The sequence below is a fragment of the Lactuca saligna genome, chromosome 3, assembly GCF_052625555.1.
Source record: "Lactuca saligna cultivar CGN05327 chromosome 3, ASM5262555v1, whole genome shotgun sequence".
Taxonomy (NCBI): domain Eukaryota; kingdom Viridiplantae; phylum Streptophyta; class Magnoliopsida; order Asterales; family Asteraceae; genus Lactuca; species Lactuca saligna.
In genome coordinates, this window is record NC_136419.1 from 57,699,209 (window position 1) to 57,771,297 (window position 72,089).

Consider the following 72,089-nt stretch of genomic DNA (forward strand, 5'->3'; position numbering starts at 1 on the left):
ATCACCATTGGAGCTTAGATATGGCTCAAGGACTTATTGGATTGGACTTAGAACACCTTAAACTCAACATTTGGGGAGTAAACATGAGTTTACTGCCCAAGAACATGTTTGGGCCATAAACACCCTTTGGTGGGTAGTAAACTCCTTTTGGGGTGTTAAAATGCAACTTACACACCTCATAAGCCCTGGAATAAAGTCTAGAAGCAACCACAAACAAGTTAGGAACCATAAACTTGATGAAAACAACTCCATAAGGAGTTCACATCCGTAAACACCCAAAGATTGGGTTCCTGGGCCATAAACTCCTATAAATGGGCTGTATGATGCCCTAAACTCACCCTTTGGCTTGTAAAATTGAGTAGAATCACTTGTGATTAATCTATGACCTTCAAAGCACTTAAGATTAGAGTGGGGGAGAGTTTATGGCCATAAACAGTTGGTTTACTTCCGTAAACTCATCAATTGGTCCACATGGTTGATTTAATTCCTTGATAATGCCCTAGAACCAAACCTAGCATCACCCCTCTATTGATTTAAGGCCATTTAGCACATAAGAACACCCCACCATGAGTTTACGGTCGTAAACTCATGGGGATGTTCTGTTTAGGTCCGTGAACTCCTCTAAGAGTATACTCTTGAAGAGTAAACTCCATATCCAAGCCATTCATGTCCATAAATGTCACCCGGGTCACTCCAAACACTTAATTTGAAGTGTTTCCACGTCTTGGAGTGTATAATCATATCTGATTAGTGTTTTAAAGTCTAATTAGATAAATTTGTGTATCATTTAACATTACATAGGAACCTCGCACGTTTTCAAGCCTTGATCCGACCTTTAGCATCCTAGTCGACACATTTCTCGTCCGGTGAGTTCATACCCCTACCCTTTTTCAATGTTTTTCACTGTTTTTAGGGGGGAATACAAGCAAAGTACAAGGATTACTTGTAATCAAAAATTGTTTTATAAGTATTGTGTTTCATATTACATATGTTTTTAACACTGAAAATCATAACAGATAACCGTTTGAACTTGCAGATCAAATTATCATATTATTTGTGAAAATCGTTATAAACTGTTGTATTTTATATTTTCACAAATGGTTATCCACATTATAATATTTAAAACATAATCTTTGAACTTTGAACAAGAAACTTAGTATATCGTTTTGTCCTCGGTAACACTCCATAGAGATACGCGGGTGAAGGATCGTCTTTGTAGGTAGAACTTAAACAGGACTTTCCGCATTATTACTTGTAGATTTGTTATTCCTATAAATTGGAGACACGTCCTTGGAGAACACTCCACAGAGATACGCGAGTGGAGTACCGCCGATGTAACCAGAATCTCTTAGCTAGGGAGCGTGACTTGAGTGTATAGATCTATACGGGACTGACTATCCCGCACCTGGCTGCTAGCTACAGCCGAACCGAAAAGGTTCAAAGGTGACAAAAGTCATAAAAGATATTGGCCTCGTCTCGAGTCATATCTAGTCTGTAGTATGGTTATTGAACTCGCAATTTGGATAATAGAGATTCTCTTTTTAGTAATAATGGATATAGTAAATTAATAACCTTAAGAATTAGTTTACCATGATAATCAAGTTTTCTAGTATACATCTTTAACATTACATTTTTGGGTTGGTAAACTAACACACACTTCACAAGGTTAATCAGGTTTTCAGTGTACATCTTTCACATTAGGAAAATATAGGATTTTCCTAGGGTAATAACTATTCATAACTGGAACTGTGTAACATAACGGAAAACTAAACATTACTTTTAAGAAAATATTGGATTTTCTTGGATAACCACTTTTTCAGAAACCAAAAGGAATCTTACTAATTTTCATAAACAAACCGCTTATGAACTCACCAGCTTTATGCTGATTTTTAAAATGCTTGTATTCTCAGGTTCTCCTTAAACAGGTACCCCAAGTCCTTTTGCAGAAGACGGAGTGAATGGAAGTCACGTCTTTCTTTTGTTTAAACTTATGTAATTATGAAACTTGTATCAATTTACTTTTCAACTGATGTAATGAAATCTCTATAATGTAATGTTTTGTGTTTTACTTCACTTACTATGTACATTGGTTATGATATTCACATGAAGTCACCTCCGCCTCAGGACGTTTCCGCCTTCGGTTTCAGGGTGTGACACACATTACTCATATCATAGGTTATCCTAAGATTTGCTCAACCCCATCAAATCAGATCTCAAATCAATTATAACAGGTTGCCTTTATGCATGCAAATTATACGCAGAACAGGATCAAATAGACTTTCGAATAATAGATTCTACCTTCGGACCACTACCAGACAAGGAACGGGAAATAAGGCCAAATCAATCATTCTAAGGCTATAAGCTCCTAACCATATAAATTTTTTAAAGCATACACGTAGCAAAATCCACTAGACTATCATAAACAAAATATCAGTATGACATGGCTAACATATTGAGGAACTACTTACATGAGCTCGGCCGATCACGCACATTGCACTCTCCTCTTTTTCCATTTTAAGAAGTTTTTATCTTTTGATTTTTGAAAACAATTTTAGCATTTCCTTAGTTTGAGTCCTGACACACCCGAGAGTGTGCCCGAATCCCTTAAACCAAGACTCTAATACCAACTTGTAACGACCCAAATTTTCAAATAAATTTTCAGTTTTAATTAACCAAAACATACCCATAAAATGTGAAACATCAATGAAAATTGTTTTGAAATCCATAACATCAACATTTTATTTCAAATATCAGAGTGTCCCATCAAATAAAATGTCGGATATTGCATGCCAGGCCATCAAGCTTTACCTTTCCCTTAGGCTCGGAAGTACCTAAACAAATCAACAAATTGTAAGCTAATGTTTAGTGAGTTCTCCAGAACATACCTCACACAGTCCACATAATCACATATACCATATTAGCTATAAAAGGTACATAAACCACATAAGCCATGCATACAATATATAGGGATGACGTAGGCTCCCCTCAGGGTCTTACTCCCGGATGCCATGGGCTCCCCACATGGCCTTACACCTAAGTGACATGGGCTCCCCCATGGTCTTTAATAGGAAAGCCGCGGGCTCCCCATATGGTCTTACATCCAAGTGTCATGGGCTCCCCCCATGGTCTTTAATAGGAAAGACATGGGCTCTCCACATGGTCTAACATTTAAGTACTATGGGCTCCCCCATGGTCTTTCATATAAGTATACCACATGTACAACTAGCATACTTCCTAGAATATAACCAACTAACATTCCACATAACACTACATTAACTAGTGTACCACTTATCATAAAATGGGCCGACCTTGGTGGCTTCGACCCATTAGTATGGTGAGGAGACTCACCTCTCAAAAATGTTGAACTGATAAGATAAGATCAGATAAGTCCTAACGCGTAGCTCCAACTCAACTTCCTACAATAATTATGTGACTTGTTTTGTCAAAATACCAAAAATAGCCTCAAAGTCAAACTTGGTCAACCATGTTCAAAGTCAAGGTCAACAGTCAATGTTGACCCAAGTCGTCGAGTGCATCTAGCAAGTCGTCGAGTTCCTTCAGTGTTCAGAAAATCGGGGAAACCCTAGCCAACTCGCCGAGTTGCTTAGCATTCTGAAACAGGGAAACTCGTCCTAACTCATCAAGTCGTCAGGGCAACTCATCGATTTTCCTCTGTCTTCATGCATTCAATCCTTTCCAGTCGAATCTAAAGTTCAATAGAATAGATCCTTAACCATAGAGACATCTAGAAGGTAAAGTTTCCAACTTTACCCCCAAACACAATCTAATATGCCTTAAACTCAAACCCTAGCTTTTTTTAAGAAGGTCTTGACTCATTAGGCCTTTAAACCCTCATCCCATCGACCCAAAACAAAGATCTGATGTCCAAGGGTGGACAAGTCACGTAAAGTTTCTAACATTACGTCCATGCATGCATGAAATGCTCTCGAAGATCCATTATAGCCTTCATTGTGGACATAATGCTAATATGGGACATGGAGGCTATTAAAGTTTGCAACTTTAATCCTCTAAAGGTCTTATAGAGGCCAGATCGACATCCTAACCTCTAAAAAGCTCTTATCTTGGGACATCCAATCCAAAGTTCCAAAACTACCAAAAGATGAGATCTAGATCATTACATGTCAAGGTTATGGCTTTATACCTTCAAAATGCAGCCCTTGATTTAGAGTTATAGATCCAAGACCACTCCTCCAAGGTTGCTACTTCTCTCTTCAAGGCTTCCTTCAAAAATCACACCACAACACTCAAAACTTCAAGGAGTAAGAGGGGAGGCGGTTCTACGGTTTCTCTTAGTAAGGAGGCTAGTAAGGATGCCAACCCTAATAGTTAAGTTCTTTTAATAGGGTGCTAAACCCAGAAAATTAGGGTTTTCCTTTACAATGTCTACTCGTCGACTTAGGCCTTCCAACTCGTTGAGTAGACCTTGAGTCCCGTGTCCAATCTTGATCTCTACTCGTCGAGTTGGGCTCTCCAACTCGTCGAGTCCCAGTGAAAAACCCTAAAAACTTAAAAATAAATGATACATGGAACAAGCGTTACATTTATCTTCAAACCTGAAGATATATAGAAACAGGGCAAAACTCGAATGATATTTATAGCATTTGAATCCCTCCATTGTCCCACAAAAATAGCATCATCTACATAAAAGAGGTGAGAAATAGAAAACCTAGAAAACGATTCAAGTGAAATACCCTAAATAAAGTCTCAGTCAACAAATCTTTAAAATGCCACATGTAAGCTTTTCATGATAAGAACGATATGGAAAGGTGAAATAGGATCTCGCTGATGCAAACTGCTTAAAATTTTGAATTCTACCATCGTAGAGCCATTCAGAAGAACCGAGCCCCGCGAAGAAGATAAGCAACCTTCGATCCAAATTCTCCATTTGGCTCCAAACCCCATCTTGAGCAATGTATCATCTAGAAAATCCTAACTCATTGATTCATAAACTTTTTCAAAATCTACTTTGAAAACCATGGTTGTTTTTTTTTCAACTTGCACCAAGACAGAGTTTTGTTCATAATAAAAGGGTCATCAATAATTTGTCATCAATTAATAATAGCAAATTTCTCCTTGCTCTCAAAGCTATCAACCTCCAAGCTCAGCCGATTAGCAAGAATCTTCCACATTATCTGATATTGGCACCCGATAAGGCTAATTGGACAAAACTCCTTAAAAGTTTTAGCATCAAACACTTTTTATGATATCTTGAAATATAAGTCAAAGACATTGGGCGGTCAATTCACAGTAAATATCTTTGTAATTTGACTCATTGAGTTTTAGTGCATCTTTTGTAAATTAAGTGAGTTTATTTAAACTATTATAAGATACCAGATGGTATCTTACTTCCAAATATGTAAACTAACAAACGAATAAAATAGCTTAAACTGCAACCCCAGTTAATGCGTCTGAAAAACTAAAATTTTGTATTAAGCAGTTGTGAGCAAAGAAAACATTCTAGTCTCGTAGTGCATGTTTCTTAGTCTCCGAAAATATAAACATCAAAAATGGAGTTCGTATGCAGAAGATATGACCGTTTCAAGAAACCAACCCACTAGGATACTAATTTTCTTAAAACTGCTAAATATGTTTCTATCCGTTGAGGGACTTGTACACCTCACATGGAAATTCCGAGAGTGTTTTTGAACTCAGGCTATTGTCTATTGCTTTATTTCATTTCTCTCACTTTAATCTCAGGCTATTGTCTATTGCTTTATTTCATTTGTCGAATCTGAATCAGTTAATCGCGAAACCTTAAACTATTGATTTCGACATGATTTCTATTATTGGTAATGTATTCCAGAAATAATGTAAATGTTTAATAAGATTGATGCAAATTTTAAAGATTGAAATGACGCAACATTTCTAAAAATTATGTGCAACTATATATATTGATGTATGAGACATGTTTTATGATCAAATGAAAAATGTGTTTACTAGAGGTTTTATAAAATATACAATATGTGTCAATAAACGTTAAATGATCACAATTTAAATATTTTATATAATTAAAATATTGTAACAAGACTAATATGCACATGTTAATAAGTATTATTTGCATATTGAATTGTTTTCTAGAAATCTTAAACAAGTACTTACATACATATAAATTTAGAAAACAAAAAAGCATGAAATCCAAATACTTGTTGTGTCAAGTTTTCAACTCTTCTATGCCTCAAAATCTCATTTACCTTCTCATACACAAAAACATCCATATACATAAATGAATCAAAAATGCTATGTACTCTTAAGATCAATTCCTAGATTCCAAAATACAAAGAAATCAATAAAAGTTTTCTAAGCAACACCAAAAATCTTCTAAAACTTGTCTATGAGATATTATACAACTACACACTCAAAGGATCATACACACTTGAACCCCAAGGAAATAATACAATGGTACTCCAAATCTTTACATATTGAGCACGTGCGTACAACCAGATCATAGAAATATCTGTAGAATTATAATTACTAAGACAACACTCAAACACAACATGTATAAAGATAAAATCAACACTCAAACACAACTTGTACAATGATAAAATTGTTCTTTTTTGTCAAGGTATGGATGGTCAAGAAACCCAAACACCTCCAACTTTCTCTATCCTCTTCTTTGTTTCCTGCCAAGAACCATCAGAGATGGTGGGCTATTTTCCCGATGAGACCAAGAGAGCAACATATTATAGTTATTTCATCGTGAAATAACTAGTCCACACAACCAATACTACATGATACAAAAATATATGATTTTATGTGACATTGTATATCATAAAAAGGATGTCACAACACTTTGTAGTATTTCAAGGATTCAAACTATTTATATGCATGTATATTGTATGTTTAACTACATAAAGTTTATATATGTACATGCCTTGAGACGTACCTCTTTATAAAAGCGAGTACCTTACACTATACATACATACCGAATATACTCGACTTTTATAAATTCTAACCAATTCATTTTGCCTTGTAACTTATTTACTTGTAAGTTAGAGTTGAGACCTATTCACGTTTCATAGTTAAGGGCTTTTTAGTGAGATTATATTCGTTAGCTAAGTCTAAACAATTAGCATACCCACACTACTATAACTGTTAATCTTCAGAGACAGATCATATGTATAGATCTATACAGGATTGACATCCCCACTTGCGGTTGCAAGCTACAACCTCAACCGATCAATTGAAATGCGTGATAAGTGTATACTATTGGTACTACAACGTCCAACGAAGCCTTGTAAGTGTACATTCAGTCACCTAAAAATTGAATAATAAAGTAACATTTCGTCTATAAATTAAAAGTAACATTTGTGACAAATCAACAAAGTCTATTTAAATTTTATAAGATGTACATGATATCTTTGTTGGAATAGTGTCTAAGGCTATAACTATATTCGGTGGTACATGGTCCTTTTGGGTTGCCTTCACCATAGCAACTTGAAGGATGATTTGTTAAGAGAGAGTAAATATTATAAGGAATAATATTTAGTTATTTGATTAATATAAGTCATAAATTAATTGGTATTAATTTGGTGACTTAAAGAGATTAATTAAATAAGAGGGTATAAACTGTCAATTGTTTGATAGTTAGACTTTAGACTATAAATCCATTAGGATGGACTTTGGATGGTTTCTAAGAGCTTTAGGATAGCTCAAAATAGTCCATAAGGATATCTATGGAATGGATTTGGATAGCCTTAAGTGAAGATTATCCAATTAGGGTTTAGGGTGAAACCCTTAAGGAGTCTAAAAGTATAAATAGGCCCTTGGGGTGTGGAATTCGTGTACAACCTTTCAGAACCTAAAGCAAGGAACCTCTGGTCGAATTCCATCCCCTCTCCTCTCTCCTAAATCATCTTGCTTGCTATTGGTGTTTGTAAGCCATTAGAGGAGTGACAATTGTGACTCTAGAAGCTCCAAGACAAGAAGATCAACAAGGAACTCAAAGGTATGATTCTAGATCTGTTTTAATGTTATTGTTTAACCTAATTAGCCATTAGAAGTCTTGGATTCAAAAGCATGTTTATTAGAAAGCCTAGATCCAAGCAATAGGGTTTTGCATGCGCACATAGGAAAGTTCTTATGGCTAAAACCCAACAGTGGTATCAGAGCCTAGATTGGTTTTCTACAAATTGTTGCTTGAATAACTGAAACAAACCTGCAAAATTCGATTTTTTGGGTTTTGAGTCACTGACTCGTCGAGTCCCATGGTGGACTCGTCGAGTAGGCCTGACTCGTCGAGTCCCCTTATGCACTCGGCGAGTCCAAGCGTCAGGAAGGGCCAGATTCGGGATTTCTTTGTGTTTATCTTATCCAAACTTTCCATAAACTAATTAGATCAATATGAATCCGATTTCTTGATAAATATAAGTGTTATCTTGATCTAGTTAAAGGTAATTATCAACTAATTAAATATTTAGTTTCCTTATATGATAATTAATTAATTATTTTAATTATTTTGGTAATTATCTTCAAAGAAATCAAGATAAATCAAATAAAGATAATTAGAATATTAAATTGTTAATTGGAATTATTTGTTATTTGATCCTCCATGTTTTTTAAATGTTTAAAACCTACCCTATAGTTTTGAAATTTAAATTTGTGATTAAAAGCTTTAATTTAGACAACTTAAATTTCAAACCCTAGATTTTGAAAAGTTTAAAATGCAACCCTATACTTATATGATGTTATTAGAATAATATATATATGTATAACTAAATGCTAGTCTTACCGCTAGTAGGCCTCATTCACGAAGCCGATCTATAAGGTGGGTATAAGGTTGCGGCCTATAAAATGGCGCTTAATGGGTGTACACTCACACCCACCGCTTGCTTGATTGGTGGAGGGTCGTTAGCCGAACGGGTAGGATAGGGCAACCTCATCCTCTCATTAAAAGTATAATAAGAAATACGAAGTAACTAAGCTTTCTTTTTAAATTTCCCAATCTTAGTTACTTTAGGAAAAGTGAATTGATGCAATCCCATGAAATTACACTTTGCACCTTGCTAAGATGTTAGTGGAGCGTGTGTGGTTTACCGGCACACTAATTGGTTCTAAGCGAAGGTGGCGAAGGGTGATTCATTGTTTATCATAGTTCGATGGAGCGTGTGTGGTTTACCGGCACATCGAATAGGTGATCGTAACAATGAAGGCACCATGTAAATTTGCATGGTAATTCACACCCGCTTTGTGATCCTCGGCATCCCAGTCACAAACAAGAGGGGCATATCGAGATTTAAACATGCCATTGAATAGTTCAATGAATCTCATCCGATCCTAGGAATTCTCAAAAACACTTAGGACTAAAAGTTTAAGCTTTGTGATGAAGAATTAGTGAATCGTCATTCACTTACCTTCAATTTATTTGCATGTTGGATTACGGCATCCCTTTTCTAGTATGTAAATGTTATTGTTGGATCCTAGCCCTAATTTTCTTATTGGGTGATAATTAGGGATTCTTGTTCTAATCTATCTTTGTCCTTTCTATAGATGTCAAACGCAAACAACGCTGTTGCTAGTTCTTTCACGTTGATGAGCCTTTGCCAAAAGGTCACCTTCGATGGAACGAACTTTGGCGAATGGATAAGATACATTCGCACCATTGCTCGCTATGAGGATAAAGAGTATGTCCTCGACGAGAAGCTCGAGAAAATCAACCCAGAAATTGCTACTCCCGCTGAAATCACCGCCTTTGAAACCCATGAGCGAGATGCGACGAAAGTACATTGCATCATGATCGCCACCATGAACTCCGAGTTCCAAAAGTCCTACGAGGACATGTATCCATACGAGATGCATCAAGACTTGTTGGAGAGGTACCACCAAAACGCGAGACAAGAGCGTTACGAGATATTCACTAACATGATTTCCACTAAGATGGGTCATGGAGAATCTCTTACCGTGCACTTGCAAAAGATGCAAAGGTATGTCGACCGCCTTCGCAAGTTAAATGTTGACTTCGGCGAAGACTTGGCGATCGACATGGTGCTTCACTCTTTGCCTCCGATGTATAATCAATTTAGGATGACCTACCACATGAACAAAGAGGAGGTCACTCTAAGTAAGCTCCAAGGTCTCTTGAGGGTTGCTGAGAGCAATTTCAAGGACAAGTCTGTTGCACCAACTCCCAATCCGTCTGCTGCTCCTGTCTTGGCTATTGGTCAAGGGAAGGGAAAGAAGAGGAAAGCTTCTTCAAATAACTATCGAAAGGTGAAAGCCCGAGATGGTTCCTCTTCTAGTGGGACCAAAGTTGATCCCTCTAAGCCCTGCTCTAACCCGAAGGAGGCAGAGTGCCACCACTGCCACAAGATAGGACATTGGAAGAGAAGCTGCCCGGATTACCTGCAAGCCATCAAGGAAGGAAAGATCAAGCCATCTTTCGCAGGTATATATGCAATAAAATCTAACGATTCTAATCATGCTATTTCTTGGGTTCTTGACACCGGTTGTGGTTATCACATTTGTTCTAATGTGCAGGGACTAAAAGGAAGTAGGGATGTGGAGCAAGGAAGGATCAATCTAATCATGGGGAACAGAAGATCGTCGCCTGTGACCAAGATTGGAGTGTATTCTTTGGTGCTTAAGAATAGTTTAGTTTTAGATTTGAACAATTGTTGCTATTCGCCAGAAATGGCTAGAAACATCATTTCATTTCATGGTTTATATAGACAAGGTTTTAGATTTTCTTTTAATAATGAGAATGGTTCTATTTTGGCTTATCTAAATGGTGTCTTTTATTTTGAAGCTATACCATGTAATGGAATATATGAAACTGTTATGATTGTTGATAACTTAGGAAATGATGTTTTGAATATTGATTCTTCCACTAGTATGGATAAAGCATCCTTGTGGCATTGTCGTCTTGGACATGTCAACAAGAAACGCATAGCCCAACTCCAAAAGGATGGAGTGTTGGAGTCATTCGACCTTAGGGAAGATGACACATGCGAGTCTTGTTTGCTTGGAAAGATGACTAAGTCACCCTTCACGAGCACTTGTGAAAGGGGTGAGGGACTATTAGACCTAATACATACCGATGTATGTGGACCTTTTAGATCAACCACGAAGGATGGGAACCGCTTCTATGTGACCTTTACCGATGATTATAGTAGATATGGGTATATCTATTTAATCAAGCAAAAGTCAGAAACCTTTGAAAAGTTCAAAGAGTTCAAGAATGAAGTGGAGAATCAATTGGGCAGGAAAATCAAGATGCTTCGATCCGATCGAGGAGGAGAGTACCTAAGTCTTGAATTCCACGATTATCTCAAGGAGTGTGGAATAGTTTCGCAATTGACGCCTCCTAGGACACCGCAATTGAATGGTGTGGCAGAAAGGCGTAATCGAACCTTATTGGATATGGTTCGCTCTATGATGAGTCGTGCTTCACTACCTATCTTCTTTTGGGGGTATGCCTTAGAGACTGCCGCCCATATCCTTAACCGAGTCCCTACCAAGAAGGTTGCCAAAACACCTCACGAGATGTGGACAGGGAAAGCTCCCTCGTTGGCACATATCAAGGTTTGGGGTTGCGAGGCTTTCGTAAGACGAGATACTCACGACAAGCTTGAACCTCGAAGTGAGCGATGTATTTTCATCGGCTACCCGCAAACTTCCTTTGGATATCTCTTCTATAGACCGAAAGATAATGTTATCTTTGTTGCGAGGAGAGGAGTTTTCCGAGAGCGAGAACTCATAAGCCAAGGAGACAGTGGGAGGCAAATCGAACTTGAAGAGATTCAAGAATCGATAGATGAAGGAACCTCTACCGCTGGCGTTCAACCCGAGGAGGAAACTCCGGTTGAACCGATTGACGAATCCTTACCTATTAGACGTTCCGATAGATTTAGAGTTCAACCCCAGTTTTATGGTTTTCCTATTACTACCGAAGGGGACACGTATATTAGTGATGGTACACTAGTAAATCTTGATGAACCCAATAGCTATAAGGAAGCCATGGCAGGCCCGGAGTCTGCGAAATGGAAAGAGGCGATGGATAGCGAGATCCAATCCATGTACGATAACCAAGTTTGGAATTTGGTTGATTACGTGCCCGAACGTAAGACCGTAGGGTGCAAGTGGATCTTCAAGAAGAAGACCGACGTGGATGGGAACGTACACACATACAAGGCGCGATTGGTTGCGAAGGGTTTTACTCAAATTCCCGGAGTTGACTATGATGAGACCTTCTCACCAGTTGCGAAGATTAAATCTATTAGAGTGATGCTAGCAATTGCCGCATTTCATGATTATGAGATTTGGGAAATGGATGTCAAGACCGCTTTCCTTAACGGAAAGTTGGCTGAGGATGTTTACATGGCTCAGCCAGAGGGGTTTGTGGATCCGAAGCATCCGAATAGAGTGTGTAAGCTTGAGAAGTCCATTTATGGACTTAAGCAAGCGTCTCGCAGATGGAATCTTTGCTTCGATGAGAAAGTCAAAGAGTTTGGATTTGTACGAAGCGAAGACGAATCTTGTGTATATGTCAAAGCCAGTGGGAGTGTAGTAAGCTTCCTCGTTCTATATGTCGATGACATATTACTCATAGGAAATGACATCCCGACTCTGCAGGAGGTTAAGTCCTGGCTCGGGAAGTGCTTCGCTATGAAGGACCTCGGAGAGGCTTCTTACATTTTGGGAATAAGGATAGTAAGAGAAAGAAGTAAGAGACTAATTGGACTTAGTCAGAATACTTACTTGGAAAAGGTACTAAAACGTTTTAGTATGGAAAACTCAAAGAAGGGAGAACTACCGATACAAGGAAATGCCAAGTTGAGTAAGACTCAAAGTCCGAGTACCGAAGCCGAGATAGCAGAAATGAGCCGAGTACCATACGCTTCCGCAGTTGGCTCAATCATGTACGCTATGACTTGTACTCGCCCTGATGTAGCCTTCGCTTTGAGCATGGTTAGCAGATATCAAGGGAACCCTGGCAAAGCACATTGGATTGCGGTGAAGAACATCCTTAAGTACCTTCGGAGGACGAAAGAATGGTTCTTAGTCCTTGGAGGGAGTGATGACTTGAAGGTGCAAGGGTATAGTGACGCCAGCTTTCAAACCGACAGGGACAACTATCGTTCGCAGTTGGGCTGGGTCTTTACCCTAAATGGAGGAGCAGTGACATGGAAAAGTTCCAAGCAGGAAACCGTAGCTGATTCAACGTGCGAATCAGAGTACATCGCAGAAAGCGAAGCGTCGAAGGAGGCAATATGGCTGAAGAACTTCATCAGTGATCTTGGAGTTGTACCGGCCATAAAGGAGCCCATGGAGATTTTCTGTGATAACGAAGGTGCGGTTGCCTTGACCAAGGAACCGAGGGATCATGGTAGATCTCGACATATCGACAGAAAATATCACTTCATTAGACATCGTGTAGAAGAAGGACAACTCGTAGTGAAGAGGATATCATCAGAAGATAACCCAGCAGATCCGCTTACGAAGGGACTGAGTAGGGTTAAGCACTTACAGCATGCTAGGAGTATTGGGCTGAAGGATGATATTAGCATAGATTAGATAGTATTAGAAACGTATAATAGATAAATGTAATTAACATTTGATGATTAAATAAAGAAGTTTTATTTATGAGTAAAGTTACTATCACATGTTAGTTGTTTAACTATTGTTTCACTTTGCATGTTTTGACTTCCAGAATAATTGAGTTTATTAGGAATAATCGAATTATTCAAATGGTCCACAATCGTTCATATGTTGGGAGTAGATATGAATGAAGATTGTCGTGAATTGGTGTGTAGAGTGTCTAAATGGTGTTAGACATAGCAAGAGTTGCTGCAACGTTCATGAGTGCTTATGAACTGGTTTTGAGCATTGGAATAAACCCGCGCTTGCTGGAATCACCTTATGGAATACGATATAAAAGGTGATCGCAAGACGATAATATCATATGGTCTTAAAACCTAGATATATGGTTTATTATTTGTTAATTGATTGTGCATTGATAATGTGAAAACGCATCAGTAACTTGATGTTATAAAACGCATTGTTGTGTATAGTTGGTTAATGAATAAGTAAATGCATATAAGTCGAAGTTTATCTGTAAATTTTATCCTAAGAGGGTAGAAGAGATATCTTGGCCACTCGATGATTTGATTTGACTTATGTGCCGGGCCCGGTCAGAACTGAATTGATGTGTTCGATTAAGTTCTATGTCAAATAAATCGAAGATCGAGAAATCTAAATGCTAGACTAACCATTCCATAGGATTGTCAGCATGATATCTAACAGAGGACTGTACGATCCCTTATCTAAAGGACAAGATTGATTAGATCAGAGTTGACAGCGTCTTTGAGAGCTACGATTGCAAACCGTATTATACTTGTATAGTTACTAGACTTATCCAAGTGGGAGACTGTTGGAATAGTGTCTAAGGCTATAACTATATTCGGTGGTGCATGGTCCTTTTGGGTTGCCTTCACCATAGCAACTTGAAGGATGATTTGTTAAGAGAGAGTAAATATTATAAGGAATAATATTTAGTTATTTGATTAATATAAGTCATAAATTAATTGGTATTAATTTGGTGACTTAAAGAGATTAATTAAATAAGAGGGTATAAACTGTCAATTGTTTGATAGTTAGACTTTAGACTATAAATCCATTAGGATGGACTTTAGACGGTTTCTAAGAGCTTTAGGATAGCTCAAAATAGTCCATAAGGATATCTATGGAATGGATTTGGATAGCCTTAAGTGAAGATTATCCAATTAGGGTTTAGGGTGAAACCCTTAAGGAGTCTAAAAGTATAAATAGGCCCTTGGGGTGTGGAATTCGTGTACAACCTTTCAGAACCTAAAGCAAGGAACCTCTGGTCGAATTCCATCCCCTCTCCTCTCTCCTAAATCATCTTGCTTGCTATTGGTATTTGTAAGCCATTAGAGGAGTGACAATTGTGACTCTAGAAGCTCCAAGACAAGAAGATCAACAAGGAACTCAAAGGTATGATTCTAGATCTGTTTTAATGTTATTGTTTAACCTAATTAGCCATTAGAAGTCTTGGATTCAAAAGCATGTTTATTAGAAAGCCTAGATCCAAGCAATAGGGTTTTGCATGCGCACATAGGAAAGTTCTTATAGCTAAAACCCAACAATCTTTATTATTGTAGTAATGATATTTATTAAAGAAAATCTCAAAAATATAAAAAATGATATATATATATATATATATATATATATATATATATATATATATATATATATATATATATATATATATATAAATATGTTTTTTAATAAATAAAATTATCTTTATTTTGAGTCTTTTTAATAAATAAATATAAGTTTTCTTCAAATAAATTTAGTATATATAATGTTTTTTTCTAGAAAAGTCCTTGAACTTTAATCCTATTAACAAAAAAGTGATCAATGATTTTTGTTTGCAATTTAACCCTTAAAACCGTCACTAACTGATTACAAGAGATATTTTATAAATGTTTATCGGTTTCAATGAATCAATAAAACCAAAATATATAAATTTTTTAGATTTGCATTGAAAAAACTTAGATTTAAAAAACTTGGTTTTCACATTTCTTGAGCTTTTTCGAATTAAAAAGGTATTAAATAAATACCTTTTACAAATACTCTATGTTTACAACCGTAGTGAGACATGTGTAAGTCTGTAAGATGGGTACATATTTCAAATGACTTGTAAAATGAAATGAGGTCGACACCAATGGTATATGTGTGGTCCTAACTCCTCCATGGACTATATGTGTGGCTTAAATCAATTTCGATGTAATCTATCATCTACGATATCTTGATGTCGGACTTTGATTTTGACACAATTTTTTGGTCATGTGTTAAACGAAATTCATGAAAGTTACCATATTTAGTCATACCTTTGTATTCGAGATTTCAAGATCCGTGTTGCATTTACATATTCTGGAATAAATAAAGATATACTAAAATCTCATATCCTCGTACATATCTTTTGGGGTTCTCTAGACTGTTAAGCTTAATATATATATATATATATATATATATATATATATATATATATATATATATATATATATATATATATATATATATATATATATATATATATATATATATATATATATATATATATATATATAGGGAAAAGTGAATATACCCTTAAGGGTATATAATCTTACATACCCAAACTTACTATACTACATCGTTTTGTATCATATATATATATATATATATATATATATATATATATATATATATATATATATATATATATATATATATATATATATGATACAAAACGATGTAGTATATATATATATATATATATATATATATATATATATATATATATATATATATATATATATACACATTGTAATTGTCCAATGTTCTTATAATTCAACTTCTAACTTGATTTACTTCCAAGATTTTTATCAATTTCACATTTATATTCCTCTTACATAATTTTCATTTTCAACTATAATATATATAGCGTAGTAGGTGTTTGCCAAAAATATGTGATGCAAGATGAAGATAATAATGAAATTTCGAAAATTTTGAAAATAAATCAAGTCAAGGGTTGAAGTTTAAGAACATTATAATGAATATATTAAACAAAATGACGTATTAAAATAGGTTTGGGTACCTTAGCTTATATACCCTTAAGGGTATATTCACTTTTCCCATATATATATATATATATATATATATATATATATATATATATATATATATATATATATATATATATATATATATATATATATATATATATATATATCAAAACGATCGTCTTACACATTTTGATGGTTCAGCTAGCCGTTTATCCGCACCAAGCGACGGGTGCATATAGTTTTTATGGAAATTAGTTTCTAAAGGCTATTAGTTGTTTTGCGCAAATAGTTTATTATATCTAAATAATTATCAATAAGAGTCCTGCTAGTAAAAAGAGAAACCAATAAGAATTAAAAATGAAAAGTTGTGATTCCTTACAAATGTAAACAAACACATTATTGATTGTATATTATTAATCATACAACACTTCTTTATACACCATATTTGATGTATAGACATCAGTGTCATTGAATTGTTCATTAGCGTTCACTAATACTTTTGTATTGACACGTGATATTCCTCTCAATAATACCACATAAAGTTAGCCATGCAAGAAAACCGATTCGGCATCAATGACATTCTGCTGAAAACTTTACATACCAATCGGGTGTCGTTACATAATCTATTTGATGTGTCAAGATTACATAACTGTATTATTGGGAATCCAACATTCAATTAAGGCAAGGTTTTGAAAATCAGATTGAACATCAAAACGGTCGTCTTACACATTTTGATGGTTTAGCTAGTCCAACCGATCCTAAAAACTGTAAAAACTGGACTAAAGATGCATATTTTAATGTATATTGTTTTTATTTATAAATTCAATCAAACAAAATATTTGAAATTAAATGTTAGATTGTTTCAAACAAAAGTTTTTTGTGTTAATCAAACAAAAAGTTTTTGGTTCAATTTTTTAATTAAATAACTTTACCTCGGATGCATAAAATTTAATAAAACAAAATTAAAATATTAGTTTTATCATAATTTTAAAAATAAAATGAATTGTAATTGTATTTCATAATGATATAACTCTTATGTATTTAAAATGTCGAATCTCTAAATATTATTAAAAGAGAAACCTTATGACATCATCTAAAACAATCTGGATCGTTGATTGTGTTTTCTTTATAGGTTTTACACCCTTAGATCAATTTTCTTACGTCACCTTGATCAAACAAGAAGTCAATCCGTTATATTAGGAAATTAAATGTAGGAATTGAATGAAAATGATACTTGAATTCTTTCCAAACTTACAACTACAAAATTGGTTCCTTATTAATGTGAACCTTAAATTTAAGATCTATTTCCATTCAAAATTGCTTTCCAAATACATTATATGTTGAAATCTCGGAAACTATTAATTTCAAATCTCAAAATTTTCGGATATTTTTATGAACCTATACAATTTCAAGCATGATATCTTCTATTTTAAGTTTAAATGAGATTTCAATTGATTACCTGCTAATTTTCATCATATTGACTTGTATATATATTTCAAACCATTTTAATAATCGATTTATATAAACATTATATCATAATTCCCACTTAGAAAACAAATGCAAAAAAACTTCAACCTTACCATCAGTCTGATTAGTCGAATAAATGTATGTATTTCTTCCTTAAATCATTTTAATCTGTAAGTTTGATATTGTTTTCGAAATTATCTGTTTTTACTCATTCGTATGGTTCTTTGTTGGATACTTATAATTTGGATGTATAATGTTTTTTTTTTTTTTTTTTTTTTTTTTTTTTTTTTTTTTGATGTTGTGTTCGGTTCTTGGTTCCATCTTTTTAATCGGTAACTATGATCCTATTTTCGAAAACAGTAAACTCAATGTTAAAATTGGATGTTATATATAATGAAATTATGATGTTACATGTGTGTGTATACCTTTGTAAAAAATCAATAGACAAGACAAGAGATGGCAAGACATAATATAACAGACGGGTTGTAGTAAGGAATGTTCTTTACTACCACTAGATCATTTCTTTACGGCACACATCTTTTTCATCACTTCTACCCCTAATTTGCTCTGTTCTTTATAGTGAGGAATGTTCTTTACTACCACTAGATCATTTCTTGCACGTTCAGGATTCATTTATATAATCTCTGTTGTATTTCAAATTCAATAACAAAATTGTAATTAATTAATTTCTCATTGAAGTTAATAAATTATAAACTTATCTCACTTCCTGCTCATCCAAGTTTTCTCATTGCTATAGCATCACGAAGTTGATCATATCCTATATTTTTCTAAATAAGAAAAACTAATATATAAAAAAAAAAACTATTTAATTTCGTAATAAAGTTGAATTAAAAAATAAGTAAATAATAAATAAGAAATAAATGAACCTTGTATTACCACCATATTTTATATTTGACCTCATCTCCATATTTAAATCCTCCCATAATTTAAGGCCTTTTGATTAACCAAAATGCAACAATGCTTGGATCTTTCATGCTATCAATAATATGCTGAAACAAAAGTAGATGTTTTGAAGTGAGATAATTGTTACAAGAGGAAAAGGGGTAGAATCGTAAATGACATTTACCTCATAAGGGTTTTTTGTTTTTTTTCATTATGTTGTAAGCTTTGCATGGAGGCTCGATAATTTGCAAAGTAAATAAAACTAAATGGGCATTTCTTTTTTCCTTCACTAAACTCTATAGTGAATGACTATATGGATAAAGTGTTCTATACATAAAGATTGTAGATAAAGATGGAAAATAGAACGCAATGGATTATGAGAAATCACAAAAAATAAGAACCAAACCTAGGAACCAACATCGAACAAAAAACCTACTTTCTTTACTTCAAAAAAAATCAACATACCTGCACATACTCAAAACCGTAGAAAGAATTTCACAAAAAAAAATGTTATTTCATAAAAAAGGGAGCCTGAAAAAAAAAAAAAAAAAAAGGATGGTGGTAAACCGAAGAAGGCATATCAAAATCAACAAAAAAAACAAAAATATAAACATAAATGATGGACTTGATAATTGACTTCTGTCATATTATCCCTAAAATAAAAAAGAAGCAATCTATGAATCTTAACATTGTCGGTGATAGTGACAATAACTTAGATTAAGGAAAAAAAGATCTTATATTAGAGATGAAGTGAAGGGAGATGATTAGCTTCGTTGTAGATTTATTGGCTATAGTTTCTTTATATTAAATATTGTGGGGGGTTTTATGTGGTTCATTTTGAAAGAACATAAATAAGTTGCTATTTTTTGAAATAAACAGTTATATTTCGCAATATAGCCATAAAATAACAATGTATTTTGAAAGTACATTGTTAAATGTTGAATTATACTTGAAGGTACTTATATGTGACAAAGAAGGTCATTGAACTAATAAAACAAAAAAATGTTGTCTATAAAGAGGTCTTTTAACGCTATATATATATATATATATATATATATATATATATATATATATATATATATATATATACCTATTTTAGTGTAATTTCTACACATTTCAATAATATCAATAACCCTATTTTTTTTATAATTATTTTGTAATATCTATATAAATTTGCATTTTATTTATGTGTTCCTCGCGTTTAACGCAGGTCATAATATAGTATATATCAATAATTAAAATCAATTTTGACATACCTTTTAATGTTAAATAAAAATTAATATTAAAATGAGTTGAATTGATTACAAGATACAATTACGTCATGTTTTCGATAAAAATAAATAAATAAATAAATAAATAAAATAAAAAAATAAAAAAACTAAAATGTATTAGCATATTAATCCTTGGTCACGGAAAATAAATAATGAGATAGTTTACCTAGTTCAGGGATTTCATATTCTTTGTATTAAATAATCAACATATACATATCATATCTTTGTATTAAATTATCTTTCATAGAAATAAGAATTTGTTCAAAAATAAATGAATACCGAAAGGAGGGATAAAATTCCAACACAAAAATGAAATCAAGTTACAAACGGATGTCACATAAATTTGGGGGAATGACGAAGGGAGGGGAAGAAAATGGTGAGCTGTAAAATCAACCATTACCTCTATAATACCAGTGTTCTTGCATTAACCACAACACAGTAAAAAAAACAAATCCTTGTCCGCTTCCCATTCCAATGTGTATAAGTCTTATCCATACATAGTCATAATTTATCCTTTAGTTCTGAATCACATTTTGTGAAAAAAAATACCATTGTATTTTCATTTCTTTGACAATTTTACCGGTATGCATCTAAGTTTCTATTACAAACTCAGAACAACATTGTATGAACAATGGAAAAAAGAAGTTACTGACCTATGCATACATATAAACCAAACAAAAGGCAACCTTGCATATCAGTTTGTGACAACCCGAAAATTTCTATCATGTACAGTCAAACACTTCATTAAAAGTCAAACTCATTGTTGTTATCTTTTAGCTCAAATAGGAGTTTATTTGAGCGTTCCGAGCCTTGTACACTTAAGGGATAAGTGTCAGGGTTTATCTGCTGAAGTTATAGCTCAAAGATCAAACCTTAAACACCCCTACAAGGAGTTCACAGCCCCCACATGGGAGTTTACGGCCATAAACTCCATGTGTGCCGTAAACTCTCCCTTTTATGGTGATATGTTAGCCATTTGTTCATTCCTTTCCTCCTCTTGGCCGAAATCCTCTCAAGTATCATCCCGATCTTCGTCCCCGATCTTCAAAACTCATAAGTTTATTTTCCTAACTAGTTTATATCTTACATGAACTAATGATCTTACATGATTTCATCCGTGAAATCATTCCATTTTGTAGATCTTCATGTTTCACCAAGAACACCAAGAACACACACTAGTGTTCTTGGCCAAAAACGACCATTCAAGCTCCTAGATCGTAAGTACTCTTGTTCTAACTCGTTGTACACTAGGTTTAACATATTTAGGGCTTAGAAAACATAAAGAATCACATAATCCAAGGAGTTTACGGCCAAGACATGTTCTTGGGCCGGAAACCCCTATAAATGGTGCAAATGGCACCCTAACACCTTACCAAGCCTTGGAGCTTAGTATATAGAACCTTACACCATTGAACTAGGGACTTCAAGACACGAAATGGTACTTCATACCATGAGTTTACGGCCATAAACTCAATATAAGGTCCATATAAGATCATTCTTGGACCTTAAACCCACCTAGCCGCTTGTTTAAGCCTAGGAACACCTAACCACTTAAGACGTAATAGCTTTAAGCCTCATTTGGAGACCTATTTGAGAGTTTACGGCCAGGAGTAAACTCCCCTGGGCTGTAAACTCCAACAAGTATGGTATATGGATCATAAACTCACTTACAAAGCCTTATACTCCTTTGTTGCAACCCAATGGCCTCTTAACACTTTGACCAAAGTGTTTTCCACGCCTTAGAATCTTTATACTTGTCTAATTACTGTTATAATCACTGATTATATGTATATACATATGTCTTTATATGTTATTAGGATCATTGTGTGTGTTTAAGTCTTCACTTGACACCAAACACTTGTCCGACACTTCCATCTGATTCACTCACTGCAGGTGAGTTCATACCAATTAATTAACCTTTTAAATGTTTTTAAATGTTTATAAGATGCTTTATGGTGGGAATACAAGTTGAATCATCCTACTCATTATATCAATCACGTGTGATTAATAACTAGCATACAAATAGATTTACTATACTTTTAACTATTTTACCAAACAGATTACTTCAAATGACTTTCTCAAATGTTTTTACACGTTAAAACTCTTTATCAAACTGCTATACATACTGTATGTTTCCTTTCAAACTCTGTTACACTTGTGTTTCAAACAAAGGTTTTCCTTATACTTAAAACTGTCTTATCAAACAAAATACTTTCAAATCGTTTTATAAACTGACATCAAGTCATCATTTCTTAGTATTAAATCTTTCAAAGGTTTTACAAAACTTCTTTTATACTTTTATATTTTCAAATGCATGCCTATATATGTATAGTTACATAAGTAATGTTTAAAGGACTTAGGACGGCTAGCTCGCTTTATTTCCTTTTCCTTGTTGGGATGTGGCCTTAGAGCACCGACAATTCGTCCGAATGTCATCTAAATATTAGTTATATATATATCATGTATACATATATAGACATAAAAGTTCCATCAGTCAGTTCAATACCTTTGGGTAGCAAAGGAATACTTTCGGGTATACACGTACATTAATAGTAACGATAATAGGTATAGTTAGGAAATACTACTTACTATTCCAAGTACAAGGAATCACACAAGAGTCAGTTCATTCATGAGTCTATACTAATACATTACATACTATATGAAGAAATATGTTTACATAGGTACGTTTACATAAGTACGTTTACATAGATACCCTTACATGAATACGCTTACATGAATACGTTTACATAAGACGTTTACATAGATACGCTTACATGAATATGCTTACATGAATACGTCTACATAGATACGCTTACATGAACACGTTCACATTAATACGTTTAATAGATACTATTACATAGAATCTGTTACAAATGTTTCGGGACTTACTATTCCACCCCAAGGCTGTTAGCTACACTAGGGAAAATGATCATCGACGGGTGTCTACGGTTATACTTTTTGGCGAGTTTCCACGCCGTGAATATCCCAGTGCAAAAGGATACATTTTTAGTTAATATATTATTTTCCTTTACTTTGTGACACATTCACATGAATGACGAGGTAGGATATATTTGATATAGATAAACAATTTTCCTTATTACCTTTATATTGTGACTCATACACATAAACGACGAGGTAGACTATAACTTTTATAATAATAGTTAAACAGAGGAAAACTGTCACATTTATAGTGATGCTTACTTACAAAGAAGTCGGGCCTTGGTAGCAGATTACTTTCAAAACAGTCGGGACTTGGTAGAAGACTACTTTTAAAACAGTCTGGTCTTGGTAGAAGACTACTTTTTATACTAGTAGGAAATATGAGATTTTTTTTAGTGTTTTCAAACGTTTACAATTACTTACAAACACTTTCATACTTATGCAAACTTTTCTTCAAACATTTACAAGTCTTTCTTTACAGTTTTACAAATCAAAGACACATTAATACTTATGAATTCACCAGCTTTATTGCTGATACTCGCTTTTAAAATAACTTGTATTCTTAGGTCACAAATAGACAGGTACGACGACCAGGTTTTGTGAAGATGGAGCAGTCAAGACTCGTCTTTTATTTTGAACATTCATTATGTTGTTTTATACTATGAAAGAACACACATGTATTTAAAACTATATTATTAATGCAACGGATGATGTTGTTGATTGTTTACTACTTTGCATTATTGTGATACATTACATGACGTCCTCCGCCCCAGAACGTTTCCGCCGTTCTCAGTTTTGGGGTGTGACACAGTTTGATGTGAGTCCCTTTTTTTTGTCAAAAGTAAACCAATACTATATTTCTTCTAAATTTTATTAGTTTAATTAAAATATGTAATTGATAATTAGATACCTTATTAAAAGAAAACATTGTAAATGAACATTTCTTACAGAACAATAATCACTGTCACCAAAATGTAGTTTTAAAAAAATGCATTTATCTTGATTTTAATCTCAGATATGTTACAGAATAATAGAATCAAAGTAAACATGAAATCAACAGATTTAGCAAACCATGAACATATTTTAACCTGAATCACAAAACAATAGGAACAAACATGTTTTCCTTCAAACCTTGATGTAGATTTTTACTAAAACTCCATTGCCAACCAAACAAAACCATTACACAAAAACAAAAATCTAAAAACAAAAAGCCAATTTTTTTTTTTTTTTGAAGTTTACATGTTCCAGCTTTTCATTAAATCCATAAAAGGTGCATAATATGCTTTTATAGTTTTATCAAAGCATTACTTCGTTTCTTGTACGAACCACGTAGATGAAAGTGAAAATACATATATAGTAACAAAGTAAAAAAAGTGAAAATAACTTACTTGGGCTCTTCATTTACTGACTCTTCAAGCTATGTTAATTAAACATCTATCGTTAACTATAAGATATGAGAAAAGAATAACAAAAGTCAAGTTGACGATTACCTTTCAAGTTGTATTGGGGTATTATGATGAATATGTGTTTTAGACTATTGAGGAAATAGTAAAAGTGGGTTGCTTCCTTAGTTTAGTTATTTTATATAAATCTCCAACTTACATTTTCATAGCAGCATTTAGGTACCCTACAATTACAAAAAATATTAATAAAGAAATAAATGAGAAATTAATGAACAATAAAATGTTATAAAAGCAATCATCAGATAAAATTACTACACTTGCAATAACTTGGGATGTAAAAGCCAATGGTACGAAGGATTTTCTAACCATTGAACTGCAATCATCATAAAGATCATAAAAGGGACCAAGTTGCAAAAAATATTTTAAGGAAAAAACATGATAACCACCAACTAAATCAGAACTCAAAACTCTTAAACATGTTACACAAAACAAAATGTCATTTTGATATTTTGTAGCTTTCATAAGAGAAATTCAACCAAATTAATACAAGTTGAATATGCTATGATAAATAATGTCAAAGTAAGTTTCGAAACCTCAGGAAAAGCATATTAGAACTTTTATTTCACCATAGAAAAGTTAATCGAATTGTTTTTTTTATTTTTTGACTTTATTTTGAGAAAATTTAACAAAAAAAAATGATAATTAAAGAAATTTTAGAACAATATAGTTCTTAAATCAAGTTTCTTACATCAAATTAATGTCTCCCACAAAAACCTATCACCGCATGTACATAGATTCTTCTGTGCAACTATTTGCTTTGGTACACATCTGCTCCATCGTGCATGTAACTTTCCTATAAGAACACACTTCTAAATAAGCATCAACATAGTTTGAAAGATTCAAAGGTAGAAAAATGTGAAAATTTACATGCTCTTTCGTCTGGTGAGCACAACAGCTGCCATTCCTCTGTCGAACTCTAGGAGAATAACTTATCCATCCTTCAACCTTCATCCCATTACAGCTACAAAATAAACAATACCTTAATACCATAATCAATAAAAAAAAGCTTAACCAAAAAACTAAACAAAACAATCATTGAGAAAGTTAGCAATAAATGCATACGAGGTTTCACATAATAGTTCATCAACACCAAAATCAGATTGAATTATGACTTACAATTGAGAATTTTATAAAAAAAAATAAACATGAAGGTACCCTAATCGCTAAATATATACAGAGCGATGGTCTGGTTGTGGCAGAAGGAGAAGAGTAAATGCATTGGTATAGAGAGATAGATAGATATAGAGACAGAGAGAGCAAGTGTTTTCACTTCATTTTGTAGTTAGTAAGCTAAAAAATAAGTTTACATAGAAACCTAGGGGAGAATGAAGCAGTGACGTTCATGGTGGGCTTCATTGCGGAGATGTGGGGGACAAGAGTTTAGTTGTGGCCCAGTAACGATGGTGGTTGTGGCGGGTACGGTGATGATGATGGTGTTACGCGGTTAGCTAGTGGTCAAGGGGTGTTTCAGCTTGATCAAAGCATGGTGCCACCTGCACATTTGAGACATTTAAAAATAATTACTCCAAAACGTATCAAATAGCCAAACAGAATGACTCTCTATAACATAATAAAAATAAGAACAAAAATGAGGGAGGAAATTGAGATATGGGAGAGTCAAAGACAGATCTTCGTCAGTTGTTAAAGGGGATAGATTTTTTTAACTTGAATGCGAAGACGATGACTCACAACCAAATCATCAAAAAACCACAATGTCTTCCCAAGAACACCAAATACACAAACTAAGAGAGAGTTATATCTTACTGAATTTAATTGGAATTTTGAAATCTGATATGTTACTGAATCGATTAAGTATATCATGGCTATGGTGGGAAACGACTCTATTCATTTGTGTTTGTTCACATGCATTTGTATTCACTGGATCGACTGTAAGTTTGTTAATCCAATGCCATCTGTTGGAGGATTGAGATATTGGGGAAATAAGATGATAATATTAGTGTTTGTATCTATAAACAATGTTAGGCTTAGGTTCTTGTACTTGCACTGGCTCATAGGTCCATCGATGCAAGAGGGGGAGAAGGTCCCAGTCACATACATCAACCATGGAAATCTGCCTCGGAATATCAGCTTGAGATGAAAATTTCGATGATGAAGTCCAAGGTCTTTCTGGACTTCTAGGAAATAGTGATGATGATGAAAGTGTTGAAGAAGAAGTGGAGTATGTCACCAACGCCATAGTAGGTCTCCAGGCTCGAAGAAAGCTACCTAGTAAGAAATTAATGGAGGAAGAACAAAGAGTTTGGTCCGCAGGCTCATGGCCAACTACACTGCCGGATGTTCTCAAAAGAAGTATTCAAATGGCTAAGGCTAAAACCAAATTAATGGATGACGCCTTTCGGGCCACTTCATCCATGTTGCCACTCATTCCTGCTCCAAGAATTACTCCGATTAATGAAGGCTCTCCACTTCGAATTCAAGACGATATTTCGAAAGAACCTCTTCAAACCTCTCCTCCAAAATTTACCGTTGATGAGAACATGCAACATATCATCTCCGTACTCAGCAAAGACTAGGGTAAGAAACCCATCATGGAAACCTATCAAGCTCATTACTTCGGACCTCCACCAAAGCTAAAATTAGGATGGTCTCAGGAGGAACTCAATCATGCTCTAGTGGAAAGAATTCGGATTCAGTCGCTTAAAGATAATCACAATCCGATGTTGGGACTTTCTCCTCTATGTCGTGAAGGAATAATCCATGATTTGGACATAGTACCTTTCATGTACTATGACATCCCTACCAACGATTCGGACCAGCTTGATTTGCCACTATCTCCTTATAGCAAATACTACACCAAGTTTTCTCCCTTGCATCTGAATGATGATCCCCAATTGATGATCTGAACTGACCGTGAGAGACTAGAGACTGTCTACGCAAAAAATGCTCTTCCCCAAAAGGAAGTATGGTCGAGAAAAAAGTTCACCAAAATCTTTAGGTGTACAAGGAAGGTTCTAAAAAAGTTTGATCTAAACTGTGTTTTGTTTCGCTACTACATCCTCCGGAACAAACCAACTCCATACACCATCACTGATGTTGATTTTCCTGCAATCAATCTGAACGATATCTTAACCATTGTTGCTCATTTCCGAAGTCGTCAAAATATTGATCTAAGCATGGGAGGCTATCTTGCTGCCTTAAGCTTCCTTAAGGATTATGTTGTCAATTTATGCAAATGTGACTATGAATTGGCTCACTTGTTCGGAACATAAAATTTCTTAGCCAAAATCAACTTTGTTTTGCCAGAAGCTGAATTGTTGGCTGAAGGACCCATTGATGATTCGATTCTATGGTTTGTCTACAAACAAAGAAAGTCAAACAATTAGGAATTCATACGACTCCTTGACAAACACCTAGTTCCTACAAAGATTCTTCATAAATTCATTAGTCGCGCATCCTAGTTAGAAGCTCCGGAACACATCAAGGAAAAGTTTGTGAGTCAGCTACAATGGTACATTGAGGTCAGAGAGTGGTTGTTCAGAGCATATATTTTTATCAAGGGATAAGCAAACTGAGCTGACCTGATTGCTAAGTTCACTTAGGGGGAGATTGTTGGAACCTAAAAGTGAACCTCTAGCAATCTCTAACCTTTTGTCAATTCCAAAGTCAGACTCAGTTCTAAAATAGAAGATGGTGCGAAATCAGTGTGGAGTTTGAAGAAAATCTTGCGTCCGGAGTAGAAAACATTCTGAATGATGTGAAGGTATTCCGGAATGGAAGTAGTGTCTGGAATGATAATGTGTAGAATCAATCTTTTGTTCGTATGAATTAATTGTATTAGTCATCTATCTTGAATTAACATGGCATAGGACTTAGTCTCTTTTGTCAAACCTAGATAATCAGAGAGTCAGAAATATCTCTATTATCCATTCCTGTATTTGTATTTAGTTTGTATGATGTAACTTGTTCTCCTATTTAAAGGAGTTTTCAATATTAAAGCTAGTGATGAATTATTCAAACAAAAATAGCAATATTCCATTTCACTTCACCTTCCATTCTATTTCAACTCAATTCTCTAAAACATTCTTCTTGTTCTTCATTTATTGTCTTTACCTTGATCATTAACTTCACTCTTCATTTATATCTCGAATACATTGTTGAATGCATTAACTCAGACTTAACTAGTCTTGCCAGACTTGACTTGAACATTCCTTAGTAAGCAGACATTGATCTTAAGCATTAACTCAAGGTTTGAGTTTTCAAACCTTGTCCCTGCGCATCAGATCTCTTGTTCTCACAAAAAGTATTATGATTATTAATTACACTACTTCTTGGGTACTTACAGTACGAAGAATCCTATTTGAAAGGCCGCATAGGGTTGTTGGATTTCAGAACGACTTAATTGCCAACATGGTCCCGTCCTTAGGTGTATTCTGTCTGGCCCTCATCGGTACTTGGTAGTCTTGGAGTACAAAACAAATTTTAATAATACTGCAAACCTCACCGAAAATAATACATAAGATTTATATATTCTGACCCATGATGAGAAAACTGAATAAATTCTAACATACCTCCAACTAAAACTACCAACTCAACCCTTTAGTTCAAACTCCTCAACTAACTGAGAAGGTTCATGAAACACTCTATGATATGTGAAGTAGGATTCATTATTTACTAGCACATATGGAAGTCTACGATGATGAGGCTTACACTTGTCGTGAAGCGCTCGACAATCTAGAACATAGAATAGAGATGTGTCATCTTGTGGTAGAACACATCAAGCATTTTGGATATATCGTTTAACAAACCTTTTAAGAACAAAGTTTATGTTTCTTGAAGGGCAGACTTCCCAGAGAAGGAGCTAATTTCCAAATAGGCTAGTGGGAGCCACATTGATCGTGAAAAGATTCGAGATTCAACCAACGAAGAGCCTCAAGTTGGAACTAGCATTTAATTCGAGGTTGAAAGACATGTTAAGGAAATTGACATACCTCCACCTCTTCCATATAGATCTGACAGAGGACTTAATATACATATTTATATAATAGTTTATATTAGTAAGGTAAATGAGTCACTGGTATAAAACAATCAGAGTGTACCAGCTATCAGAAGATATGGTAGTCCCTAAAGGCTACAATATGGAAGGAGGACATGGAGAGAGAGAGAGAGAGAGAGAGAGAGAGAGAGAGATTCAGTCCATGTATGTGAAAACTTGGTAGATCAAGCACTTTTCCTTAACCATTAGGTTTAAGTGGATCTTTAAGAAGATACAAGCATGGACCAAGATAGGTTGTGAACGATGTGTAAGCTGGAGAAGTTCATTTATGGAACGAAATAAGCATCTTGCAAGTGGGATCATTATTTTAATGATAAAGTTCAAAGAGTTTGAATTTTGAGAAATAAAGATGAGCCATATATATATATATATATATATATATGTGTGTGTGTGTGTGTGTGTGTGTCATGGCTAGTGGGAGCATTGTAGTCACCCTTGTATTGTACGTAGATAATGTACGATTCATAGGAAACTATATTCTAACATAGCAAGTGTAAAAACCTGGCTTGTTATGAAAATTGTCTCGCTATGATATACATGGGAGATACAGAACACATACATAATAAGAATCTATGGAGATAGATCAAAGTGATTCATTGGATTTAGCCAAAGTACACGGAATATTTAGGAAACTCGACATGCATAACTTGGAAAGGTTCGTGCTTAATGAAATATGGCATGACATTCAGCGATGCTAATGTCCTAGTTCTATGATTGATCTAAAGGTTACGAGTCATTTCCCACATGATTCTGCTATGGGGTCGATCATATATGCCATGAAATGTATTAAATCTAATGACTGGTATGCCTTGAGCATTACAAGTTTGGTTAGATCAATTTGGTGAGAATCAACAAATCAAGATCAAGAACATTCCTAAGTGTCATAGGAGGATAGAGGAAATGATCTTTACAGTATGGAAGAGATCATTGTAAAAGTTACATTGATGTTAAGTTCCACACTGATAAAGACAATTGTGTTCGCAGTTGAAATTTGTGCTTTTACTGAGTGGTGAAGCATTAGCTTGGAAGAGCACCAAGTAATACACCATAGTGGATTTAACAAACTTAGAGTATATTGCAGTTGATTGAAATGCAAAGAAGACAACGTGCCTAAAGAATATTCATTAGTGATATCTTTGTTGAAATTCAATCATTGGAGGTCCTTATGAAGGTTCTTATGACTTTAAGGATGAAGTTATGTTGAGTATTGATCCCAAGTCACACAAGCTCACAAGACACATACTCAGTAAGTAACAACACATTTGATATTGAGTCAAATGTGAAGGCATCATGGTCAATAAGTCATATCGAAAGACAATTTTGTTAATCCATTCCATAAGCCAATGTCACTAACTAGGTCCGACAGTCAAACAAAGTCAAGAGGCATTAGATTTGCAAATGAATTGGCGTAAAAACTCTAGTTTTAGTTTGTTTTAAACTTGAGAACTTAAGCAGTATAAGTTTTAATTCGATTTGGTAATTATTAAGTGGATACATTAATATATGATGGAGTTCAGTCATTTCAATTAGCTTATCACTTTGTTCTCCTTTTGCATTTTTAGAACCCACTTCCTGAGTATTAATTTACTCAAACGTACACAGTCGGTCATGCTCTTGAAAGCAAGTAGTGCTTCAACACTGTCATGAGTATTAGTGGATTGTCCAAGTGATTGGACATAACATAGAGATTTCACTAACATTCATGAGTACTTAATACAGATTTAAGAATTGGACTAACCCGCGCTTATAGATTACTTTAGGGATTGAGTCAAGAGTAATTCTAAGACGATAATATATTATATTCTTCAAACCTAGATACATGTGGGGTTTTGCTCTATGATTCTATTGTGCATTGGTCTACTCCAACGATAACCCAATCTCGTAGTTGTAAAGGGTATGTCCATGTGTGACATGATGAAATAGACAAAAACTATGTAGTTAAAGTTTATTTGTTCCTTCTGCCTTAATAGGAGAAGTGATATCCATGCCCCCCCCCCCCCCCCCCCCCGCGCGATGATTTGGTGCTGACATCTTTAGTGCTTGGTCATGCCCTGACTGGAAATGATGTGTTTAATTTAGTAGTCAGATGCATTCGTCACAAATCTATATCGGGAAACATAATCTTAATTTCTGAGATTCACCATTATTCGTATCTCGAATTCATACAAATATCATAGAACAAAAGAATAGTTGATCACTTATCTAAGTGATTAATCTTGATTAGCTCAAGAGTTTGGTAGTTTCATTGGATGGCTAGCTCTCTGTTTATTATTGGAGAAGTATTGGTCCTCGTATAGTTGATGACATGTCCAAGTAGGAGGCTATTGGAAATAGTATCCAAGGTCATTAACTATTGACATTATTTCTAATAATAACATGGTCCTTTTGGGTTGCCCTCAATACCTAAATTGAGTAGAATAAATAAAGGAGGAACTGATTTATTAATTATTATGGTTAATAATTAATTAGAAACTAATTGAAAATATACTTTGGGAATTCATTAACAGTTTAATTAACTAAAAGGTTGAATATTCTTTAATCGATAGTTGGTTAATCAGGAATGTTTCAGAACCCTTATGGAATTAGGGTTGGATGAAAATCAATCCATCCCACATGGGATAAGGATTGAAATTTGTTCTAGGCCTCTCATCCCACATGGGAAAAAGCACAAAACCTTGGAAGGGATCCAAGGCTATTAATAGGGCCTTAGCGATTTCATTCTTACTCGAACCTTGGCTTGAAGTTTCGCCAACCCTTTTTTCTTCCCCTCTTACAAACGATTTCTAACCCTCTTAGGGTTTGTGAAATTAACCCTTCTCCTAGTTATTTTTATTCCACTCTTCGGTGTCATTGGGTGTGATACCATTAGAGGATTCTGGTTTGGGTTCTCTCATGCAAGCAACTCCGTGGCAAGCAAGGAGATCAAGGGATACATAAGAGGTATGTTTTTCTTCTTTGTATTTTTTTCAACGGTATATGTAATTAGCATGACACCATAGATCCATAGGTTTCATTTACACTTAAGTATATCGTAGTTTTGATTTTTTTGCTACCTAGTTTAGAGTGTATTTGATTCGTAGAAAACCCAACACTACCAACCTTTCGACTTGTTTTTGCTCAATGCTTTCTACCAAACATCGAAAACAATTCTCTTCATATTTCAACAAATACTCAATCTCGACCCCCACTCTCTAGTCTTCGAATACACCAAAATATCAGCGATAAATACGACCACTGACCGATCCGAAATGGGCCTGCACACCCGGTTCATGAGATCCTTGAACTCTATCAGTGCATTGGTGAGCCCAAAAGGCATCACCATCAACTTGTAATGCTCGTAACGAGTCTGGAAGACATCTTCTGCACATCCTCATCACAAACCCTCATCTGATAGTATCCCGACCTCAGTTCAATCTTGGAAAACCAAGATGCCCCTTACAGTTGATCAAAAATATCATTGATCCTTGGTAACGAATAATGGTTCTTCACCGTCAGATTGTTCAAATCTTGGTAATCAATGCACATCCGGTGCGAATGATATTGCCATATTTATACCTATTTTTAGGCAATATTTAAGTACATTTTTATTAATAAATTGATAATATGTTTAGAATAATGATACTTATGACTTTAAATTGTTATTTTCAGTCAATATAAAGGATTTTCGAAGAGATGGACCAAAAGTGACAATATGCGGAACATGGGAGGCTTGAAAGACAAGAAAAGAATACATTCACGATAGATACTGAATTCACGACGTGGCGATGAAGCCCACGACGTGGCATGGGGTTTCCAGAAGATAGACATCGCGACACGGAGGATTTCCTTGGAGGATACGGATTACTTGAAGCCCACGACGTGGCACAGCTGGCCACGACGTGGCGCGGGTTTTTGAAGATTAAATAAGTTCTCCTGATTATTACGAAAGAGAGAAGCTTTTGGCAGAAGAAAAGAGTTCCAGGAGACGATTCAGAGCGAAAGAAGAGTTCTGGAAGAAGGTTTTAAACACCAAAAAGAATAGAGGTTATTATTCTAGTTAAATAAGAACATGTCTTTCATTACTTTTAGCTGTGTTGGTTTAGTTGTTATGATGAGCAGTTGAATCTAGCTACTCTTGTTTAGCTAGATGAAGCTTTAAACTTATGAATAGTTCAATGTTTATGGATTAATTTTAGTTGGTAAAAATTGCTTGTGTTTGATTTGTATAACCTAGCATGCTATTGTTTGTTTCTCTAATTGCTTGATTGCATGTTCTGTGTAGCTTAGTGACCATTAAACTGCATGAACTTGTTTACCTAATGATTTAGTGAACATTGAATTGTTAGAGCTAGGATTGACCAATCTTAGTTAGTAATTAGAATAAATAGAGCTTAGCTGTGTTAGAGAGCGTGTATTGTGACTATAATTGCGTTTATATTACAAATCTTACATAGCATATTTACATTCATAATTAGTTTTGTGTTTAATTATGTGTGAACATACATGGTTTGACATGAATTAGTTAATTATTGGTAAAATTAGAACTAAATTACTAATACAACTAAAAACCAACTTAATAATCTGTAATCATTAGCTAGTCATAAGGGAGAAGTGGATTCAAACTAAACAAGAGCGTGTTTTTATTGAATTTGATTTAAGTTCATCTGATCTTGTAAAACCAGATAAAACCCCTTTTAAACTTGTTAATAATTAGATTAATTTAATAGTAAGTAAATTAACTAGTAACACCGTTCCCTGTGATCGACACCCGACTTACCCAAGCTATACTGTAATCTGACTAAGTACAATGCCTATAAATGCATAGTTAGTTAAGTTTGTTAGATTATAAATATTAAAATTAGTGAGTACTTTTGTGCACATCAAAGTTTTTGGCGCCGTTGTCGGGGAACGGTGCAGTTTTTAGCTTATTTATTTGCATTAAATTAATCGATCCTTCTTGTGGAGTAAAAACCACAAAAAGTTAATTTTTCAGCAAAATAAATTTTTTCTGTTAATCACAGAGTCCACGACGTGGCCATATACTGGCCACGTCATGGACAGTTAAAAAAAAAAAATTAGTTTGTAGTTAGTTTTTCTTATTTTAGTTCAGTTTTACGTTTTTAGTTTAGCAAGTTGCAGGAGTTCATGACCAGAAGCTCAAACACACACTTGGTGCCACCACTTGAAGATCCCGAGTCTGCACTTCACAAGAAAAAGACGCCCTTACAAGAATTGAAGTCAACCTTTTCTAGGAAGTCGGGAAAGAAGACAGGAGAGTCAAGTTCATCCGTGAGGAACAAGAGCAATGTTGAGCATTTGGATCATACGCATGTCCAAACCGAGTCCGAAAGCGATACCGAGCCGGAATTTGAAGAACACACGAGCGAACCCGAGAACGAGCCAAGGAACGAGATGGCAGCAATTGAAGAGATGTCCATAGGAGCTTACAAGAAGCGGATCCGAGAAGATGTGGGTCCCGGTTTAGTCCAAACCGCAATACCTGCCACTGCCACATTCGAGTTGAAGGGACACATATTGACTGCACTGAAGGACATCCCATTTTTCGGGAAAGATCATGAGGATGCTTTTAAGCATCTAGATGAAGTCAATGACATTGCAGATTACTTCAATGTCCCAAATGTCAACAGAAACACAGTCTTGCTTAGGATGCTTCCCGTCACTTTCAAAGGAGCTGCTAAGGAGTGGTTAAAATCACTTCCACCTGGTACAATTACCACTTGGGCTCAAATGCATGAGCAATTCCTGGAAAAATTTTGCCCACCATCCAAGATAGCCAAACTCAAGAAGGCAATAGCCAACTTTGAGAAACAGACAGGGGAGTCATTATACGAAGCATGGGGGCGGTACAAGGGCTTGCTTAGAAATTGTCCTCATCATGATCTAAATGTGCAACAAGAGATCTCAATCTTCTATGATGGGGTCAACGTTATGACGAGACAACTCCTTGACTCTCAAGGACCATTATGAAAGAAAAATCCAAGGGAGGTCAAGGAGTTGATTGAAGAGTTCGCGAAGCACTCTTGCGAATACCACAACCCTAGGCAAGATGGAATCAAAGGCAGTGGAGGGGTCCAAACTGATGAAATAGCAGATGTAATGGCCATGCTGAATAATATGGATCGAAGGATAACACAAATGGACCAGTCAATACATGCCATAAGAGTGGGTTGCGAGAGATGTAGTGGTCCACACTTGACCAAGGACTGCAATGTAGATGAGTTTGGGAATAGGAAAGCTCAAGTGTGTTACTCTAGTGGGGATAAGTATGATGAGGACTGGAGGAAACCGAAGAAGGAGTGGCTGCCATATGAAGAGTATAAGAAGCAAAAAGAAGAGAAGTATGGGAAGACGGGTCGAGGCTTTTATCAAAAGGAGCAGCCACCAGCCGAGAAGAAACCCGACCTAGAGACCATTTTGATGAAGTTTATGGAAGCTTCGGAAAAGAGACACGATGCCACTGATTCTGCCATTATGGAATAACAAACTTTGATAAAGAATCAGCAAGCCTCCATCCATAACCATGAAGTACAATTTGGTCAACTAGCCACTCTAATTCATGAACAATTGCCCCCAAAGAATCCCGAAGTAAAGACCCAATCTCACGTAATGGCCATCGATATTGAAGAAGAAGCAATCTCTGAGTTCCTGGAGGCATTGGAAGAAGAACCACAACAGCCTGATTCAAAACCAAAGAAGTTAAAGTTCGACAGTGAAGAAGTTGTTGAACCAGCTTCGCCACGACGTGGCACTCCAATGGCCACAACGTGGTGCATGTCTGATCAAAAATCCTTGAGCCCGTTCCAGCTTATCAGCCACCGTTTACATTTCCAACCCGAGTTGCACTTAGTCTACTGGAGAAGGAGCATTTAGAGTTTGTAAAGCATGTGAAGGGGGTCCCAATTAATACTCCCTTTGTCGAGTCCTTATCCAAAGCTCCCGAGAACCAGAAATTACTGCAAGATTTGATAGACACTCGAAGGCAATTAAAGAAGCAGTCTACAGTGATTCTAAGTGAACGAACTTCAAAAGTTGTGTTGGGAGAGACACCAGAAAAGATGGGGGATCCTGGACGCCTCACTCTTCCATGTGAGTTTGGGAATAAACTGAAGGTTAATGCTTTAGCTGATTCTGGGGCGAGCATTAATTTGATGCCTTTTTCATTTTATCAAAAATTGGAGATTCAGAAGATGAAGGCTACAAAAATGAAGATTCACGTGGCAAATCGTTCGGTGACACAACCCCAGGGCATAGTGGAGGATATTTTGGTAAAAATTGGAAAATTTGTTTTTCCAATAGACTTTGTAGTCTTGGACATGAAAGAAGATCCAGATGTTCCAATAATCCTTGGTCGTCCATTGCTTAACACTGTTGGAGCTCTTGTTGATATCCGCGAGTCTATGCTCACTTTGAGGGTTGGAGACGAACAAGAAGTTTTTGGGATAAAAGATGACTTTCAAGAAGATGAAGAAGAGGTGTTCACAATTAATGAAGAGAATGAACTAGAAGAACTGGAAAAAGCTTATGGAAGAAGAGATAAAGGCAGTTCATTAAGTCAAAAGGACAAAACCAAGGGCATCTGTTCCATACTTGATTGAAGTCACAGCTTACAAGAGTCCGCCTTCTTGGGTGAGCAAAGAGGATGAGGAAATGACAAGTGATGAAGAAGAGGTCACTTCAAGAGTAACAAAGCCGGTGGTGAAAGAAGAGGAGGATGCTATGGAGTGCAAGGAACAAACTAAGGGCACAAAACGCAACCTCGAAGAAGAGGGCAAAGCTAAAAAGGAGAATTCAAAGAAGGCATACAAAAGGCGAGTTCAAGCTTACAAGCGGCGGTTCAACGAACAAAAGATCTTAATGGTGGATTCTTCAGAAGATTCAACGTAGAAGGCACGGAGTCCGGCTCAAGACTCCAAGAAAAAGAAGCGCTTCTCGGGAGGCAACCCGAGTTTGGTTTGCATTTTCTTTTCTTTTAAATTTTTTCTTTTTAATTAGGAAAGACATCAACTCATCATCTAATAACTGATAATTAGTAAAGAATTAGCTGTGGGGAACGTTAATTAATGAATGAGATGCAAAGTAGTTAGTTAAATAGTGAGATTTTATAACATTTTGCAATCAGGCAGTTTCCACAACGTGGGCATAGCCAGCCACGTCGTGAGTTAAAATGAAATCACGAGAACAGATGACAGTTTTAAAGTCCACGACGTGGGCATATCCAGCCACATCGTGGCCTTTAAAAAGTCACGGGGGGGACCATTTCTTTAAAACCCTTTTACCAACATCCCCATTCCCTATTTGATACTGCCGCACGAACGGGAACAAAATACCCCACAGCCAATTTCTTAATCTACTTCCAATTTCCTTGCAAGTTCTTGTTAATTAACTCTACTTGGTATGTGTTCTACTCATTATTTGTAGTTAGTTCTTACAATTTTAAATTTTCATGGTTAGGGTTTATGTGATTCACGAAATTGGTTGGAACTAGTTGTTGATTCTAGGTTGCATGTCCCTTAAATGTCCATAGGAACAAACCCCAAGCACTAATTTTGGTAGAAATCGCATATAGAATAACCGATCCACAAACTGGGTGCGACTACGGTCCACAACAAGGCATAGCCTGGCCACATCGTGACTTCTAGCAGGATAGCTTAAATTGTTTTAATGTTTTGGATGTTTGCTATTTTGGTTTGATTTTGTATGTAGGAATGGGACCACGACGAGCTGTTCCACAGGAGGAAAACCCGATAGATGTAGCAAGTATACATCCCTTATACCAGTTTCCTCAAAACATTCCCCGACCGTTGTTAACTACTTATGAGAATCGGCTTGGATGGCTGTACAATAAGGAGTTTGCAATAGCCCCAATTATTGATTGGGGATGGCTTGGTGGTGTGGGAATGTTTGCTGAGTTGGAACGTTATTGGTCGAAGACATATGTTGGAGATCAATTTTCTTTCACTTGTCACGGGTGGATGTATTTATTTTCCATTCAAGAATCCGTATACCGGGAATTATCGGTGGAGTTTTTCTCTACCGTATGCTTCGAGGAACGCACTATTGATTTTACCTACAACCGGGCACTTTTGTTTCGTTTGGGTGGTGTTTATAGAGAGTGTAGTCTTCGGGAATTCGCTTGGCGTATGGGGCTTTATACCGAAGTGGAGACTCAATCTCCGTTTTTCATACCATTCTTGCTAGGATGCGTTCGAGATTTTACTCCCGGCATTATGGATGTTCAGTTCTGGCGGGGTATTTCTAGCCATGAGTACAACACTCGTGACTCGAGTGAGTCACAAATTCGGAATCCTATTTTCCGATTTTTACACCGCCTTATCACTTTTTCAATAAATCACAAGCATCATGGTGATAAAGTCCCCATTCATAATTTGTTTTATTTATGGACTCTTATTACACCGAGAGTTTGCTGTGATTTACCGTATATGTTTGGCAAGGTTCCTGGGGAAGAAAGCGGCCAATTCTAAGTCCGAGAGCCCGATTACAGGGGGGCATTTGGTTACTCGCCTTGCTAGGTCATATCATATTTTGACCCATGAATTTGTGAGGAATCTTAATCGATTCCTGGACACAGATTTGACCATTCAAGTATTGGGAGTTATGCGGGTGCTGGTGAATATTGGGGGTCGTTTTGTTATACCGCCGATAGATGACGAGCAAGAGGAGGCGCAGCCAGGGCAACAACCACCAGCAGACCGTGGCGTCAGAATGTGCGAGCTAGAGATAAAGTCGAGAGAGAGAGAGAGAGAGAGAGAGAGAGAGAGAGTGCTGCTTCACAGTATGTACAGGGAGTGCCCACCGACCCTTTTCAGAGCCGGGTGGGAACTTATTTGGATAATTTCAGGGGGCATGCCATTTATCATACCCATCTTACTGAGGGTATTTATTCGCATTTGGGTGTAACCCGACCACCTTCTATGCCACCACAATATCCTTATTTTCCGACATGGGAGGAGCTTTGGCGTCCACAGAATGACGGGGCAGGACCAAGTGGAGCGCAGGACCAAGGAGATCATGATTGATTTTATTTTTATTTTATTTTGTTTTAAGTAGTTTTTTTTATGTTTGAATTTGGTGTGTAATGTACAACATGATTTAACTATGATGTTACTCTTTCTTTTGGGTTGTTCCATTTTTCAGATTAGCATTGGAATTCTAAGGAGCATATAAGGTTAACTTTCGAGTCGTGTCAAGGAAGCTTAAAGTCGTGAGTTGGAACCCACAATTCAAGATAAGTGTGGGGTATATTAGTAGGAGAGAGGTTACAGTTGGGAAATGTATTTGCATAGAAGTGTCTTAAACTATTTAGCCACTGGTCAAGTTGCTAGAGTAAATGAAACAAATAAGGCGTTTTCTGCTGATGTCCAGTTTCCACGACGTGGGCCCCTTATGCCACGTCATGGCGCTCGTGAATCTGAAGAAATAAAGCAATCTTGTGTTCGCGCTTTCATCCCATATCACGACGTGGCCAGTTACCTGCCACGACGTGTCCTAGTTTATCATTGCCCATCTTTTTACTTACAACCACCCACTTTGAAGAATTGAAGTTTCGAGTCATGTTCGTGGTTTATTTACATATTCACCCAGTTCTACACCAAGTTTCTATTTTTGGAAATCCATATTAAAGATGCACGATTTCCACAATTTTGGAGATGTTCACGCCACTATCCCAGGGGAGTCTGTTCCTTTTTCTCCCTTTTCTTTAATTTTGATTTATTTTTATGCATACAATGAGGGGATTATATGAAATAAGTATGGGGTAGGGGTAGAAAAAGTAAATTGCTAGATAATCATAGAATTTAATAGTAAAAATTAAAATTTTGAAAAATTGAAATCTAGTAATAATAATTTGAGTTAATTGCTAGTGTTATGTGGGATGATCCGATGAAAGTTCAAATGTTTAGTTGAGCCAATACACGTTATAGTGCATTTGTGGCCTCCCTTATTTTAGTGAAATCATGGAACAAAAACATAACTCCGCTTGGTTTGAGGGATGCAATATGTTTAGCAGCCTAAACCTGAAATGTATCCAGGAAAATTACTATCATTAACCAATAAAGGTTGAGGTTGAGCGCCTCTGCTTAAGCATGTAGGTTTTGAGTGAAAAAAAAAAAGTGAGGTACATGTAATATATATATATATATATATATATATATATATATATATATATATATATATATATATATATATATATATATATATAAATAAATAAAAAGAGAGAATTACGGAAAAAGTTTGAAGAATTTTTGGAGCATCAAAGTTAAAGTATGAAGTTCAAAAGATCAAAATTCCAAGAAATTCAAAACTTGAAGATACCAGAAATCAAATCAAATAAGGTGGTGAATTCAAAGAAATCAAAGATCAAATGTCAAAGAAGTGAAGAATTCCTAAAGAGCTCCATATTGGTATCATAAATTGTAATTTTAGATTATGTATGCTTAGGTTGCTCAACTAAAAATACCTTGAGTATAAGGAGGTTTTCTGTGGATGGATTCGGAGGGTTGCATAAAATGAGCATTGTTCGGAAAAAGTGGGTGAGTGTTTATGAAGATTGTGAGTATTTAAAGTATGGGGGGTACTTTAAGAAAATTTTAGACACAAATGCATTCGTTGAGGTCTTGGCATAATGGTTGAACTAGAGTCGGATTGTTCTGTGTGGTGTTAGTAATTAAGAATTAAGTTAAATTTGCTTGACGGCAAGCAAAGCCTAATTGTGGGGTATTTTGATATTGCCATATTTATACCTATTTTAGGCAATATTTAAGTACATTTTTATTAATAAATTGATAATATGTTTAGAATGATGATACTTATGACTTTAAATTGTTATTTTCAGTCAATATAAAGGATTTTCGAAGAGATGGACCAAAAGTAACAATATACGGAACATGGGAGGCTTGAAAGACAAGAAAAGAATACATTCACGATAGATACTGAATTCACGACGTGGCGATGAAGCCCACGACGTGGCATGGGGTTTCCAGAAGATAGACATCGCGACACGGAGGATTTCCTTGGAGGATACGGATTACTTGAAGCCCACGACGTGGCACAGCTGGCCACGACGTGGCGCGGGTTTTTGAAGATTAAATAAGTTCTCCTGATTATTACGAAAGAGAGAAGCTTTTGGCAGAAGAAAAGAGTTCCAGGAGACGATTCAGAGCGAAAGAAGAGTTCTGGAAGAAGGTTTTAAACACCAAAAAGAATAGAGGTTATTATTCTAGTTAAATAAGAACATGTCTTTCATTACTTTTAGCTGTGTTGGTTTAGTTGCTATGATGAGCAGCTGAATCTAGCTACTCTTGTTTAGCTAGATGAAGCTTTAAACTTATGAATAGTTCAATGTTTATGGATTAATTTTAGTTGGTAAAAATTGCTTGTGTTTGATTTGTATAACCTAGCATGCTATTGTTTGTTTCTCTAATTGCTTGATTGCATGTTCTGTGTAGCTTAGTGACCATTAAACTGCATGAACTTGTTTACCTAATGATTTAGTGAACATTGAATTGTTAGAGCTAGGATTGACCAATCTTAGTTAGTAATTAGAATAAATAGAGCTTAGCTGTGTTAGAGAGCATGTATTATGACTATAATTGCGTTTATATTACAAATCTTACATAGCATATTTACATTCATAATTAGTTCCGTGTTTAATTATGTGTGAACATACATGGTTTGACATGAATTAGTTAATTATTGGTAAAATTAGAACTAAATTACTAATACAACTAAAAACCAACTTAATAATCTGTAATCGTTAGCTAGTCATAAGGGAGAAGTGGATTCATACTAAACAAGAGCGTGTTTTTATTGAATTTGATTTAAGTTCATCTGATCTTGTAAAACCAGATAAAACCCCTTTTAAACTTGTTAATAATTAGATTAATTTAATAGTAAGTAAATTAACTAGTAACACCATTCCCCATGATCGACACCCGACTTACCCAAGCTATACTGTAATCTGACTAGGTACATTGCCTATAAGTGCATAGTTAGTTAAGTTTATTAGGTTATAAATATTAAAATTAGTGAGCACTTTTGTGCACATCAGCGAACCATCATTTTTCTTGACAAATGGATTGGTGCTCCGCACGACGAACTGCTCAGCCATATAAATCCCTTCCCCTAACAGCTTCTGAAGCTACAAGGAATACTCATGCATCTTGGGTGGTGCAAGGAGATAAGGTGCCTCGGGAATCAGATATATCCGGAACTCCACCAGCCTCTTGGGAGGCACACCCGGTAATTCCTCTAGAAAGACATCGGTGAAATCACACACGAATGGAAAATCAGAGATCGAAGCTGATCTCTTTTCATCCACTCGAATATCTACTACGAAAGCCACATAACCCATGCATCTGTGCTGAAGACACTGTCTCGCCCTAGCGGTAGAACATAAAGCTGAACCAACCCTCATGCCCTCACCATAAATGGTAAGCAATCCCTCACTTGGGTCTCGAACTGTCACTAACTTCCCCTCACAATCAAAAAGAGCCCCAAACCGGCTCAACCAATCCATACCCACTATAACACCGACATCCCCCACCTCTCTCGGCACAAGATCAATCAGAAACCCAACACTAAAAATCTACAGCACACAACCCTGGAAGATATTGGTAGCAAAGATCGCATGCTCATCAGTTATGGAAACTCTCAATGGCTGACTCAAAGCCTCACGTTGAATGCTAAAATAACGACTAAAAGATGATGACACAAATGATCAACTCGCACTCGACTCAAACAGCACTAAAGTAAGCACAAGATTTACAAGAAAAGTTCCTAACATGAAACATAGCATAAGCATAAACAATTCAAATCAACAGAAAATAAAGGAGATACATACTAGCAATGGCATCAGGTGTTGTTGGGACCTCCTCTGCAGTTAGCTGAAATGCTCTCCCACGAGCCCTCGGGGCCTCGGCCTTCCATGGCCGACCATCGGTGATTCGCAGTGCAGTAGGAGCAGGAGCCTAAACTATTCCCTGAACGAGCTGAGGACACTCGTCCCTCCTGTGACCATTATGGTTGTAATGGAAGCAAACCGAAAATCCCATAGGGTATTCATTTGCCATAGGTCGCTCCTTAACACACTTGTACCAAATCAACCCTGGTCGGCAAGATCCCTCGTGACTCTTGTCGCACTTGCTGCAAGTACGTCCGCTCTGGCCTCCTGATCTAGAGTCAGTCGGTTTAACTGCTTAGTCATCAGCTACAATTGTATTGTCCTCCTTTCCCTCCTTTGTGCCTCCGTTCCTTTTGCGCCTGAATCTCCAGCTTTATCTCTCTCTTCCGGGCATTAGCCTGAAGCTAGGAAAATGTCCGGTATTGGGTGTTTGTCACAAATTCATGGCTATCCTTCTTCAGGATGCTCAAATACTAAGTCATACGTGACAGCTCAGTAGCCACATGATCATGGCTAAACAGGGCCCTCTCATGGAACATCCTGATGATCTTAGTCACTGTCTCTGTCGACTACTTGAGCGATAGGAACTCCTGAACCAAATGCTTTTTCACCACAGCTAGAAAAAACTCATCTTTGAATAGCTGATCGTTGAAGCTCTCCCAAGTCACTGTGGCAAGCTCTGCAGGAGAAAAGACAGTTGTCATAAACTTCCACCTATCTATCGCCCCCAGACGAAGTAAGTTTTGCGTGAAGCGAACATTCAGGTTCTCAGGACATGAACAGTTAAAGAAACACTCGTCGACATCAAAAAATCATCTCATAGTTGCTATTAGGTCCTTGGCCCCCTCTAAAACTGGTGGTTTCGTGTTGTCGAACTCCACTACAACATCGAGTCACCCCCTCGTGGCCTTGCAACGACAATGGCTGAAGTGGCTACGGCAGCAGCAGCCTTAGTGACGGAGGCATAGCGCTTGTCAAATGTCTCAAGCAGCATGGTCGTGATAGACTCTAACTTCTCAGGGATGGCCTCCCTGATTGTTACGACCACCTCCACGACGATAATCCAATTGATGTCATAATCACTGGCACTCGGCATCTCAGGGTCATTGGGGCCTGATCCTCGGGTAACCACCATCCCATAACATACAAAAAACCATCATAATCGAACCACAATAATCACACACAAAACCCATGCTCCTACAAGTTCCTTAGTGCCTCAAGATTTCTTTCCGAGTCGCGTATGGATCCTATACTTTCAGTAGTATGGGCCCAATACTACCTTCCACACCTATCCATATTTGTCTCAGGTCGTCGTCTCAAAACCCTAAGTCACCAGAACATTATTCTCTTAGCCACATCACAATTCATTCCTACAGGTTCCTCATAACCACCACTAGGCTCCTAGGCACTCATCCTAGGTCACTCCATAATCATCGCTCCACCTCTTAACATCCCCGTTATCCCTGTCAATTGTTGGATAAGGTGTCTAAGTCCATAACTTATTTGGTATATACTTGACCCGACCCGTCATGGTCCATTTGGGTTGCATTTCATCCAAACTATTTATGGATAATTTTATGAGAGTTATACACATATGTTTATTAATATATTATAAGTTATAATATATTAATATGAAGTTATGTTATTTAATTAGTTTTAGTCTTAAATTAATTATGAATTAATTTAGAGATTAAAAGGAAGACTAATTAGATTATGGGCTATTGGTTTTATATAGTGTGGGCTAATACTCATTTGTTAATGGGCTAGGCTTATATGGAAGTCCATGGATGATCCATGGAGCTTTCAACCCATGGATCCTTGGAAAGGAAAAGACATGGGTTATTAGGGTTTCACCCTAACCATGCACACTATATAAGCATGCTTATGGAGCATGAAATGGGAACTAGTAAACTAGTGTGTGTGCTTGTGTGTGGCCGAAAATACAAGAGTGTGTATACTCTCTCAAAGTTTTCCAAGTGTTTGTGGTGATTTGTGATTCCATTTGAGGCATTCACATTATTGGTGCTTGGCCCTCAAACTCCAAAGAATCAATCCCATCAAAAAGGTATGTAATCTCTTCTAACTCTTTTATGTTTAAAAGTACCCCATGGCATGTTAGATAGGTTATGAACCTTGGAAAAATTATTATTTTTCATGTATTTAGACAAACATAGATCCAAGGTTTATTAGGGTTGCATGCACACTTAGGAAGTGTTAGATTGCTCAAAACCCAACAGTGGTATCAGAGCCTAGGCTTGCTTGTTTGATACTTGATGCAAAATAGTGAAAAAGGTTGAAATTGTTGCTGTCTGACGATTGGACTCGCCGAGTCCATGAGGGGACTCGCTGAGTACAAGGCAAAATTCATCCTACTCGCCGAGTTGGTTCGTGCACTCGACGAGTAGAATGAACACAATACATAATTTCGACTTTTGCTGCTGGAAATGGACTAGAAACATTACCCTAAACTGTTTTGGTGTTTTAAAACTTGTTTTAGTTGGTGTAATGGTTGTTCTAATCCATTTACAATAGCATATATCAAAATTCCATGATTTTATGTGTTCATATAATTCTTGAAATCTTGGTGATCATGTTCATGTTCTTATGAATTTAGAAAAATGATAGGGATTATTTGCTGAATTGTTTAGAATTAATTCTTGATCATTTATGTGTTTTAATGGAGTCCATAATTTGTCCTCAAGTTATGGATTTCCAAAGGTCACTTTTATTTAACACACACTTAAAACACATAAGTTACATGAAAATGAAGAGTCTTCATTTTTATGAATCTTTAATTCATAAGTTATGAAATGAAAAGTTTTGCATAGTTACAAAACTTGCCCTCAAGTTTTGGAATTTGTAAAGTTTCACACACTTTAATAAACTTTAATTCCAACCCTTAGAGTTTTAATAGTTAAAATTCAACCCTTATACTATTTATAACATTAATGGTTAATTATTATATATATGTATAAGAATAAGTCGTTTTACCGTTAGTAGGCCTCATTCACGAAGTCGGTCTATAAGGTGGGTATAAGGTTGTTGCCTATAAAATGGTGACTTAATGGGTGTCCATTCTCACCCACCGCTTGCTTGATCGGTGGAGGGTCGTTAGCCGAACGGGTAGAACAATGACTTTAAATCCTCATTAAAAGTATAATGATTATTATAAAGAAACTAAACTCCTTTTAATTCCCAATCTTAGTTACTTTAGGAAAAATGTGAACATGGTGCTAGTCCATGGAATTCACACTTTGTACCTTACCAAGTCGTTGGTGGACCGTGTGTGGGTAACCGGCACACTAACTTGGACTAGTAAGGATCACGAAGGGTGACTTAATGTTTGTCATAGATCAATGGAGCGTGTGTGGTTAACCGGGACATTGATTAGGTGATAATATTAAGGGTACCAAGTGAATTAGCATGGTTATTCACACCTTGTTTTGTGATCCTCGGCATCCCAGTCACAAAACTTGAAGGGCACAATCGAGATTGAAACATGCCATTGAAAAGTTCAATGAATCTCAAAAGAATCTAGGAATTTCAAATCCAATTAAACCTAATAATTCATTTTGTTTTCATGGTGGAAATTGGTGAATCGTCATTCACCTACCTTTCAAATATATTATTACTTAGATTACGGCATCCCTCTTCTAAGTATAATATATTGTGATTGGGTCCAAGCCTTAATATTACATTTGGGTGTCTTATTAAGAATTCTATGTATCTAATCTAAACTTGCTTTCTTCTTTCAGATGTCTTCCAACACTAATGCTTCGGGCTCTAACCCAACTGGTTCTTTCTCTCTCATGAATCTTTGTGGGAGGGTCATCTTTGATGGTTCCAACTTCATGGATTGGATTAGGAACATCAGGATGGTTACTCGTTATGAGGACAAAGAATATGTCCTCGATAAGGAGTTAAAAGAGCTTGATGAGTCTATTGCTACTCCTGAGGAGATCGCTAAATTCAGGACTCATGAGAGAGATGCTACTAAGGTGGCATGTATCATGATGGCCACGATGATAGCCGAGCTCCAAAAGTCATATGAAGATTTCTACCCTTTTGAGATGCACCAAGACTTGATGGAAAGGTACCATCAGAGTGCTCGTCAGGAGCGGTATGAAATAATCTCCTCCATAATAACTACCCGCATGAAGGATGGTGAATCTGTCACAGCCCACATGCAAAAGATGCAAAGGTATGTTTACCGTTTGCTGAAGCTCAATGTTTACATCCCTGAGGAATTGGCAATTGGCATCATTTTGCACTCCTTACCTTCTTGTTATGACCATTTTCGTATGACATATCATATGAACAAGGAGGAAGTTACCCTCAGCAATCTTCAAGGACTCTTGAAGACCGTGCAATCCGATCTTAAGGGTAAGGCGGTGGTTACCTCTACTACTCCTACTCCAACATCTACCCCTATTTTGGCTATCGGGCAAGGCAAAGGGAAGAAGAGGAAGCAGCCTTCGAAGGGTACCAAGGGAAAGTCTCTTGAAGGCTCCTCATCGAAGACCAAGAGCGGTTCTGTCACTCCTTCTGCCATTCCCAAGGATGTTGAATGCTTTTATTGCCATGAAAGGCACACTGGAAGCGAAACTGCCCTAAGTACTTGCAGGATCTAAAGGATGGGAAAGTGAAACCCACCCACGCAGGTATTTACACTATATTGTCTAATTACTCATCATATTCTAACTCTTGGGTGCTTAATACAGGATGTGGTATTCACATATGTTCTGATTTGCAGGGCCTAAGAAGAAGTGAGGATGTGGAGCACGGGAAGATAAACTTGATCATGGGGAATAGGAAGGCTTCGCCTGTTTCCAAGATTGGAGTTTATACTTTGTTGCTTAATAATGGGTTGAAATTAGATTTGAATAAATGTGTGTACTCATCTGAAATGGCGAGGAATATTATTTCTTTTCATGCATTGTACAAACAAGGTTTTACCTTTTCGTTTGATAATGAATGTGGTGGTATTGATGCTTTCTTTAATAATGTGTTTTATTTTAAAGCATTACCTTGTGATGGTGTGTATGAAACTGTGTCGATTGTAGATAACTTAGGAAATAATGTGTTTTATATTGATTCTTCTACTAGCTTAGATAAAGCATCATTGTGGCATTGTCGTCTTGGACATGTAAACAAGAAACGCATAGGCCAACTCCAAAAGAGTGGAGTCTTGGAGTCGTTCGACCTTAAATCGGATGATAGTTGTGAATCTTGTCTACTTTGAAAGATGACAAAATCACCCTTCACGGGAACTTGTGAGAGGGGTGAGGGTTTGTTAGACCTAATACATACTGATGTATGTGGGCCATTCAAAACCGCCATAAGGGATGCTAATCGGTATTATGTCACTTTTATTGATGATTTTAGTAGATATGGGTATGTCTACTTAATCAAACATAAGTCAGAAACCTTTGAAAGGTTTAAAGAATTCAAACAGGAAGTAGAAAATCAATTGGGTAGGAACATTAAGATGCTTCGATCCGATCGAGGTGGTGAGTATCTTAGTACCGAGTTCCTTGACTATCTTAAGGAGTGTGGGATTTTCTCACAATTGACACCTCCCAGGACACCACAGCTGAATGGTGTAGCTGAGAGATGTAATCGAACCTTGTTAGACATGGTTCGCTCTATGATGAGTCGAGTTTCGTTACCAATCTCTTTCTGAGGGTATGCCTTAGAGACTGCCGTCCAAATCCTTAATCTAGTCCCTACAAAGAAGGTTACCAAAACACCTCATGAGATGTGGACTGGGAAGGTTCCCAATTTAGATCACATCAAGATTTGGGGTTGCGAGGCTTTCGTGAGGCGTGAGACTCAAGATAAGCTCGAACCCCGAAGTGAAAGGTGTATTTTCATCGGCTACCCACAGAAATCCTTCGGTTACCTCTTCTACAGACCCAGTGAGAATGTGGTCTTTGTAGCAAGAAGAGGGGTCTTTCGTGAGAGAGAATTTATGAGCCAAGGAGACAGTGGGAGGCAAATTGATCTTGAGGAAATTCAAGAAGCAATTGGTGAAGGAACCTCAGACACTAGCAATCAACCTGAGGAGGAAACTCCTGTTGAGCAAGCTGACAAGTCTGTACCTCCGAGGCGTTCCACACGGGTTAGAAACACACCTTCGTTTTATTATGGCTTTCATATTACTACGGAAGGTGATACGTTTATCAGTGATAGTACATTGGTAAATTTGGATGAACCTAGCAGTGTTAAGGAAGCCATGGTAGGCCCAGAGTCTGCTAAATGGAAGGAGGCTATGCACAGCGAGATGCAGTCCATGTATGACAATCAAGTTTGAAACTTGGTTGGTAATGTACCAGGCCGTAAAACAGTCTGGTGCAAATGGATCTTCAAGAAGAAGACCGACATGGAAGGAAAAGTGCATACTTATAAGGCTCGACTGGTTGCGAAGGGTTTTACTCAAACTCAAGGTATTGATTATGATGAAACCCTCTCGTCGGTAGCAAAGATTAAGTCTATTAGTGTAACACCGTGATTTTCAAGGAAAAAATTTCAATTAATTAATCAAATTAATATTAAATCACTTGTTAAAAATCTCATACACATTTGAATTACAAAAACATAGTTCCATTTTCACTTAGTAGAAAACCAGGATCCTCCAGATTACAACTTTTTCTTTGGTGTGTACAATCGAGCCGGTGCCATCCCCCGTTACTGAAAGAACCTGAAACAATATACATAAAACACTGTAAGCACGAAGCTTAGTGAGTTCCCCAATATACACCTTACGCACATACGCCTTTCCAGGCCCTGACCTTCCGGTCCGTTGCACAATGCCTTCCGGCCCATGAGATAATCGCCTTCCGGCCCATAACGTGTTGCCTTCCGGCCCTTAGTATATTGCCTTCCGGCCCATAACATATTGCCTTCCAGCCCATAACATATTGCCTTCCGGCCCATAACATATTGCCTTCCGACCCAAAAACATATACGGCACATAATACATTTACTCTAACACATAAAGCACATATATCATATATCATACCTGACCTTTCTGTCACATAACACCTTGCCTTCCGGCCCATATAAACATGCATATCACGCGTAGCAACTAACTTTCCATTTATAGCATATATACATAACACATAACATATTCGACCTTCCGGTCACACAATCAAACCCTTCCGGGTACAGTATAGTGAGAAGACTCACCTCGTGGATGCTGGAAGTTAGCAACTCCTGAAATCACTTGCACCTGATCCGCCGAGCTACAAGCTCCCTATAACAATATATCTCTTATTAATACTTTTATCTTCCACGCTAACTGACCCTAAAAAATCACACACAGGTCAACTCTGGTCAACGGTCATCTCGACTGGACTCGGCGAGTGCCCTATAGACTCGGCGAGTCTAGTCGTCCTCACAAATTCCTGGGTGTTCCCTTTCTACTCGTCGAGTATCTCTCTTGACTCGATGAGTTCCTCGTGGAAGAATCGCGGGGCCACCCCGACTCCACTCGCCGAGTCTGAAGAACAACTCGGCGAGTCCCAGCTATTCTTCAAGCTACTCGCCGAGTCTGCTCATCCGACTCGGCGAGTCCATGCCATGCAGTCGATCAAACTGCTTCCTAAGATCAGAATCGTCCCGACCAATCATAGGTCTGGTCCTCCTAAGCTGGTCCATCAAAAAAGGCCTTCATTTAGGTGCTCATGCTACACCCCAAGACTCATAATTCCCATGTTAACCTAAGGCATAAGGATTTCAATCCAAAACCTTCACCAATTCCCGAAATGCATAGACCTGGGATCTTCTGGACCTCTAAGGGTCCTAATACAGGGTTATATTCGTTTGGGTAACAAGGTAATAATCCATCTAATCATCAAATGGGTTCCATAAACCCTAAATCCATATGCACATCAATCACAGAAGAATGTAATCCGAGCTATTACCTGAATGATGTACCTTCTGTGTCCCCAAACTTCAGAACTCGAATTCCTTGCAGTTCCTTTAGCCAAAACCCTTCTCCTCCTTGCACAACAATTCCTTCAAGGTCACCAATGGCCTTCAAGCTTGCTCTAGATGCCACAGCCGCTTAGAGTTCTTCTCAATCGACCAAAAGACGAGCAATGACGGCATAAGATCCCTTATATACGACCCAAAACTGAACGGCTAGGGTTTCCGCTGAACAGCGTCGACTCGCCGAGTCCATATCTGGACTCGTCGAGTCCAGTCGCGAACCCGCGACCAAGTCTGCGACCCTACTCGGCGAGTCTGGCTCCAACTCGCCGAGTCTCTCCTTTAAAACACCCCAAAATGCAATTTAACAATACTTGAGATTTTGGGCTGTTACAATTAGGGTTATGTTAGCCATTGCTGCATTTCATGATTATGAAATATGGCAAATAGATGTCAAAACCGCTTTCCTTAATGGAATGTTGGCTGAGGATGTGTACATGAATCAGCCAAAGGGTTTTGTCAGTGCAGAGTACCCAAATAGAGTATGCAAGCTTAAGAAGTCCATTTATGGATTAAAACAAGCATCTCGTAGCTGGAATCTTTGTTTTGATGAGAAGGTCAAAGAGTTCTGTTTCTCAAGAATTGAAGATGAGTCTTGCGTGTATGTCAGAGCTAGTGGGAGTATAGTTAGCTTCTTGGTACTGTATGTGGATGACATACTACTTATAGGAAATGACATCCCAATCTTGCAGGAGGTTAAGTCCTGGCTTGGGAAGTGCATTGCTATGAAGGACCTAGGGGAAGCTGCCTATATCCTAGGGATAAGGATATTAAGAGAAATGAGTAGAAGACTGAATGGACTTAGTCAGAGTACCTACTTGGATAAGGTGTTGAAAAGGTTCAACATGGAGAATTCCAAGAAAGGAGATTTACCGATCCAAAGCAATGCCAAACTGAGTAAGACTCAGAGTCCAAGTACAGAGGCAGAGATAGCTGAGATGAGCCAACTACCGTATGCTTCCGATGTTGGCTAGATCATGTATGCTATGACTTGTACCCGCCCTGATGTGGCCTTTGCTTTGAGCATGGTCAGTAGGTATCAGGGGAACCCTGGCAAGGCTCATTAGACCGCGGTAAAAAACATTCTCAAGTACCTGCGGAGGACTAAGGATTGGATCCTTACCCTTGGTGGGAGTGATGACTTGAGAGTATTAGGGTATAGTGATGCTAGTTTTCAGACTGATAGGGATAACTTCCGCTCTCAGTCAGGCTGGATCTTTACCTTAAATGGAGGGGAAATCTCTTGGAAGAGTTCCAAGCAGGAGACTGTGGCTGATTCGACTTGTGAATCAGAGTATATAGCAGCGAGTGAAGCAGCAAAGGAGGCGATATGGCTAAAGAACTTCATCGGAGACCTTGGAGTTGTACCAGCTATTAAGGAGCCTATGGAGATTTTCTGTGACAACAATAGTGCGGTTGCCTTAGCCAAGGAACTGAGAGATCATGGCAGATCCCGACACATTGACAGAAAATAACACTTCATAAGACACAAGATTGAAGAAGGACTCCACGTGACAAAAAGGATATCGTCGGATGAGAATCCTGCAGATCCCCTTACGAAGGGACAGACGAGGGTTAAGCATTTTCAGCATGCAAGGCGCATCGGGCTGAGGGATGATATTAGTTTTACAGATTAGATAGTTTTCCTGAAGCTTGTAAAATGTAATCGACGTTTGATGATGAATAAAATTTGTGATTTATTTATGAGTAAAGTGTTACTGTCATTGTCAATTATTTACTATTGTTTCAGTTTTGCATGTTTTGACTTCCAGAATAATTAATTTATTCAAACCTCCACAATCGATCATACGTCGGAAGTAGGTATGAATCAAGATTGTCATGAATTGGTTTGTAGATGGCTAAAGGTGTTTAGACATGGCAATGGTTGCTGCAACATTCATGAGTACTCATAAGTTATGAGTATTGGATTAAACCCACGCTCACTTGTAACACTTCATGGAATTTATCTCGAGTGATCATGAGACGATAATATCATATAAGTCTTAAAACCTAGAGATATGAGTTGTTACCTATGAGTTGGTTGTGCATTGATTGCACGTAAACGCATCAGTAACTTGATGTTATAAAACGTGCCTTTGTGTACAATTCAACAAGTAGTAGAACAAGCATATGAGTCGAAGTTTATCTGTTCCTTCTAGAAATAGAAGCGATATCTGAGCCCCTCGATGATTTTGTGTTGACCCATGTACCGGGCCCGGTCAGAACTAAATTGATGTGTTCAGCTAAGTTCTTTGTCAAACAAATCGGAAATCGAGAAACAACTGCCAGATAATAAGCAACACATAGTTACATGTATTTGTCCGGCTGATATCATGAGAATAGAGGTTTATGTGATCACTTGTCTTAAAATGGCGCTTCATAGTTCAGCGGAGTTTTCGAGAGCTACGATTGCTGGTTGGTTCCTGAAGTTATATAGGAAAATACAGTTATTAGACTTATCCAAGTGGGAGTCTGTTGGATAAGGTGTCTAAGTCCATAACTTATTTGGTATATACTTGACCCGACCCGTCATGGTCCATTTGGGTTGCATTTCATCCAAACTATTTATGGATAATTTTATGAGAGTTATACACATATGTTTATTAATATATTATAAGTTATAATATATTAATATGAAGTTATGTTATTTAATTAGTTTTAGTCTTAAATTAATTATGAATTAATTTAGAGATTAAAAGGAAGACTAATTAGATTATGGGCTATTGGTTTTATATAGTGTGGGCTAATACTCATTTGTTAATGGGCTAGGCTTATATGGAAGTCCATGGATGATCCATGGAGCTTTCAACCCATGGATCCTTGGAAAGGAAAAGACATGGGTTATTAGGGTTTCACCTTAACCATGCACACTATATAAGCATGCTTATGGAGCATGAAATGGGAACTAGTAAACTAGTGTGTGTGCTTGTGTGTGGCCGAAAATACAAGAGTGTGTATACTCTCTCAAAGTTTTCCAAGTGTTTGTGGTGATTTGTGATTCCATTTGAGGCATTCACATTATTGGTGCTTGGCCCTCAAACTCCAAAGAATCAATCCCATCAAAAAGGTATGTAATCTCTTCTAACTCTTTTATGTTTAAAAGTACCCCATGGCATGTTAGATAGGTTATGAACCTTGGAAAAATTATTATTTTGCATGTATTTCGACAAACATAGATCCAAGGTTTATTAGGGTTGCATGCACACTTAGGATGTGTTAGATTGCTCAAAACCCAACATCAATTTCCTCTCATATGCTAATTGTACATAGACTCAGATATGATAGACAATCAAATAAATGATTCTACATTAAATCCACAACCAAACGAAAAACATGAAGAAAGGCTAAATCAGGCGTTCTAAGGCTATAAAATCCTAACTATGTACAACTATGCATCATATACAAAGCAACTAACAAGAATAAGTTCGAACTTAAGAAAGCAACATCCTAGACTAAAGGCATCACAAATCAGGAAACTCTATCATGCATATATCGAGGGATCCTTAGCCTATAACTAGCATGCAGTTCTATTAGCTCAAATAACAACTTATCAAAGAACATAATCAAGTTAGGGTATTATGGGAAATCACCACTCGGGCTTTGACTGCTTATACACACCGCTTCAGCCCTACTTGTAAAACTATTTTCTTTCCTTTGTAAATCATTTTATGAAAACAGTTCTTTTTAAAAATTTATCAACTCCTCATTTTGAGTCCATACATACCAGAAGGTGTGCCTGAATCCCTCAAACCAAGGCTCTGATACCAAATTATAACACCTCAAATTTAAAAAAATATATATATTTTTTTAAATTACCAAACATTATTTCATAATTAACAAAAAAATGTTCTTAGAAGGCAAAAAAATAATAAGATAGATTCGTAATTCCAATCTTTTCTCTCTCTAACTCTTTGATCTCGACGTTCTCGGTGTTGGAATTGGTTTATCGTTAATCTGATTTCACCGTTTTCCCTCTTATAATTCAGTTATTTGTGTTCTCTATAATCGTTTGTGAAAAAATTAATCAGGAACCTCTTGATTTAGTGGCGATTGAAGTGAATTCAAATGAAATGTCTGAGTTAGTGCCACCTCCGCTTATTGTTGAGGAATCGGCGTTGATTGCTGCGAGAAATAAAAAGAAATCAGTTGGAAATGAAAAGGTGAATCCAAAATTACCAGGAATTAGGAAACCTAACTGGAAAGTTATGATGGGAAGAGGTGTGAAGATAGATCAAATTGTGGTAAAAAGGTCACCAGTTCAGATGATGTATGTTGAAGCCAGTGACAATACATCATTTATAGGTATCAACCCTAATCCCCATTCTGATAATGGATGTGGTGATGTGAATAAATCTATTAGTGCTTTATTGGATGTGGTTCCTGTAACGCCCACGTTTCCAGGCTATGCATTATTGTTGATGTAATAGTCTAGGTAACCTTTGTAACTCATTTTGATGTAATAAAGAGGAATTATGTGAATATTATGTGAATTATGTGCTTATTTGCTTAATTATTATGATTTAATTAATTAATGATAAAAATAAGTGTCAAAAAAATATATATTAAATAATGCTAATATCTTTTAGGAAAGTAGTAGTGGCTGAAACAAGGATTCCGAAGATACAAAGAACGCCGAAATCCGAGTTATAACAAAGAAGTTATGACCTGTCGAAGTTTCGCGACGAAACCGGCACGGCACCAGGAAGCATAAAAAGTGAATTTATGATAAAGTGCTTTTTAGCCTAAGCAATCTAAACGAAAGTCGTAGTATTCCTTAAAACGAGAATTTTGATAAAAAGAACGTCCAAATTTGACTTTGTATGAAGAAGTTATGATTTTTCTCAGTTTCAGCTTAGCAGTAGACAGCTAAAAACTCGAATTTTAGATCGAGCGATTTTTAGCCGACACAACCTAAACGAGAATTGAAGGTCTCATCAATAGTAGTACAACGGTAAAAAGACTGACGAAAACGGACATCGGATGAAGAAGTTATGAATTTTTAACAGATTTTCCTATCCCGGTCTGTTAAAAATAATAATATTAAAATTAAAGTCAAAATTAGACGACGAAGTCTAAATAAAAGTTGTAGAGCGTAATTTTACCTATGCGTGCATATAAAGAACATCAAAAATGGAGTCCATATGAGAAAGTTATGGATTTTAGAAGGTTTGGGTGCATTTTTCGAGAAATTCGCATGGAAAGGAGCCGGCCACGTCACCCTCGCATGCGAGCCTACGTGGTTCCCTTTTTGCTGACGTATCAGAGTCGTGGCCCATGTCACCCGAAACCTGTCCCGAAGTTCCCGAAGACCCGAAAAAAATTATCTTTTCATTTTTGAAGCTCGAACCACTCAGAGCACGGTTTCTCAATAAAACTCCCGGTTTTATTAGGAACGATCGTTTTAGGAAATGAATTGCTACCCGATTGTCATCAAATCAAGTGAGTGTATAGTCACTTTCATCTTACACATAGATATGAAGTATTTTATATAAATACCTGCTATGTGTATATATTGTTTATTTGAGATGGTTGTTGAATGAATGTTTATACAAGTTTTAAAATGATTTAAAATGTGTGTGTGTGTGTGTCTATATATATATATATATATATATATATATATATATATATATTATCTACAAATGTGTTGGGTATAACATGGGTAGATGAAATAGTTGGTGTGTGATAAATTGATGACAGGCCTCGATGTTGTTTTTGTTCCAGTCATCTAGCAGAGTATGGATGATGACCACAGACTTTTCTAGATAGTCCTGTGGAACGCTAGCAGGCTCGCCACCTGTACGTGTTAATGAACTTGGGTGTTCATTCGCTATACTCCACCCCCCCCCCCCATGGTTTCCTTATTTGACATATATTGTTAGGAAACCCCCGAAACATGTGTTGTCGCCCCGATGAAATATTCTTAGACTAGGTCCCTTGTGTTAGTTGTTTTAGGGACTTAAAGTGAGAATAATGGGAATGAGTAATTGGATTATTATTGGTTGATGAAATTTAAATTATTATTTATTGTAGGTTGAAAACCCTATATGCTCACCAGGCTCCCAAGCCTAACCCACTGAGCTTTCTATTTTACAGTAAGTGGAACCAGAGCATAATTTGGATAATGATGAGGGATTTTTGGATTATAGGCCAGTAGTTGTAAATAAATGTTGTAAGGCTTATAATGTACTGTTTATGCTTTTGTTCTGTATCGAACATGACATCTCGAGTCTTTTTAATGAAATACATTTCTACGAAAATGCTTTGATAACTCTTTATCATATTTTTATTTTGGGAACAAATTCTGCAACACTTTTAATCAACGGATTACTCTGATTTTATTATAAAAGGATAAACTAAATCGGTCTTTTCTGGCCGTGAAATTGGGGATGTAATAATTGGTATCAGAGCATTAGTTTAAGCGAACTAGGAATTTGTAGGATTTCTAGACTTAAACTCAGAATGCTAAGTGATGATTGTGAGGTGTGAGCACTAGTATATTTTAGGAAAGATGTCTAAAATCTTTTTATGTGCTAAATGTTATGCGTTTGCCATACATGATATTTTTGTTCAGATCTATGGTCTGTTGTCGATCGGATCTGGAAACCTTAAGTGTGTAGGATTCTAATCGTGATTACGATATTAGAACTAGCATGTAAACGTTTCAGAGTCTATAGTGAATAAAGATCTAAATTCACCTTATTTGGTGTATAGATCAAGAATGACAAGAACCCACAGTGGAGCTGGGAATGCAAATGGACATAGAAATCAACCACCAATACTTGAGCAAGTACCTGTTGAATGAGCTGCATCGGAGCTAATAATGATGGTTGGAGTGCAAATGATGATTCAGACAATGTTGGATCGTTGGATGGAGGAGACCAGGAGGTTGCTTCAGCAGAATCGTGAAGAACCTACTATGCTTGTTGATCAGCCTGAATTAAATGAAGGTCAATCGGAGAGAGGAAACTTCAGTGGGACTGTTGGTTAAGCCAACCCACCGATAGTTAGACAAAATAACCAAGATGGAGGAAATGATGGAGTTGGATGCAAGTACAAATATTTCCTAACTTGCAAACCATCAACCTTCAATGGAAAGGAGGATCCGATCGGAGTCATGGATTGGATCTTAGAAATGGAGCTAGCCTTCATGACATGTGCTTGCAGAGGCAAGTTGCAAACCACCTTTGCAGTACGTCATTTCCGAGGAGGAGCAGTGCGCTGGTGGAACACCCTGGGGAAGACTTTGAGCCCCAATGAGCCCCTTCAGCTGATGTGGGCGGAGTTTTTAGTACAATTCAAATGCAAGTACTGCTCAACCTAATACTTGCTTGAGCTAGAGAACCAGTTCCTGACCATGAAGAAGGGAAGCATGTCGATTGATAAGTACACTAACAACTTCACAGAAAAGATGGAGTTTGCCTTGTGTCTTGTGTCGGATGAATTGACGAAAATCGACAAGTACGCCAAGGGACTCCCATACGATTATGCGGTGCCGGTATGTCAGGCACATACTCTGGAGGCAGCTATCTGGGCCGCCATGTTTGTGGAGGAAATGATCAAGGTGAGAACCGCCATCAAGGTTGAGGTTAGCGAGAAGAGAAAATTTGAGGGATCTGCAAGGCCCAACAATAAGAAGGGCAAGTTCATTTTGAAGAAGTTCGGAGGAGGCGGTAATGAAGCAAAGTGGTGTGAAAAGTGCAAGAAATATCACTTTGGGAAATGTAGTGAGGAGGTTACTTGCTACAAATGTGGAAAAATTAGGCATTATACCAACGAGTGTCCGTCCAACAAAAGGATGTGCTTTGGATGTAATGAGGAAGGGCACATTTTGAAAGATTGTCCGAAAAAGAAGGAGGCAGCAAAACCCAACATTCCACTAAAGCTGAAGGTGAGAGCCTTCCAAATGACACTTGAAGCTGCAAAGGAGGAAGTGGATGTCGCTTCAGGTACCTTTCTCGTAAACGAATTGTCTGTCCAAATTTTGTTTGATTCTGGAACCAACTACTCCTTTATTTCGCATGAATTTGGTAGAAAACTAGCTTTGTCTATCGATAGTGGAAACTATTGGTGTAGGAAAATTCTACCAAAGGTAAATATTCATCCTAGTTACCTTAGAACTTTAAGGTACATGCTCTAAGCATATCTTCAAGTGTTTGTATTGTTCTTTCTCTCTACCCATCAGTCCGTGGATGGTAAGTTGTACTTAAACACAACTTGGTACGCATTTCCTCTTGTAGACTTTTCCAAAATTGTGATGCGAAACGACTATCACGATCTGATAAAATTGTTAGAGGAACACCGTGAAGTCTCACAATTTCCTTCACGTAAGCATTCGCAAGCTTATCCATAGACCATTTTTCATTGGTTGCTATGAAGTGTGCACTCTTGGTGAAACGATCCACGACCACCCAAATCAAGTCGTGACCGCTCTTTGTTCTGGGTAGTTTAGTCACAAAATCCATGGTGATGTCTTCCCATTTACCCATGGGTACTGGTAAAGGTTCTAAACTCCCATACAGTTTCTGATGTTGTGCCTTGACTCTTGCACATGTGACACACTTGGCCACATACTTAACAACATCGAGCTTCATTGTTGGCCACCAGTAATAGGGTTTTAAATCCCTATACATTTTCGTACTGCTGGGATGAATCAACTACATGGTCTTGTGAGCTTCTTCCACCAGAACATCTCTTACTCCTCCCGTCTTAGGTACCCAAATCCTATCTTGGAATACCTTCAACCCTTGGTTGTTTGTACCGAATACTACTGTTTTGCCCAAATGTTCTTCGTTTCAGTCATTCTTCTCTGAAGCTTCTTCCTGAGCTTTCTTTATACTCTCCACAATTGTTGAGACAACTTCAATTCTCAACCCTCTTGGCTTTTTCTGTTCAAGGTTTACCTTGCGTCTGAGAGCATCAACACCAACATTGGCTTTACCGGAGTGGTAAAGTATCTCACAGTCGTAGTCCTTAAGCAATTCCATCTAGCTTCATTGCCTCATATTCAATTCCTTCTGATTAAAGAGATACTGGAGACTCTTATGATCAGTGAAAAGTTTGCACTTCGTGCCATAGAGGTAATGCCTCCATATCTTTAGAGCGAAAACTACCACTGCCAACTCCAAATCATGAGTGGGGTAGTTCTTTTCATGTTCCTTCATTTGTCTTGATGCATATGCTATCACTTTATCTCGCTGGGTCAGAACGCATCCTAACCCAACTCCTGATGCATCACTATAGACTGCGAAGTCTTCAAATCCTTTGGGCAAAGAAAGAATTGGTGCTTCACATAATTTATTCTTTAACTTCTCAAAGGCTTCCTTATGCTTTTCACTCCACGTATAAGTAGCTCCTTTGTGGGTCAAAGATGTCAATGGATCAGCTATTGAAGAAAATCCTTGGATAAACCTTCGGTAATATCCAGCTAATCCCAAAAAGCTTTGGATCTCCGTGGGAGTTTTTGGTTGTTCCCACTTCATTACAGCTTCAATCTTTGCTGGATTGACCATTATTCCATCTTGGTTGACTACATGACCCAAGAATTGGACCTCCTGAATCCAAAAATCAAATTTGGAGAACTTAGCATACAACTTCTCCTTTTTCAATACTTCTAACACTTCTCTTAAGTGTTTACCATGCTCTTCCAGGCTTTTCGAGTAAATCAGAATGTCATCTACGAACACTATCACGGATTTATCGATGAATGGTTTACAAACCCTATTCATCAAATCCATGAAGACTGTTGGAGCAGTGGTTAGTCCAAATGACATAACCAAGAACTCGTAGTATCCATATCTGGTTCTAAAATCAGTCTTCTCAATATCCTGCTCTCTCACGTTTAGCTGATGATATCCTGACATAAGATCGATCTTCGAGAAATAACTCGAACCTTGCAACTGGTCGAACAGATCATCGATCCTCGGCAACGGGTACTTGTTCTTTATTGTTGTTTTATTCAGCTCTCTGTAATCGATGCACATTCTCATGCTCCCGTCTTTCTTCTTTACAAATAACATAGGGGCTCCCCAGGGCGATGAACTAGGTCGAATGAAACCTCTGTCCAATAACTCTTGAAGTTGTGTCATAAGTTCTTTCATCTTTGTTGGTGCTAATCGATACGGTGCTTTTGCTATCGACGTCATTCCTGGTAACAAGTCTATTCTGAACTCCACTTGTCTATCAGGGGGTAATTCGGGAAGATCTTCGGGACAGTCTTCCGGGAAGTCACAGACCAGTAGTATCTCCTATACCTCCTTTTTTTTTCCTTCTTAGCATCGATCACAAATGCTAGATATGATGTACATCGCTTGGCCAAACGCTTTATGGCTTTCATTGTGGAAATGATTCCAGAACTCACTCTGCGTTTGTCCCCATACACCATAAATGACTCTTTTCCATTACTATCTTCTTCCTGCAAATAATCCCAGCATCGTTGGTGCTAAGCCAATCCATTCCCAAAACGATGTCAAAACCGTTCAATTCTATGGGTAATAGCTCCTCATGGAATTCGATTTTGTTTAAGTTGATGGCGATGTTCCTAATACGATCACTAACAGGTACGAACTTGCCACTAGCAACCTCGACTATTAAAGCATTATCTAGAAATTGGATAATGGAAAGAAAAGAAGAGGAAGGCTCCCTATAAGAACCGCAAGGGAAAGTCTCTTGATGGATCCTCTTCAAGTGGAACCAAAGGTGGTTCTGCTGCTCCCTATACCATTCGTAAGGAATCAAAGTGTTTCTACTATCATGAAAAGGGGAACTAGAAGCAAAGCTTCCCCAAATACTTGCAGGATGTCAAGGATGGGAAGGTTAAACCCACCCATGCAGGTATTTATACTATTCTATCTAACAACTCATCACGTTCTTGTTCTTAGGTTCTTGATACAGGTTGTGGTTTCCACATTTGTTCTAATTTGTAGGGACTAAGAAGAAGTAAGGATGTGGAGCACAGGAAGATGAACTTCATCATGGGGAATAGGAAAATGTCGCCTGCCACCAAGATTGGAGTTTATTCATTATTTCTTAGTAGTGGGTTAGAATTAGATTTGAATAATTGTTGTTACTCGTCTGACATGGCAAGAAATATTATTTCCTTTCAAGGTTTGTACAAACAAGGTTTTAGTTTTTCATTTGATAATGAAATTGGTGCTATTAATGCTTTTTATAATGGTGTTTTTTATTTTAAAGCATTTCCTTGTAATGGTGTATATGAAACTGTGATGGTCGTAGACAACTTCAGAAATAAGATGTCGCACATTGATTCTTCCAATAATTTGGATAAGGCAGCCTTATGGCATTGTCGTCTTGGACATGTCAACAAGAAGCGCATAGGCCAACTCCAAAAGGTTGGAGTCATGGAGTCATTTTCCTTAAGGTCGAATGGCACTTGCGAATCTTGTTTGCTTGGTAAGATGACCAAATCACCCTTCACTTTACTTATGAAAGGGGTGAAGATGTGTTGGATCTCATACGCATTGATGTGTGTGGACCCTTCAAAACCGCCACAAGGGATGCTAACCGCTTTTATGTGACTTTTACTGATGATTATAGCAGATATGGTAATATCTACTTAATCAAGCATAAGTGAGAAACCTTTGAAAAGTTCAAATAGTTTAAACAAGAAGTGCTGAATCAGTTAAGCAAGAAGATAAAGATGCTCCTATCCGACCGAGGTGGTGAGTATCTTAGTATCGATTTCCTTGATTATCTTAAGGAATGTGGAATTGTTTCACAATTGATGCCACCTAGGACACCACAGCTTAATGGTATGGTTGAGAGGCACAATCAAACCTTATTGGACATGGTTCATTCCATGATGAGTCGAGCTTCGTTACCTATCTCATTATGGGGGTATGCCTTAAAGATTGTCGCCCATATCCTTAATCTAGTCCCAACTAAGACATGTGCCAAAACACCTCACTAGATGTGGACAGGGAAAGTTCCCTCGTTAGCACACATCAAGGTTTGGGTTGCAAGGCCTTCATGAGACGCGAGACTCACGACAAGCTCGAACCTCGCAGTGAGCATTGTATTTTCATCGGCTACCCGCAGAAGTCCAAGTGACAATGTTGTCTTCATTGCGAGAAGAGGAGTCTTTCGTGAGAGAAAACTCATATGCCAAGGGGACAGTGGGAGGCAAATTGACCTTGAAGAACTTCAAGAGTCAAGTTTTGAAGAACCTCAAACACTAGCGATCAACTTGAGGAGGAAACTCATGTTGATCTGATTGACGAGTCTGTACCTCTGAGGCATTCTAGTAAAGTTATAGTTCCACCTGATTTTTATGGTTTCCATATTAATACATAAGATGATATGTTTATCAGTGATAGCACACTAGTAAATTTGGATGAACCTAACAATTACAAGGAAGCCATGGCAAGCCCCGAGTCTACAAAGTGGAAAAAAGCTATGGACAGCGAGATTCAGTCCATGTATGACAATCAAGTTTGGAACTTGGTTGACAATGTACCGGGTCGTAAGACAGTCAGGTGTAAATGGATCTTCAAGAAGAAGACTGAGATGGATGGGAAAGTGAACACATATAAGAAGCGACTGGTTACGAAGGGCTTCACTCAAACTCGTGGAGTTGACTACAATGAGAACTTCTCATCAGTAGCAAAGATTAAATCTATTAGGGTTATGCTAGGCATAACTGCATTTCATGATTATGAAATATGGAAAATGGATATCAAAACTGCTTTCCTTCATAAGAAGTTGGCTAAAGATGTTTACATTAGTCAGCCAGAGGGTTTTTTCAATGCAAAGTACCCTAATAGAGTGTAAGCTTGAGAAATCCATTTATGGATTGAAACAAGCATCTTGCAGATGGAATTTTTGATGAGAAATCAAAGAGTTTGGATTTTCGAGAAGCGAGGATGGGTCCTATGTGTATGTTAAAGTTAGTGGGAGTATAGTTAGCTTTCTGGTGTTGTATGTGGATCACATACTTCTCATAGGAAATGACATCCCAACCTTGCAGGAGATTAAGTCCTGGCTTGGGAAGTGTTTTGCTATGAAGGACCGCGAAGAAGCTACCTATATTCTAGGGATAAGGATATTGAGAGATAGAAGTAAAAGACTAATTGGACTTAGTCAGAGTACCTACTTGGACAAGGTGTTGAAACGGTTCAGAATGGAGAATTCCAAGAAAGGTGACTTACCCATCAAAGGCAATACTAAACTGAGTAAGACTCAAAATCCGAGTACAGAGGCTGAGATAGCTGAGATGAGTTGAGTACCATATGCTTTCGTGGTTGGCTCGATCATGTATGTTATGACTTGTACTCGCCCTGATGTGGCCTTTTCTTTTAGCATGGTCAGCAGATATCAAGGGAATCCTACTAAAGCTTACTAGATTGCGGTAAAGAAGATTCTCAAGTACCTACAGAGGACTAAGGATTGAATCCTTACACTCGGTGGGAGTGATGACTTGAGAGTGACAGATTATAGTGATGCCAGTTTTGAGACTGATAGAGATAATTTTCGCTCTCAGTTAGGTTGGGTGTTTACCCTGATTGGAGGAGCAATTACTTGGAAAAGTTCCAAATAGGATATTATAGTTGATTCAACATGCGAATCAGAGTACATAGCAGCAAGTGAAGCGTCGGAGGAGGCGATATGGCTAAAGAACTTCATTAAAGACCTTGGAGTTATACCAGCTATAAAGGAGCCTATCGAGATTTTCTGTGACAATTAGGGTGCAGTTGCCTTAACTAAGGAACCAAGGGATCATGGCAGATCCAGGCACATCGATAGAAAATATCACTTCATAAGACATCGGGTCGAAGAATGACTCTTCGTGGTAAAGAGGGTATCATCAGATGAGAACCCAGCAGATCCCCTCACGAAGGCACTGAGTAGGGTTCAGAATTTTCAGCATGCGAGGAGCATTAGGCTGAAGGATGATATTAGTTTTTATGATTAGATAGACATTTTGAAACTTGTAATAAATAAAATGTAATTGACATTTGATGATTAAGTAAAAGGTGGTTTAATATTTAAGTAAGGTTACTGTCTTATGTCAATTGTTTACTATTGTTTCATTTTGCATGTTTTGACTTCCAGAATAATAAAATTATTCAAACTATCCACATTCAATCATACTTTGGAAGTAGGTATTGAGGCAAGACAGTCATGAATTTGGCTTATAGATTGTCTGAAGTGTTTAGACATAGTAAGAGATTGCTACAACATTCATGAGTGTTCATAAGGTCTGAGTATTGGATTATACCCACACTCACTTGAATCACTTCATGGAATTTATCACGAGGGATCATTAGATGATAATATCATATAAGTCTTCAAACCAAGATATATGAGTTGTTGACTATGAGTTGGTTGTAAATTGATAGTGCGAAAACGTATCAGTAACTTGATGTTATAAAACGCACTATTGTGTATAACTTAACAAATAGTTAGTACAAGCATATAATGTTGAATTTTATATGTTCCTTTTAATTCTTGAAGGATTAAAAGTGATATCTTGGGCCGCTCGATGTTTTTGTTTTGACTTATGTGTCGGGCCCGATCAGAAATAAATTGATGTGTTCCGTTAAGTTCTATGTCAAACAAATCGGAAATCGAGAAACAAACTGTTGGAAAATAAGTATAGAATTGATCCATGTATTTTTCTAGTTGATATCTTGAAGAACAGAGGATTATATGATCCCTTATCCAAAGGACGCATCACTGACTGGGTCAGAGTTCAACAGCGGCTTTTAAGAGTTATGATTGCTAGTTGGTTTTAATTCGTACTTGCAGTTATAGTTATTAGAGTTATCCAACTAGGAGACTATTGTACTAGTTGTCTAAGCCCATAACTATAATTGGTATGTACTTGACCCGAGAGTAGTATGGTCCTTTTGGGTTGCCTTCATCAATGCAAATTAATAGGATGGACTTTTAAGAATAAGGTTATTTGTGATTTATTAATATATTATTACAATCATAATATATTAATATGAAATCATAATTATTTAATTAGTATTGATCAAGAATTAATTTGGAATTAATTTAGTGATCAAAAGAGACTAATTAAATATACGGGTACTGATTTGGTAAATCAATGAATCTTATAGTGTGGGCTAATGATCCATGGTTAATTAGGATGGGCTAAACCGACATGGATAGTCCATGGAGGTTTAACCCATGGAGCCTAAGTAATATGAAGGGTCATGGTGTATTAGGGTTTGCATGGATGTAACCCTAGCACTTATCACACTATAAAAGGAACTCCCTAGAGCTAAAATCGATTGCCAATACATTCATGGAGAGTGTGAATCAATTTTGTGTTATATAACTTATTCTTTCAAGCCTCCTTTTTCACTTGGTATTTGTGACACATTAGAGGCAGTACATTTACATTTGAGGTGCTAATACTTTTGAAGACCAAGAACTACAAGTCCTACTACGAAGTAAATTATCTAACTAGTTATATTGTTCAATTGTTAAAAGTGTATGCAAGTTAGGATGTATGCTTTGGAAAATCAAAATTGCAGGTATAATTAGAGAAAACATTGATCCAAAGCATCTATGTTTGCATGGGCACCATAAGGTTGTTAGAGTGCTCAAAACCCTTCAAGATTCCTCATGTCATATGCTCAAAACCCTAAGTCATAATCCATAAGTCATAAGCCTCAAGCCCTAAGTCATAAACTCTAATTCGTAAGCCATAATGTAACATCCCAAAAAAAAGACCCAAAAATTTTTGTTGAATAATTACTAAAAACACCATAATAAAATCATAAAGTAAACTCGTACGTCAATATCTCACAACAAAAGTAAAGTGTTATAAGTAAATTGAATCAAGAATGTATCAGTCACATCTATGAGAAACAAAACAACTCCCAAGACAACTGAAGCTGTGGTGTGTGTGTGTGTGATGCCATCAACTCGAGCTCTTCCTTTTGCTTGCGGAAGTACCTGAAACCAAAACTGAAACTGTAAGCACGAAGCTTAGTGAGCTCCCCCAAACTACCACATACCATATAATACATATAATCACATACTGGGCCTTGCCCACTGCATCGGACCAAAGTCCGGAACTAACCAGGGCCTTGCCCTCTGCATCGGATCGGGATCCGGAACTACTGAGGCCTTGCCTCCTGCATCGGACCAAAGTCTGGAACTACTGCATCGGACCGAAGTCCAGAACTGACTGCATCGGACAGAAGTCCGGAACATACTGAACATAGGATCACATAAGCATATCAACTAACATGAGTACATAGATAGCATACTACATCGGGACGTAACCCGGAACACATAACACAAATACTGTCTGAGCCACGAAGGCATCAAACATACTAAAATATGCATCGAACCGAAGTCCGGATACTACTGCTAGCTAAACGGGCCGGCATTGTGGCCTTAGACCCGTTCCTACTGAAGGGAAACTCACCTCGTGATCTGGCTGCTGAGTGTGTGGCTACGGGAACTATCTACTGCTGCTCCGGTATCTCCCCGGCTACAAATCCACAATTACACTCAATCAAATTATTAATAACTATATTGGGGTAAATGACTCCTTTACCCCTGGCTAAAGTCAACTCTCCTGGTCAAAGTCAACTTTACAGTTGACCTGACTCGCCGAATTGGGCCGCCAACTCGCCGAGTCCCTACTCTCATTTCTCACCCTACTCGCTGCTACTCGTCGAGTATGGCATCAACTCGACGAGTTCCCTTTCGAATCTAAAACCTCAGGCGATCTGCATCAGACTCGCCGAGCCGTATGAACAACTCGACGAGTTGTTCTTCGAGCTAAGAAGATTGCCTTGGACTCGCCGAGTTGTATGAACAACTCGCCGAGTCCCTCCATTACTGAGTCTAACCACTACTCACTAAGTCCACTCCATCACTCACTGGTCTCAATCGGCATCACTCAAAAAGGGAAAAATCGGGGACTCGCGGCTCAACTCGCCGAGTCGCTTGCATGCAGCAACTCAAAACTTGATTCTGCTTGAATCCAGTGCATAAAACTTATAGATCTGGACTCCCTTAACTCGATTAGCATGTAAAGATTCTATCTTTACGTGCCCATATGCATTCATGAAGATAAAATGGCTTAAAAAGCATAATAAAGGCTAGATCTAGGGTTTCCATGCAAAGTATCTTCAGAAAGGCAATAGATCTGGGCTCTAAAACTTCTAAATGAATAGATCTAAGGATATCTCGACTTATTAGGGCATCCATACAATCATAAGGCTTGGGAAAAGCATCAACTAGATCTAGAAGAGTCCTAATGGAGGTTTAAAGCATAAAACAAGAGGGAATCCGAAGAATACCTCAAAGAACTCTGATTTGCCCTTGGATCTTTTCACTACTCCTCTTCTCCTTGCTCCTTTCTTCTTCTCCTTCTTCAAGCCTTCACAAATCAACACAAGAACACTTAGTTCACTCAAAGATGGATTAGGGTTTTCTCACAGCGTTCTGAGGGTGAAGGAGGCGAGAATGGGGGCAATAAGGTGGATTAAATAGTGAGCAAACCCGAAGATTTAGGGTTTTAACCTGGCAGGCCGACTCGCCGAGTCCGGAATACGGACTCGCCGATTCGCCGATCTATACGCTGATCAACAACGCAACCCTACTCGACGAGTCGGGACATAGACTCGCCGAGTTCCTATACGAACTTCAAAAATAAATACTAAAAACCACATACCAGAGACGGGTCGTTACAACTCTCCCCCACTTGACTCAGACTTCGTCCTCGAAGTCTGCTGCTGCATCTGCAAATAACCCTGGATAATGTTCTCTCATCTCATCTTCAGCCTCCCACGTCCACTCAGACCCCTTCCGGTGCTCCCACTGCACCTTCACTAGCTGAATTTACCTTGTTCCTCAAGGTCTTTGCTTTCCGATCCAGAATCGCGACCGGCCTCTCAATATAATTCAAGCTGCTATCCACCTGGATATCCTCTAAAGGAACAACTGCTGACTCGTCCACCAAACACTTCCTTAACTGAGACACATGGAAAGTGTTGTGGATCTGGCTAAGCTCGGCCGGAAGATCTAACCGATAAGCAACCCGACCCACCCAGGCCAAAACCCTGAAAGGACCAATAAACCTGGGACCCAACTTGCCCCTCTTCCGGAACCTGATAACACCCTTCCAAGGTGAGACCTTCAGAAGAACCATGTCACCCACCCGGAACTCCAAGTCTGAACGCCTCCTATCGGCGTAACTCTTCTGCCGACTTTGCGCAGTCTGCAGTCTACTACGTGTTGGAATAGTGTCTAAGGCTGCAACTATATTAGGCAAGTATTTGACTCGGTTGTGCATGGTCCTTTTGGGTTGCCTTCACCATAGCAACTTGATGGATGATTTGTTAAGAGAGAGAGTAAATATTATGAGGAATAATATATGGTTATTTGATTAATATAAGTCATAAATTAATTGGAATTAATTTGGTGACTTAAAGAGATTAATTAAATAAGAGGGTATAAACTGTCAATTGTTTGATAGTTACACTTTAGACTATAAATCCTTATCCATGATAGGATGGACGATTTCTAGGGCTTGGATAAGCCAAAATCGTCCATAGGGTTATCAAGGGAAGGATATGGATCAACTTAAAGTCTAAGTTATCCAATTAGGGTTAAAGCTGTAATCCTTAAGGAGTCTACAAGTATAAATAGGCCCTAGGGGTGAGGGAATTCGAGTAATCACAACACACCATCTAAAGTAGAGATACTCTGGCCGAATTCCTCCCCTCTCCTCTCTCCTAAATCATCTTGCTTGCTATTGGTGTTTGTAAGCCATTAGAGGAGTGAAATTTGTGACTCTAGAAGCTCCAAGACAACAAAATCAACAAGGAATCCAAAGGTATGATTCTAGATCTATTTCAATGTTGTTATTTAACCTAATTAGCCATTAGAAGTCTTGGACTCAAAGCATGTTTAATTAGAAAGCCTAGATCCGAGCATTAGGGTTTTGCATGCGCACATAGGAAAGTTCTTATGGCTAAAACCCATCAGTGGTATCAGAGCCTAGCTTGGTTTTCTTTAAATTGTTGCTTGATTAACTGAAACAAACCTGCAAAATTCGATTTTTGGGTTTATGAGTCATGGACTCGGCGAGTTCCAAAGTGGACTCGGCGAGTAGGCCTGACTCGGCGAGTCCCTTTGTGTACTCGGCGAGTCCGGGCGTCAGGATTAGGCAAAACCAGAATTTTTTCATGTTTATCTTATGGAAACTTACCTTAATCATATTAGATCAACCCTAATCCGTTTTTTTGATATATATGACTATAATCTTGATCTAATTAAAGATATTTATCATCTAATAAAATATTTAATTTCCTTATATGATAATTGATTAATTATTTTGATAATTATCTTAAAAGAAATCTTGGATAAATCAAATAAAGATAATTAGGATATTAATTGTTAATTGGAATTATTTGTTATTTGATCCTACATGTTTTAAAATGTTTAAAACTTGCCCTCAAGTTTTGAAATTTATATTTGTGATAAAAAGGTTTTAATTTAGACAACTTAAATTTCAAACCCTACGTTTTAAAAGGTTTAAAACACAACCTTATACTAATATGATATTACTAGAATAATATATATATGTATAACTAAATGCTAGTCTTACCATTAGTAGGCCTCATTCACGAAGCCGATCTATAAGGTGGGTATAAGGTTGCGGCCTATAAAATGGCGCTTAATGGGTGTACACTCACACCCACCGCTTGCTTGATTGGTGGAGGGTCGTTAGCCGAACGGGTAGGATAGGGCAACCTCATCCTCTCATTAAAAGTATAATAAGAAATACAAAGTAACTAAACGTTTTAAAAATTTCCCAATCTTAGTTACTTTAGGAAAAGTGAATTGATGCAATCCCATGAAATTACACTTTGCACCTTGCTAAGATGTTAGTGGAGCGTGTGTGGTTTACCGGCACACTAATTGGTTCTAAGCGAAGGTGGCGAAGGGTGATTCATTGTTTATCATAGTTCGATGGAGCGTGTGTGGTTTACCGGCACATCGAATAGGTGATCGTTACAATGAAGGCACCATGTGAATTTGCATGGTAATTCACACCCGCTTTGTGATCCTCGGCATCCCAGTCACAAACAAGAGGGGCATATCGAGATTTAAACATGCCTTTGAAAAGTTCAATGAATCTCATCCGAACCTAGGAATTCTCAATACACTTAGGACTAATAGTCTAGGTTTTGTTATGGAGAATTAGTGAATCGTCATTCACTTACCTTCAATTTATTCTCATGTTAGATTACGGCATCCCTTTTCTAATATGTAAATGTTATTGTTGGATCCTAACCCTAATTTTTCTTATTGGGTGATAATTAGGGATTCTTATTCTAATCTATCTTTGTCCCTTCTATAGATGTCAAACACAAACAACGCTGCTGCGAGTTCTTTCACGTTGATGAGCCTTTGCCAAAAGGTCACCTTCGATGGAACGAACTTTAGCGAATGGATAAGATACATTCGCACCATTGCTCGCTACGAGGATAAGGAGTATGTCCTCGATGAAAAGCTTGAGAAGATCAACCCCAAAATCGCTACTTC

General features: G+C 37.3%; 1 non-coding gene across 1 annotated transcript; it reads right to left on the bottom strand.

Annotated features, from left to right (window-relative positions):
* Positions 1-35,416: 35,416 nt before the first annotated feature.
* LOC145038146 (small nucleolar RNA R71) lies at positions 35,417-35,523 on the bottom strand. Its single transcript, XR_013679211.1, has one exon. It is a non-coding gene; the product is annotated as a small nucleolar RNA R71 (small nucleolar RNA).
* Positions 35,524-72,089: the final 36,566 nt, after the last annotated feature.